This window comes from Odontesthes bonariensis, chromosome 24 (assembly GCF_027942865.1).
Source record: "Odontesthes bonariensis isolate fOdoBon6 chromosome 24, fOdoBon6.hap1, whole genome shotgun sequence".
Classification (NCBI taxonomy): Eukaryota; Metazoa; Chordata; class Actinopteri; order Atheriniformes; family Atherinopsidae; genus Odontesthes; species Odontesthes bonariensis.
Window position 1 is genome coordinate 1,075,026 of NC_134529.1, and position 70,756 is coordinate 1,145,781.

At 44.2% G+C, this 70,756-nt stretch overlaps 3 protein-coding genes across 3 annotated transcripts in view; 1 reads left to right on the forward strand and 2 right to left on the reverse strand.

Annotated features, from left to right (window-relative positions):
- Positions 1-15,049: 15,049 nt before the first annotated feature.
- Positions 15,050-59,263, forward strand: LOC142375209 (tumor necrosis factor alpha-induced protein 2-like). Its single transcript, XM_075459176.1, has 13 exons — positions 15,050-15,143; positions 16,959-17,063; positions 19,494-19,951; positions 20,167-20,378; positions 25,069-25,183; positions 25,255-25,377; positions 27,030-27,124; positions 28,555-28,647; positions 28,754-28,880; positions 32,494-32,619; positions 32,739-32,900; positions 46,563-46,684; positions 58,755-59,263. Exons 1-13 carry the CDS (start codon positions 15,137-15,139, stop codon positions 58,942-58,944), a joined length of 1,935 nt encoding a protein of 644 aa, XP_075315291.1. The 5' UTR covers positions 15,050-15,136; the 3' UTR covers positions 58,945-59,263.
- On the reverse strand, positions 47,836-49,943 carry LOC142375228 (uncharacterized). Its single transcript, XM_075459195.1, has 3 exons — positions 49,335-49,943; positions 48,838-49,120; positions 47,836-48,638 (listed from the first exon to the last, which is right to left on the reverse strand). Exons 1-3 carry the CDS (start codon positions 49,577-49,579, stop codon positions 47,994-47,996), a joined length of 1,173 nt encoding a protein of 390 aa, XP_075315310.1. The 5' UTR covers positions 49,580-49,943; the 3' UTR covers positions 47,836-47,993.
- Positions 59,264-67,047: 7,784 nt separating the features above from the next.
- Positions 67,048-70,756, reverse strand: part of ccr6a (chemokine (C-C motif) receptor 6a) — a 10,739-nt gene continuing 7,030 nt past the window's right edge. Inside the window, exon 2 of the mRNA XM_075459045.1 lies at positions 67,048-68,213. Coding sequence (XP_075315160.1) covers positions 67,068-68,204 — 1,137 coding nt within the window. The 5' untranslated portion in view covers positions 68,205-68,213 and the 3' untranslated portion in view covers positions 67,048-67,067. The remainder of the gene's footprint in view (positions 68,214-70,756) is intronic.

A 70,756-nucleotide genomic window follows, 5' to 3' on the forward strand; every position in this document is an offset into this window, starting at 1 on the left:
GTAGTATGTAGTATGTAGTATGCAGTATGTAGCATGTAGTATGCAGTATGTAGCATGTAATATGTAATATGTAGTATGCAGTATGTAATATATGGCATGTAGTATGTAGTATGCAGTATGTAATATGTAATATGTCGCATGCAGTATGTAGTATGTAGTATGCAGTATGTAGTATGCAGTATGTAGTATGCAGTATGTAATATGCAGTATGCAGTATGTAGTATGCAGTATGTAATATGCAGTATGTAGTATGCAGTATGTAGTATGCAGTATGCAGTATGTAGTATGCGGTATGCAGTATGTAGTATGTAGTATGCAGTATGTGGTATGCAGTATGTAGTATGCAGTATGTAGTATGTGGTATGCAGTATGTAGTATGTAGTATGTAGTATGTGGTATGTAGTATGTAGTATGCAGTATGTAGTATGTGGTATGCAGTATGCAGTATGCGGTATGCAGTATGTAGCATGCAGTATGTAGTATGCAGTATGTAGTATGTGGTATGCAGTATGTAGTATGCAGTATGCAGTATGTAGTATGTAGTATGCAGTATGTGGTATGCAGTATGTAGTATGCAGTATGTAGTATGTAGTATGCAGTATGCAGTATGTAGTATGTAGTATGCAGTATGTGGTATGCAGTATGTAGTATGCAGTATGTAGTATGTAGTATGCAGTATGTGGTATGCAGTATGTAGTATGCAGTATGTAGTATGTAGTATGTAGTATGCAGTATGTAGTATGCAGTATGTAGTATGCAGTATGTAGTATGTGGTATGCAGTATGTAGTATGCGGTATGTAGTATGTAGTATGTAGTATGCAGTATGTAGTATGCAGTATGTGGTATGTAGTATGCAGTATGTGGTATGCAGTATGTAGTATGCGGTATGTAGTATGTAGTATGTAGTATGCAGTATGCGGTATGCAGTATGTAGTATGTAGTATGCAGTATGTGGTATGCAGTATGTAGTATGCAGTATGTAGTATGTAGTATGCAGTATGTAGTATGCAGTATGCGGTATGTGGTATGCAGTATGTGGTATGCAGTATGTAGTATGCAGTATGTAGTATGTAGTATGCAGTATGTAGTATGCAGTATGCGGTATGTGGTATGCAGTATGTGGTATGCAGTATGTAGTATGCAGTATGTAGTATGCAGTATGTGGTATGCAGTATGTGGTATGCAGTATGTAGTATGCAGTATGTAGTATGCAGTATGCGGTATGTAGTATGTAGTATGCAGTATGTGGTATGCAGTATGCGGTATGCAGTATGTAGTATGTAGTATGCAGTATGTAGTATGCAGTATGCGGTATGCAGTATGCAGTATGTAGTATGTAGTATGTAGTATGCAGTATGTGGTATGCAGTATGCGGTATGCAGTATGTAGTATGTAGTATGCAGTATGTAGTATGCAGTATGCGGTATGCAGTATGCAGTATGTGGTATGCAGTATGCGGTATGCAGTATGTAGTATGTAGTATGCAGTATGTAGTATGCAGTATGCGGTATGCAGTATGCAGTATGTAGTATGTAGTATGCAGTGTGTAGTATGCAGTATGTAGTATGTGGTATGCAGTATGTGGTATGCAGTATGCAGTATGTAGTATGTAGTATGCAGTGTGTAGTATGCAGTATGTAGTATGTAGTATGCAGTATGTGGTATGCAGTATGTGGTATGCAGTATGCAGTATGTAGTATGTAGTATGCAGTGTGTAGTATGCAGTATGTAGTATGTAGTATGCAGTATGTGGTATGCAGTATGTAGTATGCAGTATGTAGTATGTAGTATGCAGTGTGTAGTATGCAGTATGTAGTATGTAGTATGCAGTATGTAGTATGCAGTATGTAGTATGCAGTATGCGGTATGCAGTATGCAGTATGTGGTATGCAGTATGTGGTATGCAGTGTGTAGTATGCAGTATGTAGTATGTAGTATGCAGTATGTAGTATGCAGTATGTAGTATGCAGTATGCGGTATGCAGTATGCAGTATGTGGTATGCAGTATGTGGTATGCAGTATGCAGTATGTAGTATGTAGTATGCAGTGTGTAGTATGCAGTATGTAGTATGTAGTATGCAGTATGTAGTATGCAGTATGTAGTATGCAGTATGCGGTATGCAGTATGCAGTATGTAGTATGTAGTATGCAGTGTGTAGTATGCAGTATGTAGTATGCGGTATGCAGTATGCAGTATGTAGTATGTGGTATGCAGTATGTAGTATGCAGTATGTAGTATGTAGTATGCAGTATGTAGTATGCAGTATGCAGTATGAGGTATGTAGTATGCAGTATGTGGTATGCAGTATGTGGTATGCAGTATGTAGTATGCAGTATGTAGTATGCAGTATGCGGTATGCAGTATGTAGTATGCAGTATGTAGTATGCAGTATGTAGTATGCAGTATGTAGTATGTAGTATGCAGTGTGTAGTATGCAGTATGTAGTATGTGGTATGCAGTATGTAGTATGTGGTATGTAGTATGTAGTATGTAGTATGCAGTATGTAGTATGTGGTATGTAGTATGTAGTATGTAGTATGCAGTATGTGGTATGTAGTATGTAGTATGTAGTATCTACCCTCTATACTTTCATTACCCCTACCCGAACCAGGGTTTGCATCCCCACCCCGCTGTGACTGGTGTGCAGTTGGTGAGAGGCTGAGGTAGCTTGTGGCTGTAAAAAGATGGTTGTTGTGGTGTGAGGAGCAGATCTATATAGGGAGTATAGGGAATTACTCACTGAGTCTGGTCCTTTATTTTATTATTTATTTTTTCGTTAGCACAAGTTTCTTGTGTTTACCTTGAATAGGGATGGCTCAGGTGATCCTGAAACATCCCATAGTTAAGCTGCTATAGGCCCAGACTGCTGGGGGGCCTCATCTGTCACACCTTTCCTCACTTTACTCTCTTTATGTATATGTGATATTATTGTGGTCATTAACTCGTGTTTCCCTGTTCCAACAGATATCCTTTGAATGGTGTTACAGTGCCCCCCCCCCCCCCCCCCCCCCTTTCTGTCTTCTCAAACCCCAGCTGGTCGAGGCGGATGGCCACCCTTCCTGAGTCTGGTTCTGCCAGAGGTTTCTTCCTGTTCAAAGGGAGTCGTTTCTCTCCACAGTCGTCTCAGGCACGCTCAGGCCGGGAGATTGGACCGAAAAAACAAAAAGTTTTCAGTGCAATCTGTTGGTTTTCTTAGCTAGGAAATTGTTTTTGAATTGGCTCTATATGAACGAATTGGATTATTTTATGAATTATGATTATTATTAATTAATTGAATTCCAATTGGCTTGAATTGGACTAACTATCTAAGTGCCTTGAGATGACATTTGTTGTATTTGGCGCTATATAAATAAAAATGAATTGAATTGAATTGAATAGTATGTAGTATGCGGTATGTAGTATGTAGTATGTAGTATGCAGTATGCGGTATGTAGTATGTAGTATGCGGTATGTAGTATGCGGTATGCAGTATGTAGTATGTGGTATGCAGTATGTAGTATGCAGTATGTAGTATGTGGTATGCAGTATGTAGTATGCAGTATGTAGTATGCAGTATGTAGTATGCAGTATGCAGTATGTAGTATGTAGTATGCAGTATGTAGTATGCGGTATGCAGTATGTAGTATGTGGTATGCAGTATGTAGTATGCAGTATGTAGTATGTGGTATGCAGTATGTAGTATGCAGTATGTAGTATGCAGCATGTAGTATGCGGTATGCAGTATGTAGTATGTAGTATGCAGTATGTAGTATGTAGTATGTAGTATGCAGTATGTAGTATGCAGTATGCAGTATGTAGTATGTAGTATGTAGTATGCAGTATGTAGTATGCGGTATGCAGTATGTAGTATGTGGTATGCAGTATGTAGTATGCAGTATGTAGTATGTGGTATGCAGTATGTAGTATGCAGTATGTAGTATGCAGCATGTAGTATGCAGTATGCAGTATGCAGTATGTAGTATCCAGTATGTAGTATGCAGTATGCGGTATGCAGTATGCAGTATGCAGTATGTAGTATGTAGTATGCACTATGGGGTATGCAGTATGCAGTATGTAGTATGCAGTATGTAGTATGCAGTATGTAGTATGCGGTATGTAGTATGCAGTATGTAGTATGCGGTATGTAGTATGTAGTATGTAGTATGCAGTATTTAGTATGCAGTATGCGGTATGCAGTATGTAGTATGCAGTATGCAGTATGTAGTATGTAGTATGTAGTATGCGGTATGTAGTATGCGGTATGCAGTATGCAGTATGCAGTATGTAGTATGCAGTATGGGGTATGCAGTATGCAGTATGCAGTATGTAGTATGCAGTATAAGTATGCAGTATGTAGTATGCAGTATGCAGTATGTAGTATGCAGTATGTAGTATGTAGTATGTAGTATGTAGTATGCAGTATGTAGTATGTGGTATGCAGTATGTAGTATCAAATCAAATCAAATCAAATTTATTTATAGCACATTTCATGTACAAACAGTTCAAAGTGCTTTACATAAAATAAAAGCATTGCAGCAGGGAGTGCAAGAAGCATTAAAAATACATAAAAGAATATAAAAAGAAACAAATAAAATCATTTAAATGAATTTAAAAACAGGCAACAGTCTAGATAAGTTAAAAGATATTTCATGCATAGACACATGAGAACAGAAATGTCTTTAACCTGGATTTAAAAATGTCTACATTTGCTGAAAGTTTAATCTCCACTGGCAGTTTGTTCCACTTGTTAGCAGCATAACAGCTAAATGCTGCTTCTCCATGTTTAGTCTGGACTCTGGACTGAACCAGCTGACCTGAGTCCTTGGATCTAAGAGCTCTGCTGGGTTTATATTCTCTGAACATATCAGATTGTAAACCATCAGCAGGCTTTTAAAATCTATTCTGTGACTGACTGGAAGCCAGTGTAAAGATATTAAAACTGGTGTGATGTGTTCAGATCTCTTAGTCCGGGTTAAAACTCTAGCAGCAGCGTTCTGGATGAGCTGCAGATGTTTAATGCTCTTTTTGGGAAGTCCAGTTAAAAGAGCATTACAGTAATCGAGTCTACTGGAGATGAATGCATGGATGAGTTTCTCCTGGTCTTTTTGGGAGAGGAAACCTTTAATTCTGTTGATGTTTCTGAGGTGGTAAAAAGCTGCCTTGGTGACAGCTTTGATGTGGCTGCTGAAAGTCAGATCTGAGTCTATCAACACTCCGAGGTTACGAACCTGGTCAGTGATTGTAAGGTTCCGAGTCTCAAGATATTTACCAACGCTGACCCTCTTCTCTTTGCTCCCAAACAGAATGATCTCAGTTTGGTCTTCATTTAATTGTAGAAAATTCTCTCTCATCCAGGTGTTTACTTCCTCCAGACACTGACACAGAACGTCTGCTGGGCTGCAGTCGTCCGGTGACAGAGACACATAAAGTTGTGTATCGTCTGCATAACGGTGATAATTGATGTTAAAGTTCTGCAATATCTGACCCAAAGGGAGCATATACAAGTTAAACAGAAGAGGTCCAAGAATTGACCCCTGGGGGACTCCACAAGTCATGGCCACTCGCTCAGATTCATAGCTGCCAATTGTAACAAAATAACTCCGGCCTTCTAAGTAGGACCTGAACCAGTTAAGGACCGCTCCAGAAAGTCCAACCCAGTTTTTCAGCCTGTGCAACAGGATTCTGTGATCTACAGTATCAAACGCAGCGCTGAGGTCCAACAGGACCAGGACTGAAACATTACCAGAATCAGTATTCAACCTGATGTCGTTTAACACTTTGACCAGAGCTGTTTCAGTGCTGTGATGACGTCTGAAGCCTGATTGAAAGTTATCAAGACTTCCACTTTCATTCAGAAAGTCGTTGAGCTGGTTAAATACAACTTTCTCAATAATCTTAGATATAAAAGAGAGATTAGAGACAGGTCTGTAGTTGTTCATCATAGAGGCGTCTAGAGTTCTCTTCTTTAGGAGTGGCTTAATGGCAGCTGTCTTTAGTGACTTGGGAAAAATGCCTGATGCCAGTGAGCTGTTAACTATTTGTAGGAGATCACTTTCTACTGAGGTAAAAACAGTTTTTAAAAAGTCGGATGGTATTATGTCCAGAGAACAAGTTGTTGATTTCAGATGCCGAACTGTTTCCACTAGGATTTTTAAATTAACAATATTAAATTGTGACATAACGTCAGAGTTATTTCTAGGTTTTAGACACAGATTAGTTTTCTTGTTTTTCTGTGTTGCGTGAATGTTTTGTCTAATTGTTTTGATTTTTTGGCTAAAAAAGTTGGCAAATTCGTTGCATTTCTCAGTGGAAAGGAGGTCTGGGTTTGACTGTTTAGGAGGATTTGTGAGTTTTTCAACCATAGCAAACAGAGTTTGAGAATTGTTGACATTCTTATTAATCATTTCAGATAAATGCAGCTGTCTGGCCTTGCACAGCTCATTGTTATAACTACGCAGGCTTTGTTTGTACAGCTCATAGTAAATCTGAAGCTTTGTTTTCCTCCATTTACGTTCAGCTTTCCTGCATTCTCTTTTCAGGTTTTTGACCGTAGTGGTGTTTCTCCATGGGGTTTTCTGTTTGATCAAGGTGCTCTTGATTCTTATCGGTGCAACAGCTTCCATTACATTAAAAATTTTCAAGTTAAAATGATCCAGCTGTCCTTCAACCGACTCTGCGCTCATTGTTGGTAACATAGCTATGGCCTCCCTAAACTGAGCACTTGTGTTCTCATTGATGTACCTCTTCTTAACTGAGAAGCTGGTTGTTTGAACATTCTGAGTAATATGTAAATCAAATAAAATACAAAAATGGTCAGACAAGGCCAAATCAGTAACAACAACAGAAGAAATATCAACACCTTTAGAAATGAGCAGGTCCAGAATGTGACCTCGAAGGTGGGTTGGTTCTGTTACATGCTGCCACAAACCAAACATGTCCAGCACAGAAGAAAATTCTTTGGCATTACCATCCGTCATATTATCTATGTGAATGTTAAAATCCCCGGTCAAGATGAAATGGTTAAAATCAGTTGAAATAACAGACAATAATTCAGAAAAATCATCAATAAAACTTGCACAGTATCCTGGAGATCTGTAAATGATTAAGAACAGGATTTTAGGAACACCCTTTAAAATAAAACTCAGATATTCAAAAGAAGTGAAATCACCAAATGAGATCTCTTTACACTGGAATGTATCTTTAAATAAAGCAGCCACCCCCCCACCTTTCCTCCCATTTCGGCATTTATCCATAAAACTAAAGTTTGGGGGGGCTGTTTCATTAAGAACAGTAGCACTTGTGCTCTCTGTTAACCATGTTTCTGTCAGAAAAAGAAAATCTAAATTATGTGAAATTATGAAGTCATTAACTAACAGTGACTTATTGGACAGAGATCTAATATTAAGTAAGGCTAGCTTTGTGGAGTTTACACTGGTCTCTGTTGTATTCTGAGTTGTACGTGGTACCGTTAACAAATTAGATAGATTCACCCTGGAAGTTGACTGTTTTCGATTCCTTCTTTTACTAACTAAAACAGGAAGCCTATTGGGTCCCAGCTTGTTCTCAGAACAGCTGTCAGAAGTCGGACTTCTATAGCAGGGACCCTGAACGCATCATGGCATGGTATCTTTGTTTTGAACAGTACTATCTTTGTTTTGAACTCTGGATGTTGTGCTGCTCCTTGAACATCCTGCACCCCCCCCTGTGTCCTGCTCTGCCAGGACAGATGATGTAAGAGGAGGAGGAGGGGGTGCCCTGCGTTTCTCGGTTGATGGTGGTCGCTGGAGTCCTGGCTGGGATAGAGACATCCTTTTGAGACCTTGGGTGATGTGGAGTAAAGGGTCTGGTGAGGGGGGAGGGCTGGGGGTTGTTTGCCTCGCTGCTGTGTCCTTCAGTCTAATCTGTACAGTCATGTTTGGGTTTGCCGTCCCAACAGCATGATGTAAATGTGCACCAAGTAATCTGCATCCAGTTCGATTGGGATGCACGCCATCAGCTCTGAAACGCTCCTTACAGTTCCAAAAGATATTAAAGTTATCAATGAACTTAATCCCATGGGCGATGCATGCATTTGACAACCATGTGTTCAGGCCAAGAAGTCTGCTGAAAAGTTCAATTCCTTTACCCACAGTAGGAATGGGGCCTGAAATGGAGACCCGGTGTGCTCCATAGTGACACAGTCTCTCCAACAGCAGAGAAAAGCCTTCCTTCAGGATCTCAGAGCCAGTCTTCCTTCTCAGAATATCTAAAGACCCTGTGTGGACAATGATCCTCGTGCCATCTGGATGAGTAGACAGAATGGTCGGCAAAATATCTATCAGTTCCCTGACTGATGTATCAGAAAAAGTTATATTTTCCGTCTTTGCCATTCTGACATGCTGTGTTATAGAGTCCCCGATTAGAATGGTGTCTATTCCTTTTTGTGTGGAGGTGTCGATCGCTTCTGTAGTCCTCACCTTGGTTGTGGGATTTGGGCTTCTCCTGATGATCTGGTTAGCCCTTGGTTGAGGTTTGGGGCCATTTCTCTTCTTTCTCTTCATGTTTGGGTTACATTCATCATCACACACTCTATTTGGAGTCAACGGATCGTATCTATTGTGCAATAGAACTTCAGGTGGCGGAGTGAGTGCTGGAGATTTAGGTTTCGTGCTGGATTTACCTCTGCGACGGACAACATGAGACCAGATCCTGGCTGGGGTTGATGATTTGGGTTTGGCACCAACACTGTTCCAGTGGGAGATGTCAGTCAGACCGTCCGGTTTGGGAGCTTCACCAGATATTCCAGTGTCGTTTGGACAGATCCAGGGAAGTGTCAGCCAGGGCTGCAGTGTGAGATTCCACATCAGCTGTGATCCCGTGTAGAAAGATCTGAGTTAGTCCTTTGTCACATGAAGGCTCCACAGCCTGCGCAGGAGCTATCATAGAGTCAATAAATTCCTCGTCGTTACGAATGTCTTGCAGCGTTTCAATCCTCTTCTCGAGCTGTGCTACCTTCGCAAAGAGTAGCTCACACTGTGTGCAGCTCACTGATACTGCAGGGTTAGGAGACATTGTTCTGTCCGATTCTCTTTGTAAACAGGAGGGCTAATACCGTTTACAAATACACAATTAAAAGAAAAAGAATAAAAGAATAAAATTATATCCAAGACTTGTGGAAAGAAGTAGAATGATTTAAAAGCGAATAAAGCAATAAGCAGCAGGAGGAAGCAGGAGGAAGCAGAGACACGTCTGCACTCTTCAGAAGCAGGAAGTACCTGCAGGAAGTAGTAGTATGTAGTATGCAGTATGGGGTATGCAGTATGCAGTATGCAGTATGTAGTATGCAGTATGTAGTATGCAGTATGTAGTATGCAGTATGCAGTATGTAGTATGTAGTATGCAGTATGTAGTATGTAGTATGCAGTATGGGGTATGCAGTATGCAGTATGCAGTATGTAGTATGCAGTATGAGTATGCGGTATGTAGTATGTAGTATGCAGTATGTAGTATGTAGTATGCGGTATGTAGTATGCGGTATGTAGTATGTAGTATGCAGTATTTAGTATGTAGTATGCGGTATGCAGTATGCAGTATGTAGTATGCAGTATGTAGTATGCAGTATGAGTATGCAGTATGTAGTATGCAGTATGCAGTATGCAGTATGTAGTATGTAGTATGCGGTATGTAGTATGCGGTATGTAGTATGCAGTATGCAGTATTTAGTATGCAGTATGCGGTATGCAGTATGTAGTATGCAGTGTGCAGTATGTAGTATGTAGTATGTAGTATGGAAGTATGTAGCATGCGGTATGTAGTATGCGGTATGTAGTATGTAGTATGCAGTATGCGGTATGCAGTATGTAGTATGCAGTATGCAGTATGTAGTATGTAGTATGTAGTATGCGGTATGTAGTATGCGGTATGCAGTATGCAGTATGCAGTATGTAGTATGCAGTATGTAGTATGCAGTATGTAGTATGTAGTATGCAGTATTTAGTATGCAGTATGCGGTATGCAGTATGTAGTATGCAGTGTGCAGTATGTAGTATGTAGTATGCAGTATGTAGTATGTAGTATGCGGTATGCAGTATGCAGTATGCAGTATGTAGTATGCAGTATGTAGTATGCAGTATGTAGTATGTAGTATGCAGTATTTAGTATGCAGTATGCGGTATGCAGTATGTAGTATGCAGTGTGCAGTATGTAGTATGCAGTATGTAGTATGCAGTGTGCAGTATGTAGCATGCGGTATGTAGTATGCGGTATGTAGTATGTAGTATGTAGTTTTTAGTATGCAGTATTTAGTATGCAGTATGCGGTATGCAGTATGTATTATGCAGTATGCAGTATGCAGTATGCAGTATGTAGTATGTAGTATGCAGTATGTAGTATGCAGTATGTAGTATGTAGTATGCAGTATTTAGTATGCAGTATGCGGTATGCAGTATGTATTATGCAGTATGCAGTATGCAGTATGTAGTATGTAGTATGCAGTATTTAGTATGCAGTATGCGGTATGCAGTATGTATTATGTAGTATGCAGTATGCAGTATGTAGTATGTAGTATGCAGTATTTAGTATGCAGTATGCGGTATGCAGTATGTATTATGCAGTATGCAGTATGCAGTATGTAGTATGCAGTATGTAGTACGCAGTATGCAGCATATAGTATGCAGTATGTAGTATGCAGTATGTAGCATGCGGTATGTAGTATGCGGTATGTAGTATGTAGTATGTAGTTTTTAGTATGCAGTATTTAGTATGCAGTATGCGGTATGCAGTATGTATTATGCAGTATGCAGTATGCAGTATGCAGTATGCAGTATGTAGTATGTAGTATGCAGTATGTAGTATGCAGTATGTAGTATGTAGTATGCAGTATGTAGTATGTAGTATGCAGTATTTAGTATGCAGTAAGCGGTATGCAGTATGTATTATGCAGTATGCAGTATGCAGTATGTAGTATGTAGTATGCAGTATTTAGTATGCAGTATGCGGTATGCAGTATGTATTATGTAGTATGCAGTATGCAGTATGTAGTATGTAGTATGCAGTATGTAGTATGCAGTATGTAGTATGTAGTATGCAGTATGTAGTATGCAGTATGTAGTATGTAGTATGCAGTATTTAGTATGCAGTATGCGGTATGCAGTATGTATTATGCAGTATGCAGTATGCAGTATGTAGTATGTAGTATGCAGTATTTAGTATGCAGTATGCGGTATGCAGTATGTATTATGTAGTATGCAGTATGCAGTATGTAGTATGCAGTATGTAGTACGCAGTATGCAGCATATAGTATGCAGTATGTAGTATGCAGTATGCAGTATGTAGTATGTAGTATGTAGTATGTAGTATGCAGTATTTAGTATGCAGTATGCGGTATGCAGTATGTAGTATGCAGTATGCAGTATGTAGTATGCAGTATGCAGCATATAGTATGCAGTATGCAGTATGCAGTATGCAGTATGTAGTATGTAGTATGTAGTATGTAGTATGCAGTATTTAGTATGCAGTATGCGGTATGCAGTATGCAGTATGCAGTATGTAGTATGTAGTATGTAGTATGCAGTATTTAGTATGCAGTATGCGGTATGCAGTATGTAGTATGTAGTATGTAGTATGCAGTATGCAGTATGCAGTATGTAGTATGTAGTATGCAGTATTTAGTATGCAGTATGCGGTATGCAGTATGCAGTATGCAGTATGCGGTATGCAGTATGTAGTATGCAGTATGCAGTATGCAGTATGCGGTATGCAGTATGTAGTATGCAGTATGCAGTATGTAGTATGCAGTATGCAGCATATAGTATGCAGTATGCAGTATGCAGTATGCAGTATGCAGTATGTAGTATGTAGTATGTAGTATGCAGTATTTAGTATGCAGTATGCGGTATGCAGTATGCAGTATGCAGTATGTAGTATGTAGTATGCAGTATTTAGTATGCAGTATGCGGTATGCAGTATGTAGTATGTAGTATGCAGTATGCAGTATGTAGTATGCAGTATGTAGTACGCAGTATGCAGCATATAGTATGCAGTATGTAGTATGCAGTATGCAGTATGTAGTATGTAGTATGTAGTATGTAGTATGCAGTATTTAGTATGCAGTATGCGGTATGCAGTATGTAGTATGCAGTATGCAGTATGTAGTATGCAGTATGCAGCATATAGTATGCAGTATGCAGTATGCAGTATGCAGTATGTAGTATGTAGTATGTAGTATGTAGTATGCAGTATTTAGTATGCAGTATGCGGTATGCAGTATGCAGTATGCAGTATGTAGTATGTAGTATGTAGTATGCAGTATTTAGTATGCAGTATGCGGTATGCAGCATATAGTATGCAGTATGCAGTATGCAGTATGCAGTATGCAGTATGTAGTATGTAGTATGCAGTATTTAGTATGCAGTATGCGGTATGCAGTATGTAGTATGCAGTATGCAGTATGTATTATGCATTATGCAGTATGCAGTATGTAGTATGTAGTATGCAGTATTTAGTATGCAGTATTTAGTATGCAGTATGCGGTATTTAGTATGCAGTATGCGGTATGCAGTATGTAGTATGCGGTATGCAGTATGTAGTATGCAGTATGCAGTATGTAGTATGCAGTATTTAGTATGCAGTATGTAGTATGCAGTATGTAGTATGCAGTATGCAGTATGTAGTATGCAGTATTTAGTATGCAGTATTTAGTATGCAGTATGCGGTATGCAGTATGTAGTATGCAGTATTTAGTATGCATTATGCAGTATGCAGTATGTAGTATGTAGTATGCAGTATGTAGTATGCAGTATGCAGTATGCATTATGCAGTATGCAGTATGTAGTATGTAGTATGCAGTATGTAGTATGCAGTATGTAGTATGCATTATGCAGTATGCAGTATGTAGTATGTAGTATGTAGTACGCGGTTTCGAACACAGCCTTCCTTCCTCCAGCAGAGGGCGCTGTCAGCTCTCTGATAGGAGGATCCAGGATCAGACAGGTGACTCGGGGGTCAGCAGGTAAGCTAAACCTTTGGAAACTTCTGGATTATTTAACACCGGTTTTTGATCCGGTTCTTTTTTCCAGAGGAACAGAACCTGAACACACCACAGCTGACCCGTCACCATGACAACCGGCATGTTGTCAGCGGCTTTAACAGACTGAAGCATGAATCTGTTTTTAAAGAGTTCTGAGAGGAGAAGCAGCAGCTGGAAACACAACAACAACAACAACAACAACAACAACAACAACAACAACAACAACATCAACAAACAAACAAACAAACACAAACAACAACATCAACAAACAAACAACCAGTGAGAGCAGCTGACCCACCTGGTGATGGTGATGATGAGGACTCCTCTGATGGCCGACATACGACTACTCAAACCCGTGCACGTGCATGTGCATGTGCATGTGCATGTGCATGTGCACGTGCATGTGCATGTGCATGTGCATGTGCACGTGCTCCTGTGCACTCTGCCTGCTCTCCTCTCACCTGTTCACCTGAGCTGTGGGCCGACCCGGTTTGTAACTTCAGGTGCTGGTTCTGATTGGATCGGGTCACACTTTAATGTCAGGTGACCATGATCAGCTGATTGATCAGCTGATTGATCAGCTGATTGATCAGCTGATTGATGGTACCAGGTTCTACTGTGGAGTCCAGTCAGGCCACATGACTGTTTCCATGGTTACAGGACCTGCAGGCAGATGAGATTAGAGGCACTTTAGAGCAGCTGATCGATCCAGATACAGAGGGAGGGGGTAAGAGGCTGAGGGAGGGGGGGCAGAGGCTGGGGGGGGGGGTAAGAGACTGGGGGGGGGGGGGGGGGCTGAAGGAGTCTGGGGGAGAGGAGGCTGCTGCTCTGCAGTGGAAGTCGGGCTGAAAGTGAAAGTGTTTTTAGAACAGACATAGAAGCAGATGCTCTGAGGAGGGTCCAGTCTGCAGCATCCGGTCTGATCCTGGTTCTGATCCTGATCCTGGTTCTGATCCTGGTCCTGGTTCTGATCCTGGTTCTGATCCTGGTCCTGGTTCTGGTTCTAGTTTTGGAAATGTTGCGGTTTCTGTCCTGCAGGAGTCAGCAAAGCAAAGAGGGCGAGGAGGGTAAGATTTATATATACACATTTCAGTCAGACTAGGTGGTCTCAGGTGGTCTCAGGTGGTCTCAGACAGTCTCAGGTGGTCTCTGACAGTCTCAGGTGGTCTCAGACAGTCTCTGATAGTTTCAGGTGGTCTCAGGTGGTCTCAGACAGTCTCTGACAGTCTCTGACAGTCTCTGACAGTCTCAGGTGGTCTCAGACAGTCTCTGACAGTCTCAGGTGGTCTCTGACAGTCTCTGACAGTCTCAGGTGGTCTCAGACAGTCTCTGACAGTCTCAGGTGGTCTCAGGTGGTCTCTGACAGTCTCAGGTGGTCTCTGACAGTCTCAGGTGGTCTCTGACAGTCTCAGGTGGTCTCAGACAGTCTCTGATAGTTTCAGGTGGTCTCAGGTGGTCTCAGACAGTCTCTGACAGTCTCTGACAGTCTCTGACAGTCTCTGACAGTCTCAGGTGGTCTCAGACAGTCTCTGACAGTCTCAGGTGGTCTCTGACAGTCTCTGACAGTCTCAGGTGGTCTCTGACAGTCTCTGATAGTCTCAGGTGGTCTCAGACAGTCTCTGACAGTCTCAGGTGGTCTCAGGTGGTCTCTGACAGTCTCAGGTGGTCTCTGACAGTCTCAGGTGGTCTCAGGTGGTCTCTGACAGTCTCAGGTGGTCTCAGGTGGTCTCTGACAGTCTCTGATAGTCTCAGGTGGTCTCAGACAGTCTCTGACAGTCTCAGGTGGTCTCAGGTGGTCTCTGACAGTCTCAGGTGGTCTCTGACAGTCTCAGGTGGTCTCTGACAGTCTCTGACAGTCTCAGGTGGTCTCAGACAGTCTCTGACAGTCTCAGGTGGTCTCAGGTGGTCTCAGGTGGTCTCTGACAGTCTAAGGTGTTCTATGACAGTCTCCCCCCGGTTGTGGATAGAGGCTGACAGATGGAGCAGGAAGTGAGGATGAGGGCTCCTCCCGCCGGCTCACAGGCGGGGAGGGTTGAACTGTTTCTCTCCGACTTTAGAGGCCACGCCCACCAGCCTGACGGAGGCTGAGCAGTGGAAGCAGGCAGAGGTGGAGGAGCGTCCCGCGGCTGCAGGGTGCAGGAGGACGGGGATGAGAGGTATGACGGCGGGGGGGGGGCTCATTGGTCTGACTGTCAGCTGTCTGCGCGGCTGTGTGAGTTTCAGCTGTTGTTGATGTGCGCGTTTCTCTGGAAAACTCTGAAGGTGAATCCGTTCAGTCCGCTAGTTCTATCTATCTATCTATCTATCTATCTATCTATCTATCTATCTATCTATCTATCTATCTATCTATCTATCTATCCGTCCATCCATCCATCCATCCATCCATCCATCTATCTATCTAAATTTATTTCCTTTGTTAAGCCAGGACAGATGATCTCTTCTTCCAGGGAGTTCTGGCCATGAAAGATTTATTGACTATTTACATGTTAGTAAAATGAGGCAGGCCAAACTAGATCAAACAAAAGGCTCCATATAAGGTAACACCATATAAGGTAACACCATATAAGGTAACTCCATATAAGGTAACTCCATATAAGGTAACATCATATAAGGTAACATCATATAAGGTAACACCATATAAGGTAACTCCATATAAGGTAACACCATATAAGGTAACACCATTTAAGGTAACTCCATATAAGGTAACACCATATAAGGTAACTCCATATAAGGTAACTCCTTATAAGGTAACACCATATAAGGTAACTCCATATAAGGTAACACCATATAAGGTAACACCATATAAGGTAACTCCTTATAAGGTAACACCATATAAGGTAACTCCATATAAGGTAACTCCATATAAGGTAACATCATATAAGGTAACTCCATATAAGGTAACACCATTTAAGGTAACACCATATAAGGTAACACCATATAAGGTAACACCATATAAGGTAACACCATATAAGGTAACATCATATAAGGTAACACCATATAAGGTAACATCATATAAGGTAACTCCATATAAGGTAACACCATTTAAGGTAACTCCATATAAGGTAACACCATATAAGGTAACATCATATAAGGTAACACCATATAAGGTAACACCATATAAGGTAACACCATATAAGGTAACTCCATATAAGGTAACACCATATAAGGTAACTCCTTATAAGGTAACACCATATAAGGTAACTCCTTATAAGGTAACACCATATAAGGTAACACCATATAAGGTAACTCCTTATAAGGTAACACCATATAAGGTAACACCATATAAGGTAACTCCTTATAAGGTAACACCATATAAGGTAACACCATATAAGGTAACACCATATAAGGTAACTCCTTATAAGGTAACACCATATAAGGTAACACCATATAAGGTAACATCATATAAGGAAACTCCTTATATGGTAACACCATATAAGGTAACACCATATAAGGTAACTCCTTATAAGGTAACACCATATAAGGTAACACCATATAAGGTAACACCATATAAGGTAACACCATATAAGGTAACTCCATATAAGGTAACACCATATAAGGTAACACCATATAAGGTAACTCCATATAAGGTAACACGGATGCGGACTTCAAAAACACCAAACTAGATTTATTTTTCAAAACAAGGTCAACACAAAGATAACAAAGTAAACAGTGATAAAACAAAGGCTAAGGCTATGAAAAACACTGAACTGGACTTGACATGATAATACTTAACTTGGCGTGAATGGTATTGACGGGTAGGATTTGGCAAAGTATTATCCCGGTATCACCCGGTGATAAATAATTATGATTACAATGAATAGATTTCCAATTGGCTTGAATTGGACTATACTATTTAATTGCCTTGAGATGACATTTGTTGTATTTGGCGCTATATAAATAAAGATGAATTGAATTGAGTCCAGATGTTCCCCTGCAGAACCACAGCTTCATTCATCTTCCTGAATGTCCAGCAGGAGGCGCCGAGGAGAACCCCGAAGGATCCAGGAGGAGGCTGCCCAGATTGAAGATCCCAGCAAAGATCTGGATCCACCGCAGACTGAAGAACCAGCATGAAGGTCAGAACCAGTAGAACCGGGTCAGTAACTCAGATTACAGACTGGCCACCTGGTGGGCTCTCTGTTCCCAAATATAAAAATATTAAATTAATACATAAAAAAATATATAACCAGTAAACAAACAACACAGGACCATCGTGAGCCGGTGGTCCGACCCGGCTGAGTAACACGACACCTGATAAAAGTCCAACTAAAGGCACAATGCAGCCGTTCAAAGCTTTAAAGCAAACTCATAAGGTCTGTAGTGCTCACCGAGCCCGGTCCAGTTGGGCTCTCAGGGGAGACCAGCACCAAGCCAGAACAAGAACCTGCAAATACGCAGGAATAGACTGAAAACAGACACCCAGAAGGATTAGGAACAGACCCGGGAGACCAGGAACATGGTGGGCCAAAGTTCTGGTGGTATCAGCAGGAGGCCGGAGGCAGAAGGATGGGGAACTGGTGACTGCAGCCAGGCTGGAGAAGCAGGAAACAGGAAGTATAACAGGAAACAGGAAGTATAACAGGAAGTATAACAGGAAGTAAAACAGGAAGTATAACAGGAAGTTTTTTTTTTAAACTTTATTTAAACAAGGTAAACACAAACAAGAAAATACAAACAAGTAAGGCAATTACAACAATATAACTTGTAGATAACATAGTAGAGGCGTAGTATTTCGAAAAGGTTTAAGGTATTGTTGATAAGAAAAAATAAATAAAGAAATAAAATTTACAGCAAGGGGATTCGTATATTAGGATTGACATACATTGGTGGGCAATTCAATCAAAAATTCCATCAGGACTTCGTATGATTCAATACATTTCAGAGATTTTAAATATAATTGAAATTCAGATAAAAATATGTTAAAGACTGGGGATGATCTTAGTACTCTTTGTTTATGAATAAAAAATTTGGCCAAACAAAAAATAAGGTTACAACAGAGTTCTATAGTTTTGTTTTCCAATAACACTCCAAAGGTTACCATATCTCTAGAAATAGATTCAGGAAGTGTAATTTTTGATTTGATCCATTTTTCTAAGCAATTCCAAAATGTTCTGGTTTGGTTGCATTCATAAAGATATGGTCTATCGTTTCTACATCACTCTCACAAAATGAGCATTTATTGTCATCAATATTAAAGCGATTTCTTAGTAGTTCTTTTGAGGGATAAATTGCATTTAAAATTTTAAAGTGTGTTTCTTTAGCTTTGGGTTGTATGGGGAGCTTTAAATAAAGAGTTCTTAACCTTTCAATAGACTTTTTCCCAAATTTGCAAAGAATGTTATTTTTATTTATTTTCCCAGGGAATAAAGTTTCGTTTAGACAGCTTCTAATTGTGTGATTATTGAATTTTGGGTCAGTGAATGATTATTCCATTAATAAACAGATGGGGTAATTGTGGGGATATGGGATGATATGTTATTATATTTTTAAACTGATTAGTAAATTGTTTTGGTAAGGCATTATATAATCTGGTAAATTCAGCTTTTGGGGGAAAGAATTGATATTTTGCACAAAATTGTTCATAGTTTAACATGCAACCATTAGCATCCATTAAGTGTATAATAGACCAAATATTCTTCTCCATCCAATCTTTGTAAAATAAGGATTTATTGCGATGTAGTATGAATCTGTTATTCCATATGATAGATGAGTGCGGTAAGTAGTTATGTACGTAGAGCAATTATAACAGGAAGTATAACAGGAAGTATAACAGGAAGTAAAACAGGACGTATAACAGGAAGTAATAGCAGGAAACATGAAGTATAACAGGAAACAGGAAGTAAAACAGGAAGTATAACAGGAAGTAATAGCAGGAAACAGGAAGTATAACAGAAAGTAAATCAGGAAGTATAAGAGGAAACAGGAAGTATAACAGGAAGTATATCAGGAAGTAGAACAGGAAACAGGAAGTATAACAGGAAGTAATAGCAGGAAACAGGAAGTATAACAGGAAGTATATCAGGAAGTATAACAGGAAACAGGAAGTATAACAGGAAGTAAAACAGGAAGTATATCAGGAAGTATAACAGGAAACAGGAAGTATAACAGGAAGTATATCAGGAAGTATAACAGGAAGTAATAGCAGGAAGTAGAACAGGAAACAGGAAGTATAACAGGAAGTAATAGCAGGAAACAGGAAGTATATCAGGAAGTATATCAGGAAGTATAACAGGAAACAGGAAGTATAACAGGAAGTAAAACAGGAAACAGGAAGTATAACAGGAAGTAAAACAGGAAGTATATCAGGAAGTATAACAGGAAGTTATAGCAGGAAACAGGAAGTATAACAGGAAGTAATAACAGGAAGACTGATGTCATGCTGCTGCTTTTCTGGTTTTATTTAAACACCTTCCATCTGAAGGCGCCTGAGACACTGAGACACACTGTCCCACTGTTTAATGGAACTGACCCAGAGGCGTCTCAGCTGAAACTCTGTCTGGTTCCAGGGGACGAGTCGGAGCAACAGCTGGAGGAGCAGCTGGAGCAGCTGGAGCAGCTGGAGCAGCTGGAGCAGGTCAGCAGGAGGCTGATCCTCAGGGAGGAGGAGCTCTTCAGTCAGGACTCCCCCCGAGAGGAGGACGAGGACCAGCTGCAGCAGGACCTGGAGGCTCTGAGTGTCCAGATGTGGATGGCCGTCCACGACACCTTCCCCTCCTCCACCTGCTCCCCCGCTGCAGGACACCTGCAGGTGCTGAGGAGTGCCGTGGCCTCCATCCAGCTGCAGGAGCAGCAGGACCGGCGCTGGGCGGCCCGTCCACAGGACCGGGTCCCGGTGTGGCGTCCCCAGAGGTCTCTGAGCACTCACAATGTGCTGCTGCAGACCATGGTGGTGGGCCGGCTGAGGAGGGCTGCAGAGGACGAGTCCAGCGGAGCGGATCAGCTGTCCTCAGGGGTGAAGAGACAGGTGAGACAGGTCAGCTGTCCTCAGGGGTGAAGAGACAGGTGAGACACATCAGCTGTCCTCAGGTGAGACAGGTCAGCTGTCCTCAGCTGTGAAGAGACAGGTGAGACAGGTCAGCTGTCCTCAGGGGTGAAGAGACAGGTGAGGACAGCTGATCAGCTGGGATGCTTTCTGAGAGACGGACCCACTGTCCCCCTGGTTCTGTCCCCCTGTCCCAGGTGTGCTCTGCGGGGAAGTGTCTCCAGGACGACCTGCTGACGGTGGTGAGGACGGTGAGGGACAGCTACCCCGCACAGATGGACATCCTGAACGTCTACGCCGGACTCTACCATCAGAGCTTCTCTGCCCGTCTGACGGAGCTGGCGTCCTCTGGGCTGGACGAGGACGACTGCAGCTACCTGCTGTTCTGGGTCAACCACTACTACCCCAGGTGAGCGGCGTCCCAGCGAAGCCCACTCGTCAGGGTTTGGTTTTTCTACAACCGGTCTACATGTGTTTTGAGGACTTGGAGAAGGCGTTCGACCGTGTCCCTCGGGGACTCTTGTGGGGGGTGCTCCGGGAGTATGGAGTGCCGGACTCCTTGATATGGGCTGTTCGGTCTCTGTATGACCGGTGTCAGAGTTTGGTCCGCATTGCCGGCAGTAAGTCGGACATGTTTCCTGTGAGGGTTGGACTCCGTCAGGGCTGCCCTTTGTCACCGATTCTGTTCATAATTTTTATGGACAGAATTTCTAGGCGCAGCCAGGGCGTTGAGGGGGTCCGGTTTGGCGACCTCAGAATCGGGTCTCTGCTTTTTGCGGACGATTTGGTTCTGTTGGCGTCCTCAGGCCGTGACCTTCAGCTCTCACTGGAGCGGTTCGCAGCCGAGTGTGAAGCGGCTGGGATGAGAATCACCACCTCCAAATCCGAGACCATGGTCCTCAGCCGGAAAAGGGTGGAATGCTCTCTCCGGGTCGGGAATGAGATCCTTCCCCAAGTGGAGGAGTTCAAGTATCTGTGGGTCTTGTTCACGAGTGAGGGACGAATGGAGCAGGAGATTGACAGGCGGATCGGTGCGGCGTCTGCAGTGATGCGGGCTCTGCACCGGCCCGTCGGGGTGAAGAAGGAGCTGAGCCAGAAGGCCAAGCTCTCGATTTACCGGACAGTCTATGTTCCTACCCTCACCTATGGTCACGAGCTGTGGGTAGTGACCGAAAGAACGAGATCCTACCCTCACCTATGGTCACGAGCTGTGGGTAGGGACCGAAAGAACGAGATCCTACCCTCACCTATGGTCACGAGCTGTGGGTAGTGACCTAAAGAACGAGATCTTACCCTCACCTGTGGGCACGAGCTGTGGGTAGTGACCGAAAGAACGAGATCCTACCCTCACCTATGGTCACGAGCTGTGGGTAGTGACCGAAAGAACGAGATCCTACCCTCACCTATGGTCACGAGCTGTGGGTAGTGACCGAAAGAACGAGATCCTACCCTCACCTATGGTCACGAGCTGTGGGTAGGGACCGAAAGAACGAGATCGCGAATACAAGCGGCCGAAATGAGTTTCCTCCGCAGGGTGTCTGGGCTCTCCCTTAGAGATAGGGGGAGAAGCTCGGTCATCCGGGAGGGGCTCGGAGTAGAACCGCTGCTCCTCCGCATCCAGAGGAGTCAGATGAGGTGGCTCGGGCATCTGGTTAGGATGCCTCCTGGGGCATCTGGTTAGGATGCCTCCTGGGGCATCTGGTTAGGATGCCTCCTGGGGCATCTGGTTAGGATGCCTCCTGGGGCATCTTGTTAGGATGCCTCCTGGGGCATCTGGTTAGGACGCCTCCTGGGGCATCTGGTTAGGATGCCTCCTGGGGCATCTTGTTAGGATGCATCCTGGGGCATCTTGTTAGGATGCCTCCTGGGGCATCTGGTTAGGATGCCTCCTGGGGCATCTGGTTAGGATGCCTCCTGGGGCATCTTGTTAGGACGCCTCCTGGGGCATCTGGTTAGGACGCCTCCTGGGGCATCTTGTTAGGATGCATCCTGGGGCATCTGGTTAGGATGCCTCCTGGGGCATCTGGTTAGGATGCCTCCTGGGGCATCTTGTTAGGATGCATCCTGGGGCATCTGGTTAGGATGCCTCCTGGGGCATCTTGTTAGGATGCATCCTGGGGCATCTTGTTAGGACGCCTCCTGGGCAGGGCTCTAGAGTGCGACCTCAATGGTGCGCCTAAAAAAAATCTCAGGTCGCACCGGTGCAACCACCCGTTCGAGGAAAAAAAAAAAAAAAAAAAGTCTACGCGACTCTGAAAGTCTCCCTTTGGTTCAACAACAGACACACGTTAGACCCATATCGTGGTCTAAACCAATCAGAGATAGTGAAGGGCGGGGCCCCCTCTGATTGGCCCGTGTACGTGTGTGTAACACGAGCGTTCTGTAGAACCTCGGCTCGTCAGATAAACAGTGGATGTAGCCGCGGGTGATAAGATGAAAAGAACGATTGACAACTTTTTGGTTAAGTTAAGGCGTGATTCGTCCGAAAATAACCACAACCAATGCTCTGACACGGAGCCATCAACCTCCCACGTTATGTCATGCCCTGGTCCAGAGCTAGCATCCGGAGCTAGCACCCGGAGCTAGCATCAGATAATGAGCTAGCATCAGATAATGAGCTAGCATCAGATAATGAGCTAGCATCTGGAGCTAGCATCCAGAGCTAGCATCCGGAGCTAGCATCAGATAATGAGCTAGCATCTGGAGCTAGCATCCGGAGCTAGCATCCGGAGCTAGCATCCAGAGCTATCATCAGATAATGAGCCACATACAATTGACTCCAAGCCAGAACCAACTGAAATTAAAAGGGATATAAAAGTGTATACATTTCTAAGAGAGCGGCTTGACCAGTTTCCCTGGCTAAAATACAGTAAAGCCGATAATATAATGCACTGCATTTACTGTAAAGTGTGGCAATAGTGCATTTGTGACTCGTTCTAATACATTTCGAATTGAAACGCTGAAAAAGCCCAACGCATCTATGAAACACATCACCTGCTCAGTGTCCCCTCTCCCTGCTGCCTTTCAGCAGCAGCAAACAGAGATGATAATCAAGTTTAACGTTGCCGACCATATTGCAAAAGTTCCCTTCACTAAGTTCAAGTCCGAAATAATTCTTCAGAAGAAAAATGGCTTGAACATAAACCCGACGTACTGCAATGATGTCACGTGCGCACAATCTATAGGAGTCATCGCAGATACATTGAAAAAAAGACGTCTGTGCTAATTGCTAACAGTGAGTACATGATCAGGAACGCGTCAGAGTGTACGGCCGTATCTGAGGAGAGGAAGACCGGTGAATACACTGAGATAGATATATATATATATATATATTAACCCAACTACAGGAGTTGGCCATCCGAGGGGCCTGTGACTGCAATGCAGGATAGTCCATAAGACATTGAGATGTTCAGTGTGAAGCCCTTAAAACACTTGCAATTTTAATTTAGATTTTCTTTTTATTTAACTTATCTTGAGATGTTTTAAGTTTAAATTTCAGGCCAGTGAAGCACTTTAAGCACCAACACTTTTTCAGTAAGTTAAGTTCAGTAAGTTTGTAGAATTGTGCTTCAAATAAAGAACTTTATTTTGACCAGATTGCCAGTTAATAGACATATATGGACAGAGATTTTAAAATAAATAAATAAAGTGAACCTGTAAAACTGCGGTGTTAAATGCAATGCCTCCTGGACGCCTCCCTGGTTTATTTAGTGGTTTTTAGGTTTTATTTTGTAGTTTTGGTTTTATTTTGTAGTTTTTCTGTTTTATTTTGTAGGTTTTGTTTTATTTTGTAGTTTTTCTGTTTTATTTTGTAGGTTTTGTTTTATTTTGTAGTTTTTCTGTTTTATTTTGTAGTTTTTTTGGTTTTATTTTGTGACTTTGTGTCAGATGTTGTTTTTTTCTGTGTTTTCCTGTTTGTGTTCTCAGTATTTTGGAGTTCTGGTTCTGAATCAGGATGTATTCAGTCTGTATCAGTTCTGTTGGTGGCCTTTTTCTTTCTGGTCTCTCTTTTAGGATTCGCCTCAGTTGTTGTTCTTGCTTTAGTTTTATATCTGATGACGTCTCGGTTCTGGTTCTCCAGTTCTGCCTCCAGCTGCTCTGCTTTTGGGCCTTTAAGCTGGAATGTAAAGCTCTCAGCTGCATGTGTCTAACATCTGTTCAGCGTCAGCTTCCAGATGTGCCAGACTCTGTTCCTGTTAGCCGTAAATCAGCTTTAGTTACAGAGATTCTTCTGCGTGGTTTTTACTCTCTGATGGTTTCTGAATTTTCTGATCACGAGGAGAACAGATCAAACCGTTTTATCGCTCCTTATCTGTCCACAGAAACATGTGGAATCGATATATCTGATAAGATCCAGTAACTTCCTGCATTCCAGCAGCCCACAGGCTGGAGAAACATTCCAATAAAACCAATAAAACCAATAAGAGAACTATAGAGAGGCATTAACAAAGGTCCAAAACAACTTCAGATGAATAAAAACAAGGTGTAAACACAGTTCACCTGTCTGTGTAGTGTTGGGGCAGAGGGACAGCTGACAGGTGTGTGTTACAGTCACAGAACATGGACCGAAGCCAGGAGGCAGAAACCTGATCCCAGGAACCAAAGTGTGGAGACACCAAGAAGAGAAGAAAACTGTAGATTTATTTGAGTTAATTAATTTATTTTAATAGGGACAATGCACATTAATGAACATCAGTATAAAAACAAATGTAAATATGCCGGATTATAGCTGCAAAGCTAGTTTTCATCCGTAGTCCCGAGGCAGGCAAACACACAAGAAAGAAATATAATACACAATAGAAGCATCACAGGGAATGTTTAGAGTCTAATGGTCACATGACTGGTTTGCTTTCAGCCATAGTTTGAGCTATATATGGGAGTATACTGTACAGTATATACTCCTATATATAGTATATACTGTATATACTTTACATACCAGGTGTTTACTGTATATATTAGCAGAAATGAGAAAAGACAAAGTGAATTTAGTTGTAGGGTTAATGGAAAGCTGAATAAAGTGTAAGCAGGCCCTTTATTTATGTATTTGTATCTGTATGAGGCTGCAGAGATCTTTCCTGATGTTTGTGTCTGTCTCTCAGTGAGATACTGAAGCACGAAGAGCTGGACGGACAGATAAACTCGGCCTCTCTGGGTCCTCTGCTGCTGCAGGAGGACTGGATCCGCCTGGAGGAGCAGTACCTGAGCAGCAGAGAGGTGAGATGCTGCCTGCTGGGAGCTCTGCCATGAAGGTCAGAGGTCAGCTGACCTGTTTCCGTCTCCTGCAGGAGAAGATGAAGCTGTGGCTGAACGCGGCTCTGAGGAAGGAGGAGGAGGACTGGCTGAGCGGCAGCACGCCCGAACTCATCGACACCTATTACTTCAGTCCGCTGGCCATCGATGTCATACAGGTGAGATACAGGCGAGACTCGTACAGGTGAGACTCATACAGGCGAGACTCGTACGGGTGAGACTCGTACAGGCGAGACTCGTACAGGTGAGATACAGGCGAGACTCGTACAGGTGAGATACAGGCGAGACTCGTACAGGTGAGATACAGGTGAGACTCGTACAGGTGAGACACGTACGGGCGAGACTCGTACGGGCGAGACTCGTACAGGTGAGATACAGGCGAGACTCGTACGGGCGAGACTCGTACGGGCGAGACTCGTACAGGTGAGATACAGGCGAGACTCGTACGGGTGAGACTCGTACAGGTGAGATACAGGCGAGACTCGTACGGGTGAGACTCGTACAGGTGAGATACAGGCGAGACTCGTACAGGTGAGATACAGGTGAGACTCGTACAGGTGAGACACGTACGGGCGAGACTCGTACGGGCGAGACTCGTACAGGTGAGATACAGGCGAGACTCGTACGGGTGAGACTCGTACAGGTGAGATACAGGCGAGACTCGTACAGGTGAGATACAGGTGAGACTCGTACAGGTGAGACACGTACGGGCGAGACTCGTACGGGCGAGACTCGTACAGGCGAGACTCGTACAGGTGAGATACAGGCGAGACTCGTACGGGTGAGACTCGTACAGGTGAGATACAGGCGAGACTCGTACAGGTGAGATACAGGTGAGACACGTACGGGCGAGACTCGTACAGGCGAGACTCGTACAGGTGAGATACAGGCGAGACTCGTACGGGTGAGATACAGGCGAGACTCGTACAGGTGAGACTCGTACGGGCGAGACTCGTACGGGTGAGACTCGTACAGGCGAGACTCGTACAGGTGAGATACAGGCGAGACTCGTACGGGTGAGATACAGGCGAGACTCGTACAGGTGAGATACAGGCGAGACTCGTACGGGTGAGATACAGGTGAGACTCGTACGGGTGAGATACAGGCGAGACTCGTACGGGTGAGATACAGGCGAGACTCGTACGGGTGAGATACAGGCGAGACTCGTACAGGTGAGATACAGGCGAGACTCGTACAGGTGAGATACAGGCGAGACTCGTACAGGTGAGATACAGGCGAGACTCGTACAGGTGAGACTCGTACAGGTGAGATACAGGCGAGACTCGTACAGGTGAGATACAGGCGAGACTCGTACAGGTGAGATACAGGCGAGACTCGTACAGGTGAGACTCGTACGGGTGAGATACAGGCGAGACTCGTACAGGTGAGACTCGTACGGGTGAGATACAGGCGAGACTCGTACAGGTGAGACTCGTACAGGCGAGACTCGTACAGGTGAGACTCGTACGGGTGAGATACAGGCGAGACTCGTACAGGTGAGACTCGTACGGGTGAGATACAGGCGAGACTCGTACAGGTGAGACTCGTACGGGTGAGATACAGGCGAGACTCGTACAGGTGAGCTACAGGCGAGACTCGTACAGGTGAGATACAGGCGAGACTCGTACAGGTGAGATACAGGCGAGACTCGTACGGGTGAGACTCGTACAGGTGAGATACAGGCGAGACTCGTACAGGTGAGACTCGTACAGGTGAGATACAGGTGAGACTCGTACAGGTGAGACTCGTACAGGCGAGACTCGTACAGGTGAGACTCGATCTGTATTAATGTGAATTCTTTGTGTTTCAGGTGATAAACACCTCCCTGACTGAGTTCAGCTGTGCCATCAAAGACCAGAGCAAAGCGCAGCGGCTCACAGTTCACCTGGAAAACTTCCTCTGCAGGTAGACCACACCCACCACACACCCACAGACCAATCAGGATGCAGTTTGCATCGTCTGTCATGTAAAATCCGCATGGTGTTCCTCAGGGCTCTGCTATGAGCCCACTGCTGTTCCTCAGGAATATTAAGCCCTATTCGGACGGGACTAGTTTAATGGGGGGACCTGGGGTAAAGTAATAATAACCGGGAAATCTAGTCCCGTCCGAACGCGCCATGTCAGTAAAGATAGCGGAGTATGTCGGTAAACTTTGCCGAGAATTCTACCTCCTGTGAAACGGTCCGGAGTATCTACCATAGGTAATACTAATCCCGTGCGAATGCGACCTTCGGTAATAAGTACGGAATATATCGTCACATCCTTTTAAAGAGAGAAACAATTAGGTGTAAAATAGAAAATGACACTTAAGTTTCGTTGTGCAATCCTTTTTTTAAACTATACTTTACATTCAGGTAAAATAAGTATCCTGAGCAAAACTTTTGGTGAGCAGTACTTTACATTAAGGTCAAAAATGAATTAATCTTCTGTTCTGTTATACTGTACAATACGTTTTAGTAATACTTATCATTCAGGTAAACAAACAAAAAAGTCTTCTGCGTTTGTATACAATAATTTTGGAGCAGAATGCTTTATATTCAAGAAAACTCCTCCCATGTTAGATGAATAGTACAGGGATTTCTTGTCCCGTCCGAATTGGTCATTTCTTCTCCCTGGCGTCGTCTGGTTAACCAACATTACCATACGTCCCCCCATTGAACTAATCCCGTCCGAATAGGGCTTTAATGAGCTCATGCATTAGTCCTGATGTTCAGTCCCACATTGGTCCCAGCCGTCCTTTTGTCCCACATTGTCCCCAGCTGTCCTTTTGTCCCACATTGTTCCCAGTTGTCCTTTTGTCCCACATTGTCCCCAGCCGTCCTTTTGTCCCACATTGTCCCCAGTTGTTCTTTTGTCCCACATTGTTCCCAGCCGTCCTTTTGTCCCACATTGTCCCCAGTTGTCCTTCTGTCCCACATTGTCCCCAGTTGTCCTTTTGTCCCACATTGTTCCCAGTTGTCCTGTCCCACATTGTCCCCAGCCGTCCTTTTGTCCCACATTGTCCCCAGCTGTCCTTTTGTCCCACATTGTCCCCAGTTGTTCTTTTGTCCCACATTGTTCCCAGCCGTCCTTTTGTCCCACATTGTCCCCAGCTGTTCTTTTGTCCCACATTGTCCCCAGTTGTTCTTTTGTCCCACATTGTTCCCAGCCGTCCTTTTGTCCCACATTGTCCCCAGCCGTCCTTTTGTCCCACATTGTCCCCAGCTGTCCTTTTGTCCCACATTGTCCCCAGTTGTTCTTTCGTCCCACATTGTTCCCAGCCGTCCTTTTGTCCCACATTGTCCCCAGTTGTCCTTCTGTCCCACATTGTTGTCCTTTCTGAACTTGTCCTCCAGCTATCAGAAGTGTCTGGAGGACTTTGTGAGGGGGAACCACAGTAATGTCCTCTCGGTGGTGAAAGCTCAGCTGGTGTGTGAGCAGCAGCTCAGGTGAGTTCGCACCTGCGTCACCATGGAACCTGTGATCCCCCAAAGCATTCTGGGATGTGTAGGATCTAAGCCCTGCTGCTGATTGGCTGGCTCTACTTGTCCGCAGGGATTACATCACAGGTCAAACAGGAAGTGTGTCCGAGGAGCAGAGGCGCCGCTGTGTGGACGCTCTGTCTGCCCTGAGGGATTGTGGGTACAGGTGCTTCACCGGTCCTCTGAACACCCGCATGAAGGTACAAACATGTCTGACCTCTGACCTCAATTCAAGAGTTTATTGTCATTGTCAAAAAAAAGCCAACGAAATTTAGTTTGGAGTACAAACACAGTAATAGTAGATCCAAAGTGCACCAAAGACAAAAAGTGACACCAGTGCTTGATTCCCTCCTTCCCCCATCCCGCTTACAACAAAGTGCAACAGAGTTTTAGGTGCTTGCTACCCGCCCCCCTCACACACACCCATACATCTAAATAAATACACAACAACCTTCCAGCCCCAGTATAAATAAAGAGTTAAACGTTAACGTTTAGGCAGCAGTGATTGGTTCCAAAGTCTTATGGCCTGAGGGTATAGGCTGTTGGCCAGTCTTTTAGTCCGGGTCTGTAGGGACCTGTGCCTTCTACCTGAGGGCAGCAGCTGGAAAAGGTGATGAGCAGGATGTTCTGCACTCTCCGTAGACAGCGCGTGGTGTAGATGGTACTGAGCTCTGGGAGAGGCGTTCCCCGCTGTTTTCACCACGCGCTGGAGTGCATGCTGGTCTGCTTTGGAGGAGCTAGAGAACCACACCAGGAACCCATAAGTCAGAACACTGCTGGTGGCACAGTTGTAGAAGTTCACCAGCAGTGGTCTGGTGATGTCGTAGCTCCTCAGCTTCCTGGGGTAGAGAAGGAGTTGTTGGGCCTTTCCGGTTGCTGAGGCAATGTGAGTGGTCCAGGACAGGTCCTCCGCTATGGTCACCTGTCAGGTTGGTGTGTGAGGAGGGAGGACACGGATGCGGACTTTCCAAAAACAAGGTAGATTTATTAAACAAAAACAAAGTGTCAACATAAAACACGGCTGAGCCGGAGAAAAACGTAGCTATAACCAAAACAAACAAACGGACATGGCACGGAATAAATAAATAAATACTTCGTGATATCAAGGAACATGGAGTGAGCAGGAATCGTGCATGGATGGCAAACGTGAATATCAACAAAGATCCGGCCAACTGACAGGGGAGGCAGGAAACTAAATAGGGAGTGAGAGTGATTGGAGAGTGAGTGCAGCTGAGGGAAAAACACAGGTGAAGTGAGTGAACCTAATGAACAAAGTGCAGGGAAACTAAGGCATGACTAAACTAAACATGGACTGAGAAACAAAAGCATAACCTAAAACATGAAAACTGAAAACGAGTCCCTGGCCGTGACAGAGCCCCCCCCCCCACACAAGGGGTGGATCCCAGACAACCCTTAACAGTCTGAGGGTGGGAGGGAGGGAGGGGCTCGAAGCCGGTCAGGCAGGGGACCAGAAACGGGCATGTGGTACCGGCTTCGGGCAGCAGGAGGCCGTGGTCTGGCGGACGCCCAGACCGCAGACGGCGTGGCAGGAACAGGCGGTGGCCTGGCGGACCACATTGGTCCCAGTCGTCCTCTTGTCCCACATTGGTCCCAGTCGTCCTTTTGTCCCACATTGGTCCCAGTCGTCCTTTTGTCCCACATTGGTCCCAGTCGTCCTCTTGTCTCACATTGGTCCCAGTCGTCCTTTTGTCCCACATTGGTCCCAGTCGTCCTTTTGTCCCACATTGTTCCCAGTCGTCCTTTTGTCCCACATTGGTCCCAGTCGTCCTCTTGTCTCACATTGGTCCCAGTCGTCCTTTTGTCCCACATTGGTCCCAGTCGTCCTTTTGTCCCACATTGTTCCCAGTCGTCCTTTTGTCCCACATTGGTCCCAGTCGTCCTTTTGTCCCACATTGGTCCCAGTCGTCCTCTTGTCTCACATTGGTCCCAGTCGTCCCTTTGTCTCACATTGGTCCCAGTCGTCCTCTTGTCTCACATTGGTCCCAGTCGTCCTTTTGTCCCACATTGTTCCCAGTTGTCCTTTTGTCCCACATTGGTCCCAGTCGTCCTCTTGTCTCACATTGGTCCCAGTCGTCCCTTTGTCTCACATTGGTCCCAGTCGTCCTCTTGTCTCACATTGGTCCCAGTCGTCCCTTTGTCTCACATTGGTCCCAGTCGTCCTCTTGTCTCACATTGGTCCCAGTCGTCCTTTTGTCCCACATTGTTCCCAGTTGTCCTCTTGTCCCACATTGGTCCCAGTCGTCCTCTTGTCCCACATTGGTCCCAGTTGTCCTCTTGTCCCACATTGGTCCCAGTCGTCCTCTTGTCCCACATTGTTCCCAGCCGTCCCTTTGTCCCACATTGGTCCCAGTCGTCCTTTTGTCCCACATTGTTCCCAGTCGTCCTTTTGTCCCACATTGGTCCCAGTCGTCCTCTTGTCCCACATTGTTCCCAGTTGTTCTGTTGTCCCCTGAATACATCCCAATCTGTGTGGTGGAAACAGTCCTGGAGCAAAGGAACAACGTCCTCTGGCCAAATTCTCACCGTTCGGACGGTAGTCTCAGCACTCTTGATCTTGGGTGTATACTGAGGATGCAGTAGAAGGGAGAGGTGGTCTGACAGACCCAGGTGGGGGTAAGCCTGGGTTCTGTAAGCATCTGCTACATTAGTATACACCTGGTCCAAGGTTCTACTCCCTCTGGTAGCACACTGACATTTCGATGGAATTTTTTCAGGACAGATGATTGAAGTCCCCAGCTGCAATACAAACACTGTCTGCGTGTGCTATGAGGCAGTTGTTGATGCTACTGTGTACTTGTGCTAGCGCTAGCTTAGCGCTAGCTTAGCGTTAGCGTCCGGTGGAATGTAAACAGCACAGATGTACACAGCAGTAAACTCACGAGGGAGATAGAACGGTCGGCATTTTAGCAGCAAAAGTTCTGCGTCTGGACTACACAGTTTATCCACTACCGTAATGTTGGTGATGTAGACGCTCAGGGCCCCGCCGGTTTGCTTACCGGAGTCCGCTGTCCTGTAGGCTCGGTAGACGGTACGGCCCGCTAGCTCGATAGCGGCATCTGGAGGTCTGTGGTGCCAAAACTCCTTTCATCATCAGAGCTCAGAGCGTCAGGGTGGGGTGGTGATGCAGGATGCAGACTTATAAAAGAAAACTGGGTTTACTTCCACAAGAATCAAAAAACAAAGCACAAACAAAAGGCGGATTCAAAAATGTAACTGTGAAACACAAACAAAAAGACTTGGCGTGGCATCGAATAAATAGAATAAATACTTAGCTTAAAGGTGACGAATAACATGGGAAACTCCGGTAACATGGTGGGTAAGGCAAAGATCCGGCAAACTGAGAGGGGAGACTGCAGACTAAAGGGCTGGGAGTGATTGTGAATGAGTGCAGCTAATGAACAAGCATGACTAAACTAAACATGGACTTAAAAAACTAAGACATGAATACTAAAAACATGGGGAGAAATCCCACGGGCGTGACTCTGACCTCTGACCTCTGACCTCAGAGCTCAGAGCATAGCATCGTTATGTTAGCGGCTCTGTGAGTGAGATGCATTTGCACACAGATAAGCTTCACCGCAGACTTTTGTGGTGATTATTGTATATGTATTGATTTATTGATCCTGTAGTCATGTGACTATAGCTACCGTGCCATAGCTTAGCTTAGCTTTGGCTGAATTGACGCGTCTGTTAGCGACCCTTTAAAAGCAGAACCTGCTGGTTCTGATGCCTGTTGGACCAGCCTGGGATGAGCCCACCGCTCACTGCGGCCCCTCTTCTCTCTGACTGAAGGCCTGTTTGGGTGGGCTGTGCACGTCCCAGTGGGCCGACGGCTCCCTTCCTGCTGTGGACTCGCTGCTGGACCTTCTGAACCGAGAGCTGGACCACCTGAGGGACCTGAAACCGGCCTGCAGACAGGTGAGCCCCGCCCCCTCCGTGCACCTTTCTGCCCCTCTGACCCCTCTGACCCACCTGCCCCTCTGACCCCTCTGACCCCTCTGACCCACCTGCCCCTCTGACCCCCCCCCTGTGTGCAGGCCCTGCTCTGCTTCCTCCATCAGGAGGTGGTGTTCCTCTATGTGAAGAAGATGATGAAGAGCAGGATGAGGAGCAGAGAGCAGCAGGTGGCCGGAGCTCAGCGGATGGTGGAGGACGCTGGAAAGATGGACGGCTTCTTCACAGAAGAGGTGGGGACACGTGTTTAGGGCCACAGTACGAGTCCTTTTCTGTCCCCTGAGGTACAATCTATACTAATGCACCCCCCAGGGTTAACCTTGTAGCACCCAAGCATATGAACACTCATTGAAAAAATAATTTAAACTCTTCTTGCATCTTTTTGGTGGGAATAAACCAATATTTTTGGAATTTTTGAAATTGGGCTATTTTTGATCATTTTAGGCCATGTTGCATATTTGCAGCTCTGGGCTTTCCTGATTAATTTAGTTCACAAAACCAAGTCATTCTCTGCAGATCGTTTGGCAAAAAAGGTATAAGTGAAAGGTGGACAAAGCAGAGCACACCGAACGAGAGCAGAACCAACTAGAACAGAGCACCGCAGAGCAGAGTGTAACTCACTGAGCCAACAAAACGATGCTGTGACAACTGTCGGCACATAAAATGTAATGTAAAAAAATATTACACATAAATGTAAATAATGTATGTAAATTTTAAAAAATCATATAATGTAATGTAAATAAAAATATAAATAAAAATATAATGTAAATAAATAAAAAGCTTGTTGCATATCTGCAACTATGGGTGCTACAAGGTTAAAGCGATACTCCGGAGTAGATTCACCCTGGGGTCATTTGAACCGTGACATCCAGCCAAGTAGCCCACCCGCAGTTTTTCCGATCTTGGCTGAACATCAGCTGAGTTACTGAGTTATCCCGAATAGCTTCGTACAAGCGCTAACGGACCCTGGCAGTATCTCCAAAATTACCACACTAAAATCACATGCCATGACACCAAACTTCTACAGTAGTACAAATATGGTCTGTACTCACAAAGCGATGCATTTGGAAGTTTGTACATAGTCCAGGAGTTTATTATTATCAACACAAGCCTGATAGCTTCTCTGCTGCTAAAGCTGCGTCGACGTCACTTCCTTGATCTGGGAGCTTCAAAGTAAGATGAGGGTTGATCTACTACTGTAGACAACAAAGCAAGGCTGCTCAGTTTCTCCATTGATAAAATAACTTCACAACTCTACAACATTAAAATTCATAAAAAAAAACCATGTAGAATATAGCATATACTTTGTTGTCTACAGTAGTAGATCAACCCTCATCTTACTTTGAAGCTCCCAGATCAAGGAAGTGACGTCGAGTCAGCTTTAGCAGCAGAGAAGCTATCAGGCTTGTACTGATAATAATAAACTCCTGGACTATGTACAAACTTCCAAATGCATCGCTTTGTGAGTACAGACCATATTTGTACTACTGTAGAAGTTTGGTGTCATGGCATGTGATTTTAGTGTGGTAATTTTGGAGATACTGCCAGGGTCCGTTAGCGCTTGTACGAAGCTTTTCGGGATAACTCAGTAACTCAGCTGATGTTCAGCCAATATCGAAAAAACTTTGGGTGGGCTACTTGGCTGGATATCACGGTTCAAATGACCCCAGGGTGAATCTACTCCGGAGTATCGCTTTAATTATTGGACCTAAAGGTACATATATGTACTCGAGTGGTAAAAAGTACTTATATGTACCTTTTTTTTCTACATGCTGGGGTACAATAGACGGACTGTGTTAGGCTACTTCAGAATAAGGGAACAGAACTATACCTTCTGAGGGTACTGCCCCAGTGACAAGCCATCGTACCCCTAAAGGTACATTCTGTACTTTATTTTCAGTTTGTTAGTCTGAGCCTGAGTTCTGCTGAAGGACTGCAGCATGAGAAGCATCTGATCTGATGATCTGAGGCTGGATCCACTGAGTTTAACCCGCTGAGGAACAGCTGCTTTTTATTACGTCCTGAGACATAAAACCCCAGAGAAATGGGCTTTGTGTTTGTAGTTTACTTTTAATCATCAGTCCAAACTCTGGACAAAATGCCCCTCCAAAAATAAGGAAAAAAACAACAAATAAAAGACGTTTTTGCTTTAAATAAGCAACAAAAATCTGCCAATGGAACTAGTGAAAATCGGCTTGTCCAGATTTCTTGAAATAAAATGTGATATTTAGGACTTTTGAGATAAAAGTGATCTTGAAATTAGCTTAAAAACCTCTTCAAATGAAAAAAAAAAAGCTTGTTTCATATGAAATGTGACTCAAAACAATTTGTTTTCAAGACTTTTTCATTTAACAAGATATTCCAGATGTATTGTATTAAAACAAGTCCCTATATCTGGCTGAAATGGTACTTGTTAGGCAGTTGTGTCTGATACACTGGAAAAAATCTAAGTCTTACCGAGTATATTTGTCTCATTTCTAGTCCAAATATCTCATTACACTTAATATGAGACACAACTGCCTAACAAGCACCATTTCAGCCAGATATAGGGACTTGTTTTAATACAAAACATCTGGAATATCTTGTTAAATGAAAATGTCTTGAAAACAAATTGTTTTTGTCACACCCATGGACTTGTGTTTTTTAATATCATGTTTTAAGTTACGTTTTTGTGTTGAGTTCATGTCTTGGTTTTTAGTTTTGCCGTGGTTTTTCCCCTCACCTGTCCATTGTCTCCAGCTGCACTCACTCTCCAATCACTCCCAGCCCTCTATTTAGTCTCTATTTAGTCTCTATTTAGTCTCTGTTTAGTCTCTATTTAGTCTCTGTTTAGTCTCTATTTAGTCTCTATTTAGTCTCTGTTTAGTCTCTATTTAGTCTCTATTTAGTCTCTATTTAGTCTCTGTTTAGTCTCTGTTTAGTCTCTATTTAGTCTCTATTTAGTCTCTATTTAGTCTCTGTTTAGTCTCTATTTAGTCTCTGTTTAGTCTCTGTTTAGTCTCTATTTAGTCTCTATTTAGTCTCTGTTTAGTCTCTGTTTAGTCTCTGTTTAGTCTCTATTTAGTCTCTATTTAGTCTCTATTTAGTCTCTGTTTAGTCTCTGTTTAGTCTCTATTTAGTCTCTATTTAGTCTCTATTTAGTCTCTGTTTAGTCTCTATTTAGTCTCTGTTTAGTCTCTATTTAGTCTCTATTTAGTCTCTATTTAGTCTCTGTTTAGTCTCTGTTTAGTCTCTATTTAGTCTCTATTTAGTCTCTGTTTAGTCTCTGTTTAGTCTCTGTTTAGTCTCTATTTAGTCTCTATTTAGTCTCTATTTAGTCTCTGTTTAGTCTCTGTTTAGTCACTGTTTAGTCTCTATTTAGTCTCTGTTTAGTCTCTATTTAGTCTCTATTTAGTCTCTATTTAGTCTCTGTTTAGTCTCTGTTTAGTCTCTATTTAGTCTCTATTTAGTCTCTATTTAGTCTCTGTTTAGTCTCTATTTAGTCTCTGTTTAGTCTCTGTTTAGTCTCTATTTAGTCTCTATTTAGTCTCTATTTAGTCTCTGTTTAGTCTCTGTTTAGTCTCTGTTTAGTCTCTATTTAGTCTCTATTTAGTCTCTATTTAGTCTCTATTTAGTCTCTGTTTAGTCTCTATTTAGTCTCTATTTAGTCTCTGTTTAGTCTCTATTTAGTCTCTGTTTAGTCTCTGTTTAGTCTCTATTTAGTCTCTATTTAGTCTCTGTTTAGTCTCTATTTAGTCTCTATTTAGTCTCTGTTTAGTCTCTATTTAGTCTCTATTTAGTCTCTGTTTAGTCTCTATTTAGTCTCTATTTAGTCTCTGTTTAGTCTCTATTTAGTCTCTATTTAGTCTCTGTTTAGTCTCTATTTAGTCTCTATTTAGTCTCTGTTTAGTTTCTGTTTAGTCTCTGTTTAGTCTCTATTTAGTCTCTGTTTAGTCTCTATTTAGTCTCTATTTAGTCTCTGTTTAGTCTCTATTTAGTCTCTATTTAGTCTCTGTTTAGTCTCTATTTAGTCTCTGTTTAGTCTCTATTTAGTCTCTATTTAGTCTCTATTTAGTCTCTATTTAGTCTCTATTTAGTCTCTATTTAGTCTCTGTTTAGTCTCTATTTAGTCTCTATTTAGTCTCTGTTTAGTCTCTATTTAGTCTCTGTTTAGTCTCTATTTAGTCTCTATTTAGTCTCTGTTTAGTCTCTATTTAGTCTCTATTTAGTCTCTGTTTAGTCTCTATTTAGTCTCTATTTAGTCTCTATTTAGTCTCTGTTTAGTCTCTATTTAGTCTCTATTTAGTCTCTGTTTAGTTTCTGTTTAGTCTCTGTTTAGTCTCTATTTAGTCTCTGTTTAGTCTCTATTTAGTCTCTATTTAGTCTCTGTTTAGTCTCTGTTTAGTCTCTATTTAGTCTCTATTTAGTCTCTATTTAGTCTCTATTTAGTCTCTGTTTAGTTTCTGTTTAGTCTCTGTTTAGTCTCTATTTAGTCTCTGTTTAGTCTCTATTTAGTCTCTATTTAGTCTCTGTTTAGTCTCTATTTAGTCTCTATTTAGTCTCTGTTTAGTCTCTATTTAGTCTCTGTTTAGTCTCTATTTAGTCTCTATTTAGTCTCTGTTTAGTCTCTGTTTAGTCTCTGTTTAGTCTCTATTTAGTCTCTGTTTAGTTTCTGTTTAGTCTCTGTTTAGTCTCTATTTAGTCTCTGTTTAGTCTCTATTTAGTCTCTATTTAGTCTCTATTTAGTCTCTATTTAGTCTCTATTTAGTCTCTGTTTAGTCTCTATTTAGTCTCTATTTAGTCTCTGTTTAGTCTCTGTTTAGTCTCTATTTAGTCTCTATTTAGTCTCTATTTAGTCTCTATTTAGTCTCTGTTTAGTCTCTGTTTAGTCTCTATTTAGTCTCTATTTAGTCTCTATTTAGTCTCTGTTTAGTTTCTGTTTAGTCTCTGTTTAGTCTCTATTTAGTCTCTGTTTAGTCTCTATTTAGTCTCTATTTAGTCTCTGTTTAGTCTCTGTTTAGTCTCTATTTAGTCTCTGTTTAGTCTCTATTTAGTCTCTATTTAGTCTCTGTTTAGTTTCTGTTTAGTCTCTGTTTAGTCTCTATTTAGTCTCTGTTTAGTCTCTATTTAGTCTCTATTTAGTCTCTGTTTAGTCTCTGTTTAGTCTCTATTTAGTCTCTATTTAGTCTCTATTTAGTCTCTATTTAGTCTCTGTTTAGTTTCTGTTTAGTCTCTGTTTAGTCTCTATTTAGTCTCTGTTTAGTCTCTATTTAGTCTCTATTTAGTCTCTGTTTAGTCTCTATTTAGTCTCTATTTAGTCTCTGTTTAGTCTCTATTTAGTCTCTGTTTAGTCTCTATTTAGTCTCTATTTAGTCTCTGTTTAGTCTCTATTTAGTCTCTATTTAGTCTCTATTTAGTCTCTATTTAGTCTCTGTTTAGTCTCTATTTAGTCTCTATTTAGTCTCTATTTAGTCTCTATTTAGTCTCTATTTAGTCTCTATTTAGTCTCTATTTAGTCTCTGTTTAGTCTCTATTTAGTCTCTGTTTAGTCTCTGTTTAGTCTCTGTTTAGTCTCTGTTTAGTCTCTGTTTAGTCTCTGTTTAGTCTCTATTTAGTCTCTATTTAGTCTCTATTTAGTCTCTGTTTAGTCTCTATTTAGTCTCTATTTAGTCTCTGTTTAGTCTCTGTTTAGTCTCTATTTAGTCTCTATTTAGTCTCTATTTAGTCTCTGTTTAGTCTCTATTTAGTCTCTATTTAGTCTCTATTTAGTCTCTGTTTAGTCTCTATTTAGTCTCTATTTAGTCTCTGTTTAGTCTCTATTTAGTCTCTGTTTAGTCTCTATTTAGTCTCTATTTAGTCTCTATTTAGTCTCTATTTAGTCTCTGTTTAGTCTCTGTTTAGTCTCTATTTAGTCTCTATTTAGTCTCTATTTAGTCTCTGTTTAGTCTCTATTTAGTCTCTATTTAGTCTCTGTTTAGTCTCTATTTAGTCTCTATTTAGTCTCTATTTAGTCTCTGTTTAGTCTCTGTTTAGTCTCTATTTAGTCTCTATTTAGTCTCTATTTAGTCTCTGTTTAGTCTCTGTTTAGTCTCTATTTAGTCTCTATTTAGTCTCTATTTAGTCTCTATTTAGTCTCTATTTAGTCTCTGTTTAGTCTCTGTTTAGTCTCTATTTAGTCTCTATTTAGTCTCTGTTTAGTCTCTATTTAGTCTCTGTTTAGTCTCTATTTAGTCTCTGTTTAGTCTCTATTTAGTCTCTATTTAGTCTCTGTTTAGTCTCTGTTTAGTCTCTATTTAGTCTCTATTTAGTCTCTATTTAGTCTCTGTTTAGTCTCTATTTAGTCTCTATTTAGTCTCTATTTAGTCTCTGTTTAGTCTCTATTTAGTCTCTATTTAGTCTCTGTTTAGTCTCTATTTAGTCTCTGTTTAGTCTCTATTTAGTCTCTATTTAGTCTCTATTTAGTCTCTATTTAGTCTCTGTTTAGTCTCTGTTTAGTCTCTATTTAGTCTCTATTTAGTCTCTATTTAGTCTCTATTTAGTCTCTGTTTAGTCTCTGTTTAGTCTCTATTTAGTCTCTGTTTAGTCTCTATTTAGTCTCTGTTTAGTCTCTATTTAGTCTCTATTTAGTCTCTATTTAGTCTCTGTTTAGTCTCTGTTTAGTCTCTATTTAGTCTCTATTTAGTCTCTATTTAGTCTCTGTTTAGTCTCTATTTAGTCTCTATTTAGTCTCTATTTAGTCTCTGTTTAGTCTCTATTTAGTCTCTATTTAGTCTCTATTTAGTCTCTATTTAGTCTCTGTTTAGTCTCTGTTTAGTCTCTATTTAGTCTCTGTTTAGTCTCTGTTTAGTCTCTATTTAGTCTCTATTTAGTCTCTGTTTAGTCTCTTGTCTCACTGTCTGTTTGTGGGTTCCTTGTCTATCTACCTGACCTGTTTGTTCCATGTTCCTCGACCCTTCCCAAGTTAAGTATTTATTCCATGCCATGCTTAGTTCTTTGTTTATTTTCCCACAGTTAAGTCTTTTGAATCCAGCGTTGCTGCGCTTTTTCTTTGCACTTTGTTTTTTTTGTTAATAAATCACCCTTTACGTTTTGAAAAATCCGCATCCGTGTCCTCCCTCCACACCACAACCTGACAGTTTTGAGTCACATATCATATGAAACAAGCTTTTTTTTTTTTTTATTTGAAGAGGTTTTTAAGCTAATTTCAAGATCACTTTTAACTCAAAAGTCCTAAATATCACATTTTATTTCAGGAAATCTGGACAAGCCGATTTTCACTAGTTCCATTGGCAGATTTTTTTTTTTGCTTATTTAAAGCAAAAACGTCTTTTATTTGTTGTTTTTATTTATTTTTGGAGGGGCATTTTTTCCAGTGCAGGGGCCTCCTGGCTCTGTAGTTTAGTTTTAATGATGTGTTCCTTCTCAGGGCCCAGGGGCCTCCTGGCTCTGTAGTTTAGTTTTAATGATGTGTTCCTTCTCAGGGCCCGGGGGCCTCCTGGCTCTGTAGTTTAGTTTTAATGATGTGTTCCTTCTCAGGGCCCAGGGGCCTCCTGGCTCTGTAGTTTAGTTTTAATGATGTGTTCCTTCTCAGGGCCCGGGGGCCTCCTGGCTCTGTAGTTTAGTTTTAATGATGTGTTCCTTCTCTCAGGGCCCGGGGGCCTCCTGGCTCTGTAGTTTAGTTTTAATGATGTGTTCCTTCTCAGGGCCCGGGGGCCTCCTGGCTCTGTGGTTTAGTTTTAATGATGTGTTCCTTCTCTCAGGGCCCGGGGGCCTCCTGGCTCTGTAGTTTAGTTTTAATGATGTGTTCCTTCTCAGGGCCCGGGGGCCTCCTGGCTGTGTAGTTTAGTTTTAATGATGTGTTCCTTCTCAGGGCCCGGGGGCCTCCTGGCTCTGTGGTTTAGTTTTAATGATGTGTTCCTTCTCTCAGGGCCCGGGGGCCTCCTGGCTCTGTAGTTTAGTTTTAATGATGTGTTCCTTCTCAGGGCCCGGGGGCCTCCTGGCTCTGTGGTTTAGTTTTAATGATGTGTTCCTTCTCAGGGCCCGGGGGCCTCCTGGCTCTGTGGTTTAGTTTTAATGATGTGTTCCTTCTCAGGGCCCGGGGGCCTCCTGGCTCTGTGGTTTAGTTTTAATGATGTGTTCCTTCTCTCAGGGCCCGGGGGCCTCCTGGCTCTGTGGTTTAGTTTTAATGATGTGTTCCTTCTCAGGGCCCGGGGGCCTCCTGGCTCTGTAGTTTAGTTTTAATGATGTGTTCCTTCTCTCAGGGCCCGGGGGCCTCCTGGCTCTGTAGTTTAGTTTTAATGATGTGTTCCTTCTCAGGGCCCGGGGGCCTCCTGGCTCTGTAGTTTAGTTTTAATGATGTGTTCCTTCTCAGGGCCCGGGGGCCTCCTGGCTCTGTAGTTTAGTTTTAATGATGTGTTCCTTCTCTCAGGGCCCAGGGGCCTCCTGGCTCTGTAGTTTAGTTTTAATGATGTGTTCCTTCTCAGGGCCCGGGGGCCTCCTGGCTCTGTAGTTTAGTTTTAATGATGTGTTCCTTCTCAGGGCCCGGGGGCCTCCTGGCTCTGTAGTTTAGTTTTAATGATGTGTTCCTTCTCTCAGGGCCCAGGGGCCTCCTGGCTCTGTAGTTTAGTTTTAATGATGTGTTCCTTCTCAGGGCCCGGGGGCCTCCTGGCTCTGTAGTTTAGTTTTAATGATGTGTTCCTTCTCAGGGCCCGGGGGCCTCCTGGCTCTGTAGTTTAGTTTTAATGATGTGTTCCTTCTCTCAGGGCCCGGGGGCCTCCTGGCTCTGTAGTTTAGTTTTAATGATGTGTTCCTTCTCAGGGCCCGGGGGCCTCCTGGCTCTGTAGTTTAGTTTTAATGATGTGTTCCTTCTCTCAGGGCCCAGGGGCCTCCTGGCTCTGTAGTTTAGTTTTAATGATGTGTTCCTTCTCAGGGCCCGGGGGCCTCCTGGCTCTGTAGTTTAGTTTTAATGATGTGTTCCTTCTCAGGGCCCGGGGGCCTCCTGGCTCTGTGGTTTAGTTTTAATGATGTGTTCCTTCTCAGGGCCCAGGGGCCTCCTGGCTCTGTAGTTTAGTTTTAATGATGTGTTCCTTCTCTCAGGGCCCGGGGGCCTCCTGGCTCTGTAGTTTAGTTTTAATGATGTGTTCCTTCTCAGGGCCCGGGGGCCTCCTGGCTCTGTAGTTTAGTTTTAATGATGTGTTCCTTCTCAGGGCCCGGGGGCCTCCTGGCTCTGTGGTTTAGTTTTAATGATGTGTTCCTTCTCAGGGCCCGGGGGCCTCCTGGCTCTGTAGTTTAGTTTTAATGATGTGTTCCTTCTCAGGGCCCGGGGGCCTCCTGGCTCTGTGGTTTAGTTTTAATGATGTGTTCCTTCTCTCAGGGCCCGGGGGCCTCCTGGCTCTGTGGTTTAGTTTTAATGATGTGTTCCTTCTCAGGGCCCGGGGGCCTCCTGGCTCTGTAGTTTAGTTTTAATGATGTGTTCCTTCTCAGGGCCCAGGGGCCTCCTGGCTCTGTGGTTTAGTTTTAATGATGTGTTCCTTCTCAGGGCCCGGGGGCCTCCTGGCTCTGTAGTTTAGTTTTAATGATGTGTTCCTTCTCAGGGCCCGGGGGCCTCCTGGCTCTGTAGTTTAGTTTTAATGATGTGTTCCTTCTCTCAGGGCCCAGGGGCCTCCTGGCTCTGTAGTTTAGTTTTAATGATGTGTTCCTTCTCAGGGCCCGGGGGCCTCCTGGCTCTGTGGTTTAGTTTTAATGATGTGTTCCTTCTCAGGGCCCGGGGGCCTCCTGGCTCTGTAGTTTAGTTTTAATGATGTGTTCCTTCTCAGGGCCCAGGGGCCTCCTGGCTCTGTAGTTTAGTTTTAATGATGTGTTCCTTCTCTCAGGGCCCGGGGGCCTCCTGGCTCTGTAGTTTAGTTTTAATGATGTGTTCCTTCTCAGGGCCCGGGGGCCTCCTGGCTCTGTAGTTTAGTTTTAATGATGTGTTCCTTCTCTCAGGGCCCAGGGGCCTCCTGGCTCTGTAGTTTAGTTTTAATGATGTGTTCCTTCTCAGGGCCCAGGGGCCTCCTGGCTCTGTAGTTTAGTTTTAATGATGTGTTCCTTCTCTCAGGGCCCGGGGGCCTCCTGGCTCTGTAGTTTAGTTTTAATGATGTGTTCCTTCTCAGGGCCCGGGGGCCTCCTGGCTCTGTAGTTTAGTTTTAATGATGTGTTCCTTCTCTCAGGGCCCAGGGGCCTCCTGGCTCTGTAGTTTAGTTTTAATGATGTGTTCCTTCTCAGGGCCCGGGGGCCTCCTGGCTCTGTAGTTTAGTTTTAATGATGTGTTCCTTCTCTCAGGGCCCGGGGGCCTCCTGGCTCTGTGGTTTAGTTTTAATGATGTGTTCCTTCTCAGGGCCCGGGGGCCTCCTGGCTCTGTAGTTTAGTTTTAATGATGTGTTCCTTCTCAGGGCCCGGGGGCCTCCTGGCTCTGTAGTTTAGTTTTAATGATGTGTTCCTTCTCTCAGGGCCCGGGGGCCTCCTGGCTCTGTAGTTTAGTTTTAATGATGTGTTCCTTCTCTCAGGGCCCGGGGGCCTCCTGGCTCTGTGGTTTAGTTTTAATGATGTGTTCCTTCTCAGGGCCCGGGGGCCTCCTGGCTCTGTAGTTTAGTTTTAATGATGTGTTCCTTCTCTCAGGGCCCGGGGGCCTCCTGGCTCTGTGGTTTAGTTTTAATGATGTGTTCCTTCTCAGGGCCCGGGGGCCTCCTGGCTCTGTAGTTTAGTTTTAATGATGTGTTCCTTCTCAGGGCCCGGGGGCCTCCTGGCTCTGTAGTTTAGTTTTAATGATGTGTTCCTTCTCAGGGCCCGGGGGCCTCCTGGCTCTGTAGTTTAGTTTTAATGATGTGTTCCTTCTCTCAGGGCCCGGGGGCCTCCTGGCTCTGTAGTTTAGTTTTAATGATGTGTTCCTTCTCAGGGCCCGGGGGCCTCCTGGCTCTGTAGTTTAGTTTTAATGATGTGTTCCTTCTCAGGGCCCGGGGGCCTCCTGGCTCTGTAGTTTAGTTTTAATGATGTGTTCCTTCTCAGGGCCCGGGGGCCTCCTGGCTCTGTGGTTTAGTTTTAATGATGTGTTCCTTCTCAGGGCCCGGGGGCCTCCTGGCTCTGTGGTTTAGTTTTAATGATGTGTTCCTTCTCAGGGCCCGGGGGCCTCCTGGCTCTGTGGTTTAGTTTTAATGATGTGTTCCTTCTCAGGGCCCGGGGGCCTCCTGGCTCTGTAGTTTAGTTTTAATGATGTGTTCCTTCTCTCAGGGCCCGGGGGCCTCCTGGCTCTGTGGTTTAGTTTTAATGATGTGTTCCTTCTCTCAGGGCCCGGGGGCCTCCTGGCTCTGTGGTTTAGTTTTAATGATTTCCTTCTCAGGGCCCGGGGGCCTCCTGGCTCTGTAGTTTAGTTTTAATGATGTGTTCCTTCTCAGGGCCCGGGGGCCTCCTGGCTCTGTAGTTTAGTTTTAATGATGTGTTCCTTCTCAGGGCCCGGGGGCCTCCTGGCTCTGTAGTTTAGTTTTAATGATGTGTTCCTTCTCAGGGCCCGGGGGCCTCCTGGCTCTGTAGTTTAGTTTTAATGATGTGTTCCTTCTCTGAGGGCCCAGGGGCCTCCTGGCTCTGTAGTTTAGTTTTAATGATGTGTTCCTTCTCAGGGCCCAGGGGCCTCCTGGCTCTGTAGTTTAGTTTTAATGATGTGTTCCTTCTCAGGGCCCAGGGGCCTCCTGGCTCTGTGGTTTAGTTTTAATGATATGTTCCTTCTCAGGGCCCGAGGGCCTCCTGGCTCTGTAGTTTAGTTTTAATGATGTGTTCCTTCTCAGGGCCCAGGGGCCTCCTGGCTCTGTGGTTTAGTTTTAATGATGTGTTCCTTCTCTCAGGGCCCGGGGGCCTCCTGGCTCTGTAGTTTAGTTTTAATGATGTGTTCCTTCTCTCAGGGCCCAGGGGCCTCCTGGCTCTGTAGTTTAGTTTTAATGATGTGTTCCTTCTCAGGGCCCGGGGGCCTCCTGGCTCTGTGGTTTAGTTTTAATGATGTGTTCCTTCTCAGGGCCCGGGGGCCTCCTGGCTCTGTAGTTTAGTTTTAATGATGTGTTCCTTCTCAGGGCCCGGGGGCCTCCTGGCTCTGTGGTTTAGTTTTAATGATGTGTTCCTTCTCAGGGCCCGGGGGCCTCCTGGCTCTGTAGTTTAGTTTTAATGATGTGTTCCTTCTCAGGGCCCGGGGGCCTCCTGGCTCTGTGGTTTAGTTTTAATGATGTGTTCCTTCTCTCAGGGCCCGGGGGCCTCCTGGCTCTGTAGTTTAGTTTTAATGATGTGTTCCTTCTCAGGGCCCGGGGGCCTCCTGGCTCTGTAGTTTAGTTTTAATGATGTGTTCCTTCTCTCAGGGCCCGGGGGCCTCCTGGCTCTGTGGTTTAGTTTTAATGATGTGTTCCTTCTCAGGGCCCGGGGGCCTCCTGGCTCTGTGGTTTAGTTTTAATGATGTGTTCCTTCTCAGGGCCCGGGGGCCTCCTGGCTCTGTGGTTTAGTTTTAATGATGTGTTCCTTCTCAGGGCCCGGGGGCCTCCTGGCTCTGTAGTTTAGTTTTAATGATGTGTTCCTTCTCAGGGCCCGGGGGCCTCCTGGCTCTGTAGTTTAGTTTTAATGATGTGTTCCTTCTCTCAGGGCCCGGGGGCCTCCTGGCTCTGTAGTTTAGTTTTAATGATGTGTTCCTTCTCAGGGCCCGGGGGCCTCCTGGCTCTGTAGTTTAGTTTTAATGATGTGTTCCTTCTCAGGGCCCGGGGGCCTCCTGGCTCTGTGGTTTAGTTTTAATGATGTGTTCCTTCTCAGGGCCCGGGGGCCTCCTGGCTCTGTAGTTTAGTTTTAATGATGTGTTCCTTCTCAGGGCCCGGGGGCCTCCTGGCTCTGTGGTTTAGTTTTAATGATGTGTTCCTTCTCTCAGGGCCCGGGGGCCTCCTGGCTCTGTGGTTTAGTTTTAATGATGTGTTCCTTCTCAGGGCCCGGGGGCCTCCTGGCTCTGTAGTTTAGTTTTAATGATGTGTTCCTTCTCAGGGCCCAGGGGCCTCCTGGCTCTGTGGTTTAGTTTTAATGATGTGTTCCTTCTCAGGGCCCGGGGGCCTCCTGGCTCTGTAGTTTAGTTTTAATGATGTGTTCCTTCTCAGGGCCCGGGGGCCTCCTGGCTCTGTAGTTTAGTTTTAATGATGTGTTCCTTCTCAGGGCCCGGGGGCCTCCTGGCTCTGTGGTTTAGTTTTAATGATGTGTTCCTTCTCAGGGCCCGGGGGCCTCCTGGCTCTGTAGTTTAGTTTTAATGATGTGTTCCTTCTCAGGGCCCAGGGGCCTCCTGGCTCTGTAGTTTAGTTTTAATGATGTGTTCCTTCTCTCAGGGCCCGGGGGCCTCCTGGCTCTGTAGTTTAGTTTTAATGATGTGTTCCTTCTCAGGGCCCGGGGGCCTCCTGGCTCTGTAGTTTAGTTTTAATGATGTGTTCCTTCTCTCAGGGCCCAGGGGCCTCCTGGCTCTGTAGTTTAGTTTTAATGATGTGTTCCTTCTCAGGGCCCAGGGGCCTCCTGGCTCTGTAGTTTAGTTTTAATGATGTGTTCCTTCTCTCAGGGCCCGGGGGCCTCCTGGCTCTGTAGTTTAGTTTTAATGATGTGTTCCTTCTCAGGGCCCGGGGGCCTCCTGGCTCTGTAGTTTAGTTTTAATGATGTGTTCCTTCTCTCAGGGCCCAGGGGCCTCCTGGCTCTGTAGTTTAGTTTTAATGATGTGTTCCTTCTCAGGGCCCGGGGGCCTCCTGGCTCTGTAGTTTAGTTTTAATGATGTGTTCCTTCTCTCAGGGCCCGGGGGCCTCCTGGCTCTGTGGTTTAGTTTTAATGATGTGTTCCTTCTCAGGGCCCGGGGGCCTCCTGGCTCTGTAGTTTAGTTTTAATGATGTGTTCCTTCTCAGGGCCCGGGGGCCTCCTGGCTCTGTGGGCTTCTCTGCAGCCTCGCTGAGCTTCTTCGTCTGCAGGATCCGGCCAGCGTGCAGCTGGAGCTGGTCAGCCTGGCGCAGAGCTTCCCTGACCTCAGGTACATCCTGTTCCATCTCACAGCAGAGCCAGAAACGGGTCCAGGTTCTTAATGAGTCCCTGCTCATTCATCACAGACGCCCCCCCCATAGAGGCGCCTGATTGGACGGCAGCCGGCTGATGATGTAATCTCATCAGTAGTCACATCAGTGGCTGAGCAGTTCAGCTCTCCTCTGCGTTTTATCCCATCGCATCACAGGAACTGTGTGAGCTTCTGGTTCCAGCAGCAGAAACTCCTCACAGATGTGCAGCAGTCCAAAGGTTCTTCACACCTGTAGAGTCACCTGGTGGTGCCGGGAAAAAAAGATTAAAATAATCTCACTGCAGTTCCTGCGGTCTCATTGTTCTGATCCAAAGTGCTGGCGCCTGTCAGTGAGTCCAGTTAACCTCCTTTACTGACCCCTCAGGTCGAGCTGGAGCCGGCAGCCATTCTACCAGACTGACATCCTTAAAGGGACAGTTCACCTCTTAAAGGGACAGTTCTCCTCTTAAAGGGACAGTTCTCCTCTTTAAAGGGACAGTTCGCCTCTTAAAGGGACAGTTCTCCTCTTAAAGGGACAGTTCGCCTCTTAAAGGGACAGTTCGCCTCTTAAAGGGACAGTTCACCTCTTAAAGGGACAGTTCTCCTCTTAAAGGGACAGTTCTCCTCTTTAAAGGGACAGTTCTCCTCTTTAAAGGGACAGTTCGCCTCTTAAAGGGACAGTTCTCCTCTTAAAGGGACAGTTCGCCTCTTAAAGGGACAGTTCGCCTCCTTAAAGGGACAGTTCACCTCTTAAAGGGACAGTTCGCCTCTTTAAAGGGACAGTTCTCCTCTTAAAGGGACAGTTCTCCTCTTAAAGGGACAGTTCTCCTCTTAAAGGGACAGTTCGCCTCTTAAAGGGACAGTTCGCCTTTACAGTTTTTGCCCGTTGCTTGAACACATTTTGCAAAACTTCGCTCATTGTGCCAAAACTCTACACTCAAGCAAATAAGACACAACACTGGGAAATAAACCATTCACATCTGTGTCAACTTGAAACTCTGCTATCAAAACTTAACAATCCTTTGTCAAAATGTCACTCTGATGACAAAATGATACCCACTTGCATCATATGAATACACTTTCAGAGCAGCAGCAACACACTAGTCTACTTTATATAAAACACTGCAGTCTTTCGTTTTCACTGTTTTTATTCAGTTCCACAGAAGGCACTTTTTCACAACAACAACAAAATGAAATAGTCAATACTAAATACTCTATACCAAAAATAAAAAAAAACAAACAATACACTATCGTAAACAAAGAAAAACTGAATTGTGCATAATTGCGCTCATGGATCCTGCCGTCTGTTGGGGTCGGGCCACAGGATCTCATCGACATCACAAGCGATGTCTTCTCTTGCCAAGCATCGCGGGAAATATCGCCTTGTGTGCCTAATCCAGCCATTGATGGACCTTACGGCAATGTCTCCGCAGGCCTGTTCCATTGCCTGCAGAAGAGGCATGCGGTCATGTGGTTGGCGGTCATATACCCGCCATCTCCAAGCTGAAAAAAATTCTTCAATGGGATTTAGAAATGGCGAGTAAGGGGGCAAGTACACAACTTCAAACTGATCATGATGGGCGAACCAGTTCCGGACCAGAGCAGCCCGATGGAAACTAACGTTATCCCACACAACAACAAACCTGGGCTGCTCTGGTCTGTTCTGTACAACCGCATCATGAAGTGTATCTAGAAATGTTATGATGTGTTGCGTGTTATAGGGACCCAGTTTGGCATGATGGTGCAGTAGCCCTTGAAGGCTAATGGCGGCACACATTGTGATATTTCCCCCGCGCTGCCCCGGGACGTGCACAATTGCCCTTTGGCCAATTATATTACGTCCCCGTCGTCTATTTTTGGTCAGGTTGAATCCAGCCTCGTCAATGTAAATAATTTCATGAGGCTGTGCAGCTCCATCCATGTCCAACATTCTCTGTAACAAAAAATACATATTGTGGATGGCATTACTCAAAGCACACAACTACAGTACTACACATACAGAACCGCCCCACTCCACCACACAGGTGCCTGTGTAGCTTTCTGAATGTATCTATGTGGTACTGAGCCAATGGTACATATTCACTGGACAGCACCCATTCTGTATTGTAAATGTAAAGGACTGTTACACTTACCTGTACATATAAATGTCGAAGTCCTTTGACCCTGACACTGTTCCTCTGAAATGGGACCCTGTACAGTTGTTTCATGGTCATGTTGTGCTTTACTAAAATGCGTCGGATAGTGGTTATGCTAACTCGATTGACATTGTTGAACACTTCCTCATCTGCAATTATTTGTTGCTGTAGCTGGTGGAGACGGATTGCATTGTTTGCTCGGACGAGGTTCACAATGGCAAGTTCCTGCTGTTGAGTGAACAGGCGTTGGCGTCCACCCCCAGGAGGTCTTCTAGCCGTTCTGTAGAAAAATGCAACCATAAATTTTAAGTACTGTATATACTGTACTTTACTGTTTATACCATACACAGTACTGAAACATCTCAACACGTTATCACGTTATGTTTCTCAAAACTAACACAACACAAAACATCAGCCACCATGCAATACAGTACATGTGATATGGTAATGTGATATGGTACAGTACTGAGTAGAGTAGAGAGTTGAAGACATACCTGTTTTCTAGTCGGAATGTCCTAATTATGGATGCAACCGTGAAACGGCTCAGATTAGGATGGACTCTCTGCCCAGCTTCCCTTGCAGTCAGGCCATGATTGATGACATGGTCCACCAAAGTTGCTCTGATGTCATCAGAAATTATTGTCCTTGCATGGCCTCTTCGACCTCGACCTTGACCTCCGCCTCGTCCTCCGCCTCGTCCTCCGCCTCGTCCTCTGCCTCTAGCTCTCCCTGCCTCCATGCTTGCAAAGTTCTCAAAATGGCTTAACTGAGGCCTTTTTGTAGCTGGCTGATTGGTGTTCAGTTTTGTAATTAAGTATTTTCAGGTGTGTGTCCAAGTGTTTTCAATTACCCAGTGTGTTTTGTATTTTGAATAGATGTGTTTTCCCAATGGTACCCTGAGATTTCATTTTTGAACGAAGTGTCTTATGTATGAAATAGTGTGTAGTGTTCAGGAGCAAGTGTGTTGCAGAATTGCAACTAAAGTGCACAGAGGCGCTTTTGTTTAAGGCATGGTTACACTTTGTTTAAGGTATAGTAACAACAACTTCAAGTTATGTTACTTTGGTTTAAGCATGTGTCTATAGTGTTCAAGCAATGGGTAAAAACTGTAAAGGGACAGTTCGCCTCATTAAAGGGACAGTTCGCCTCATTAAAGGGACAGTTCGCCTCTTAAAGGGACAGTTCTCCTCTTAAAGGGACAGTTCGCCTCCTTAAAGGGACAGTTCGCCTCTTAAAGGGACAGTTCGCCTCATTAAAGGGACAGTTCGCCTCTTAAAGGGACAGTTCTCCTCTTAAAGGGACAGTTCGCCTCCTTAAAGGGACAGTTCGCCTCTTAAAGGGACAGTTCTCCTCTTAAAGGGACAGTTCGCCTCCTTAAAGGGACAGTTCGCCTCTTAAAGGGACAGTTCGCCTCTTAAAGGGACAGTTCGCCTCTTCTGACATGAAGCTGTGTAACATCCCATATCAGCAGCATCATTTCTGAACATCTTCTTACCCCCTGCTGCGTCCTGTGAGCAGAGTTCCAGCCTCGTTTTGGTGTTGATGAAGGTAGTCCGGCTAGTTGGCTGGGGTTTAAAAAATAAAGCGTTTTGCTTCTCAGAACAATATGCGTTCAACAGAGTAATACATTTGCATCACAAAATGGTTTTGTGAGGTTTGACTTTTTCCTGGAGAACCATTCTGTGATGCAAATGTATTACTCTGTTGAACGCATATTGTTCTGAGAAGCAAAACGCTTTATTTTTTAAACCCCAGCCAACTAGCCGGACTACCTTCACCAACACCAAAACGAGGCTGGAACTCTGCTCACAGGACGCAGCAGGGGGTAAGAAGATGTTCAGAAATGATGCTGCTGATATGGGATGTTACACAGCTTCATGTCAGAAGAGGCGAACTGTCCCTTTAAGGCGAACTGTCCCTTTAAGAGGCGAACTGTCCCTTTAATGAGGCCCCATCAATGCCACCCAGGTTAGAGCCTTAAAACACAGGTTCTAAAAATGTGTGAGAATAAAAATAAGCTCAGTCCAGAGTCTCCCCGAGGACCCCAAAGCCTCTTCAGGAGCTGCAGACCTCCGAACATTTACCCTTTGATAACATCAAACAGATCCCAGGGGAATCATGTTTTAAGTTTTATGTTTTAGGTCACGTTTTGGTTTTTAGTTTTGCCACGTTTTAGTTTCCCCTCACCTATCAGTCCCCAGCTGCACCCTGTCTCCCGGCCCTCCATTTAGTTTCCCGTCTCCCCCGTCAGTTTGCCAGATCTTTGCCTTGCCCACCCATGTTACCTGTGCTACCCATGTTCTTCGTCACCTGCCTGAAGCGAAGTATTTATTTATTCCATGCCTTGTCTAGTCTTTTTGTTTGTTTTTCACGGTTATGTTTTTGAATCCGGCTCAGCCGCGCTTTGTTGTTTTTGTTTTTGTGAAATAAACCCAGTTTTCTTTCATAAGTCCGCATCCGTGTCCTACATCACCACCCCACCCTGACCAATCTAAGCTGGCGCCCGTCCTCAGGGAGGTGAAACACGCCGTGTTCGTGGTGTCGGGTTTCATCGGTCTGAGCTGAGGGGGAGCGCCATGTTTTCCTTTTATTCAGTTGGTTTGGTGTCCCCGTCTGTTCCTTTGTGTCTCTGCGAGGCGTCATGTATCTCTCAGGTTATTCTGCCTCCTCTGATACTAACGCTTTGACCTGGATTCACTGCGTGAGAAACGCCTGGTTGCCATGGAGACAACAGGGTGGGGTTCAGGTGTCACAGGTGTGTGACGTGAGAGGAAAAGTACTGAGGACTCATTAAGTGTGGAAACTTTCAATGCTGCTGTTAGTTACTGTACAGATGTGTGTTAGTTACTGCACAGGTGTGTTAGTTACTGTACAGATGTGTTAGTTACTGCACAGATGTGTGTTAGTTACTGCACAGGTGTGTTAGTTACTGCACAGATGTGTTAGTTACTGTACAGATGTGTTAGTTACTGCACAGATGTGTTAGTTACTGCACAGGTGTGTTAGTTACTGCACAGATGTGTTAGTTACTGTACAGATGTGTTAGTTACTGCACAGATGTGTTAGTTACTGCACAGATGTGTTAGTTACTGCACAGATGTGTGTTAGTTACTGCACAGGTGTGTTAGTTACTGTACAGATGTGTTAGTTACTGCACAGATGTGTTAGTTACTGCACAGGTGTGTTAGTTACTGTACAGATGTGTTAGTTACTGCACAGATGTGTTAGTTACTGCACAGGTGTGTTAGTTACTGCACAGGTGTGTGTTAGTTACTGCACAGATGTGTGTTAGTTACTGTACAGATGTGTTAGTTACTGTACAGATGTGTGTTAGTTACTGTACAGATGTGTGTTAGTTAATGTACAGATGTGTGTTAGTTAATGTACAGATGTGATAGTTACTGCACAGATGTGTGTTAGTTACTGTACAGATGTGTTAGTTACTGTACAGATGTGTGTTAGTTACTGTACAGATGTGTTAGTTACTGTACAGATGTGTGTTAGTTACTGTACAGATGTGTGTTAGTTAATGTACAGATGTGTTAGTTACTGTACAGATCTGTTAGTTACTGTAGAGATGTGTTAGTTACTGCACAGGTGTGTTAGTTACTGCACAGGTGTGTTAGTTACTGTACAGATGTGTGTTAGTTACTGTACAGATGTGTTAGTTACTGCACAGGTGTGTTAGTTAATGCACAGATGTGTTAGTTACTGCACAGGTGTGTTAGTTAATGTACAGATGTGTTAGTTACTGCACAGGTGTGTTAGTTACTGTACAGATGTGTGTTAGTTACTGTACAGATGTGTTAGTTACTGCACAGGTGTGTTAGTTAATGTACAGATGTGTTAGTTACTGCACAGGTGTGTTAGTTAATGTACAGATGTGTTAGTTACTGCACAGGTGTGTTAGTTACTGTACAGATGTGTGTTAGTTACTGTACAGATGTGTTAGTTACTGCACAGGTGTGTTAGTTAATGTACAGGTGTGTGTTAGTTACTGCACAGGTGTGTTAGTTAATGCACAGGTGTGTTAGTTAATGTACAGGTGTGTGTTAGTTACTGCACAGGTGTGTTAGTTAATGCACAGATGTGTTAGTTACTGCACAGGTGTGTTAGTTAATGTACAGATGTGTTAGTTACTGCACAGATGTGTTAGTTACTGCACAGGTGTGTTAGTTAATGTACAGGTGTGTGTTAGTTACTGCACAGGTGTGTTAGTTAATGCACAGGTGTGTTAGTTACTGTACAGGTGTGTTAGTTACTGCACAGATGTGTTAGTTACTGCACAGGTGTGTGTTAGTTACTGCACAGGTGTGTTAGTTACTGTACAGGTGTGTTAGTTACTGTACAGATGTGTTAGTTACTGCACAGATGTGTGTTAGTTACTGTACAGATGTTTTAGTTACTGCACAGGTGTGTTAGTTAATGTACAGGTGTGTGTTAGTTACTGCACAGGTGTGTTAGTTAATGTACAGATGTGTTAGTTACTGCACAGATGTGTGTTAGTTACTGCACAGGTGTGTTAGTTAATGTACAGATGTGTTAGTTACTGCACAGGTGTGTTAGTTACTGCACAGGTGTGTTAGTTAATGTACATATGTGTTAGTTACTGCACAGGTGTGTTAGTTAATGTACAGATGTGTTAGTTACTGCACAGATGTGTTAGTTACTGCACAGATGTGTTAGTTACTGCACAGGTGTGTTAGTTACTGCACAGATGTGTTAGTTACTGCACAGGTGTGTTAGTTAATGTACAGATGTGTTAGTTACTGCACAGGTGTGTTAGTTACTGTACAGATGTGTTAGTTACTGCACATGTGTGTTAGTTACTGCACAGGTGTGTTAGTTACTGTACAGATGTGTTAGTTACTGCACAGGTGTGTTAGTTACTGCACAGGTGTGTTAGTTAATGTACAGATGTGTTAGTTACTGCACAGATGTGTTAGTTACTGCACAGGTGTGTTAGTTAATGTACAGGTGTGTGTTAGTTACTGTACAGATGTGTTAGTTACTGCACAGGTGTGTTAGTTAATGTACAGATGTGTGTTAGTTACTGCACAGGTGTGTTAGTTAATGTACAGATGTGTTAGTTACTGCACAGATGTGTGTTAGTTACTGTACAGATGTGTGTTAGTTACTGCACAGATGTGTTAGTTACTGCACAGATGTGTTAGTTACTGTACAGATGTGTGTTAGTTACTGTACAGATGTGTTAGTTACCGCACAGATGTGTTAGTTACTGCACAGATGTGTTAGTTACTGTACAGATGTTTTAGTTACTGCACAGGTGTGTTAGTTAATGTACAGATGTGTGTTAGTTACTGCACAGATGTGTTAGTTACTGCACAGATGTGTGTTAGTTACTGTACAGATGTGTGTAATTCCTGTACAGATGTGTTTTAGTTACTGTACAGATGTGTTAGTTACTGTACAGATGTGTGTAATTCCTGTACAGATGTGTTTTAGTTACTGCACAGATGTGTTAGTTACTGCACAGATGTGTGTTAGTTACTGCACAGATGTGTTAGTTACTGTACAGATGGGTTAGTTACTGTACAGATGTGTGTTAGTTACTGTACAGATGTGTTAGTTACCGTACAGATGTGTGTAATTCCTGTACAGATGTGTTTTAGTTACTGCACAGATGTGTTAGTTACTGTACAGATGTGTCTATTTACTGCACAGATGTGTGTAATTCCTGTACAGATGTGTTAGTTACTGTACAGATGTGTTAGTTACTGTACAGATGTGTTAGTTACTGCACAGGTGTGTTAGTTACTGTACAGATGTGTTAGTTACTGCACAGATGTGTGTTAGTTACTGCACAGGTGTGTTAGTTAATGTACAGATGTGTGTTAGTTACTGCACAGATGTGTTAGTTACTGCACAGGTGTGTTAGTTAATGTACAGATGTGTTAGTTACTGCACAGATGTGTTAGTTACTGCACAGGTGTGTTAGTTAATGTACAGATGTGTGTTAGTTACTGCACAGGTGTGTTAGTTAATGTACAGATGTGTTAGTTACTGCACAGATGTGTTAGTTACTGCACAGATGTGTTAGTTACTGTACAGATGTGTTAGTTAATGTACAGATGTGTGTTAGTTACTGCACAGATGTGTTAGTTAATGTACAGATGTGTGTTAGTTACTGCACAGATGTGTTAGTTACTGCACAGATGTGTGTTAGTTACTGTACAGATGTTTTAGTTACTGCACAGGTGTGTTAGTTACTGCACAGGTGTGTTAGTTAATGTACAGATGTGTGTTAGTTACTGCACAGATGTGTTAGTTACTGCACAGATGTGTGTTAGTTACTGTACAGATGTTTTAGTTACTGCACAGGTGTGTTAGTTACTGCACAGGTGTGTTAGTTAATGTACAGATGTGTGTTAGTTACTGCACAGGTGTGTTAGTTAATGTACAGATGTGTTAGTTACTGCACAGATGTGTGTTAGTTACTGTACAGATGTGTGTTAGTTAATGCACAGATGTTTTAGTTAATGTACAGATGTGTGTTAGTTACTGCACAGGTGTGTTAGTTAATGTACAGATGTGTTAGTTACTGCACAGATGTGTGTTAGTTACTGTACAGATGTGTGTTAGTTAATGTACATATGTGTTAGTTACTGCACAGATGTGTTAGTTACTGCACAGATGTGTGTTAGTTACTGTACAGATGTTTTAGTTACTGCACAGGTGTGTTAGTTACTGCACAGGTGTGTTAGTTACTGTACAGATGTGTGTTAGTTACTGCACAGGTGTGTTAGTTAATGTACAGGTGTGTTAGTTACTGCACAGATGTGTTAGTTACTGCACAGGTGTGTTAGTTAATGTACAGATGTGTGTTAGTTACTGCACAGGTGTGTTAGTTAATGTACAGATGTGTTAGTTACTGCACAGATGTGTTAGTTACTGCACAGGTGTGTTAGTTACTGCACAGGTGTGTTAGTTACTGCACAGATGTGTTAGTTAATGTACAGATGTGTTAGTTACTGCACAGGTGTGTTAGTTACTGCACAGGTGTGTTAGTTAATGTACAGATGTGTTAGTTACTGTACAGATGTGTTAGTTACTGCACAGGTGTGTTAGTTACTGCACAGGTGTGTTAGTTAATGTACAGATGTGTGTTAGTTACTGCACAGGTGTGTTAGTTAATGTACAGATGTGTTAGTTACTGCACAGATGTGTTAGTTACTGCACAGATGTGTTAGTTACTGTACAGATGTGTTAGTTACTGCACAGGTGTGTTAGTTAATGTACAGATGTGTTAGTTACTGTACAGATGTGTTAGTTACTGCACAGGTGTGTTAGTTAATGTACAGATGTGTGTTAGTTACTGCACAGATGTGTGTAATTCCTGTACAGATGTGTTTTAGTTACTGCACAGATGTGTTAGTTACTGTACAGATGTGTCTATTTACTGCACAGATGTGTGTAATTCCTGTACAGATGTGTTAGTTACTGCAGAGGTGTGTTAGTTACTGTACAGATGTGTGTTAGTTACTGCACAGATGTGTGTTAGTTACTGCACAGATGTGTGTTAGTTACTGTACAGATGTGTTAGTTACTGTACAGATGTGTTAGTTACTGTACAGATGTGTTAGTTACTGCACAGATGTGTGTTAGTTACTGCACAGATGTGTGTTAGTTACTGTACAGATGTGTTAGTTACTGTACAGATGTGTTAGTTACTGTACAGATGTGTTAGTTACTGCACAGATTTGTGTTAGTTACTGTACAGATGTGTTAGTTACTGCACAGATGTGTTAGTTACTGTACAGATGTGTTTTGTTACTGCACAGATGTGTGTTAGTTACTGCACAGGTGTGTGTAATTCCTGTACAGATGTGTTTTGTTACTGTACAGATGTGTTAGTTACTGTACAGATGTGTTAGTTACTGCACAGATGTGTGTTAGTTACTGTACAGATGTGTCAGTTACTGCACAGATGTGTTTTGTTACTGCACAGATGTGTGTTAGTTACTGCACAGGTGTGTGTAATTCCTGTACAGATGTGTTTTGTTACTGCACAGATGTGTGTTAGTTACTGCACAGATGTGTGTTAGTTACTGCAGAGGTGTGTTAGTTACTGTACAGATGTGTCTATTTACTGCACAGATGTGTGTAATTCCTGTACAGATGTGTTAGTTACTGCAGAGGTGTGTTAGTTACTGTACAGATGTGTTAGTTACTGCACAGATGTGTGTTAGTTACTGCACAGATGTGTGTTAGTTACTGTACAGATGTGTTAGTTACTGTACAGATGTGTTAGTTACTGTACAGATGTGTTAGTTACTGCACAGATGTGTTAGTTACTGCACAGATGTGTGTTAGTTACTGTACAGATGTGTTAGTTACTGTACAGGTGTGTTAGTTACTGTACAGATGTGTTAGTTACTGTACAGATGTGTGTTAGTTACTGCACAGATGTGTTAGTTACTGTACAGATGTGTTAGTTACTGTACAGATGTGTTAGTTACTGCACAGATGTGTGTTAGTTACTGTACAGATGTGTTAGTTACTGTACAGGTGTGTTAGTTACTGTACAGATGTGTTAGTTACTGTACAGATGTGTTAGTTACTGTACAGATGTGTGTTAGTTACTGTACAGATGTGTCAGTTACTGCACAGGTGTGTGTTAGTTACTGTACAGATGTGTGTTAGTTACTGTACAGATGTGTTAGTTACTGTACAGATGTGTTAGTTACTGTACAGATGTGTTAGTTACTGTACAGATGTGTGTTAGTTACTGTACAGATGTGTCAGTTACTGCACAGGTGTGTGTAATTCCTGTACAGATGTGTTTTGTTACTGCACAGATGTGTGTAATTCCTGTACAGATGTGTTAGTTACTGCACAGATGTGTGTTAGTTACTGTACAGATGTGTTAGTTACTGTACAGATGTGTTAGTTACTGTACAGATGTGTGTTAGTTACTGTACAGATGTGTTTGTTACTGTACAGATGTGTTAGTTACTGCACAGATGTGTGTTAGTTACTGCACAGATGTGTGTTAGTTACTGTACAGATGTGTTAGTTACTGTACAGGTGTGTTAGTTACTGTACAGATGTGTGTTAGTTACTGTACAGGTGTGTTAGTTACTGTACAGATGTGTTTTGTTACTGCACAGATGTGTGTTAGTTACTGCACAGGTGTGTGTAATTCCTGTACAGATGTGTTTTGTTACTGCACAGATGTGTGTAATTCCTGTACAGATGTGTTAGTTACTGCACAGATGTGTGTTAGTTACTGTACAGATGTGTTAGTTACTGTACAGATGTGTTAGTTACTGTACAGATGTGTGTTAGTTACTGTACAGATGTGTTTGTTACTGTACAGATGTGTTAGTTACTGCACAGATGTGTGTTAGTTACTGCACAGATGTGTGTTAGTTACTGTACAGATGTGTTAGTTACTGTACAGGTGTGTTAGTTACTGTACAGATGTGTGTTAGTTACTGTACAGGTGTGTTAGTTACTGTACAGATGTGTTAGTTACTGCACAGATGTGTTAGTTACTGTACAGATGTGTGTTAGTTACTGTACAGATGTGTTAGTTACTGTACAGATGTGTTAGTTACTGCACAGATGTGTTTTGTTACTGTACAGATGTGTTAGTTACTGCACAGATGTGTTAGTTACTGCACAGATGTGTGTATTTAAATGATACTTGTCTGCTCTTTAGTATTTTATGCATTACTGATGTGAGCTGAAATGTAGTTTCAGTGTGTTTTACCACACAGCTGTTCACCAGATGTTTAATGACACTTTTGGTCATAATAACCAGTCCTGACAGAGATATCTTCTTTGACCAATAACGTTATTATTGACCTGTTCGTTTTATATTTAGTTTGATTGTTTGGCAGATTGATTGATTGATTTTGGTTGATCTCTGTTGTGTCTTGTCTCCTCAGTGGCGCTCATGTGTCGGCTCTGCTGTCTCTGAAAACCGGCCTATCAGCTGCTGATGTTCATTCCATCAGGCGGAGCGTGGAGGAAAACCGCTTCCTGGATGTGTCCACCAATCACAGCCCTCCGTTCTTTTCAAGGATTAAAGTTAAATGGCTCAATAATAAAATCAATCAATTAGGGCTCAAGAGATAAATGTTATTAGCATGTTAGCAGACATATCATGTTAGAATGAGTTAATGTGAACTGTTCTTCACTATGATAAGTAATAAATAAACAGTCTTAGCTGACTGATAAAGGCATCCATGATGAAGACTCCCATCTGGGATCTGAGACCATAAACATGGTTCAGATCCGGTCTGGACAGCCTGCTGAACCTTTTCTCTGTAAAACTGATTTCACAGTGTGGTCACCTCATCGTTTCAGCTTCCTGCAGCATCATCAGCTGTGTGTCTGCCAGCTCATCTGGTTCAGTTTGTGTTTATAGAAGCAGTCAGCTGATCAGTGTTGTGGATCTCAGTTCAATAAAAGTCTGCTTTAATGCTGTTTCACCTGCTCAAATTCTTCTGCTTTCACACAAATTTTATTCAAAACTCTTTCAAATGTTAAGTTATCGTCAGCTTTGGGTGTTTTTATTGACGGCAGAAGAGCAGATGTTACATTCCAGTTCCTCTCAGAAGCATTTCAGAAACTTGATTTATATGAAAACCGAAGATATTTTTAGATAAAGAAGGATTTCGGATTTATGTTGTAATAAATCTGAGAGCTGTGTGTTTGTGATCCAGGCTAAAGGCCTCGGTATGCTTCTCCGTCTCTATCGGCCAATCCGACTCCGTGGTCCCTCAGAGGCTTTAAACCTTTCAGAGTTCTGCGTCGGCTGTCGGATACCCGAGGCAGTTCTCCTCCCGATCAGCAGGCGGCGCTGCGGTAACCCTTTGTGTTGTGTTTACTCCCTTTGTCCTACGGGTCAGAAATGCCCCGCCCTACCAAAGCCCCAAAATAAAGCAACTTAATTAAATTTTAAATCCAAAATCTATTTAGTATGATGAAACCACCTGTTATTGATCTATTCAACTCAACTCAATACATTTTTTATCATGTATTTTTTGTTACACAATACAAAAAGACAATCAGCAGTTTTCAGGATTACACTTTTTTTTTTAACCACATACCAACTGTCAGTTGGACCAACAGTTTTCTTGTTTTCTCAGTTTTTGTTTTTATAATTCACGGGTCAAAAGTGACCCATAAGACAATCTTTGTACCCTAGTGGTGTACAGCCCACATGGAAACATAAACAAAAATAAAGTCTGACTTTTTCTAATGATGGGGTCCCTTTAGGAAAAGTCAGAACATTTCAGGTTGGAAAAAGAGAGTTTAAGGTATTTCTTCTGCAGCTAAACATGGTGGTGGCTCACTTTGGACCCGCAGGACAACAGGAGGGTTAAAGGACCCAACGACCTCTATGGTGAAAGTGGTTGATTGGTTGTTCCCCTTCCGACTCCGTTCCTCCTCACAGTGAACGATGGCGAGTTGGAGCTCGTTGACCAAATGTTGCCCGGCACACAGGAAACTCTTTCAGAAATGGCGGCGTTGTTGTTCTGAGAGGAAGGAGCTAAACCGGGAAAGTGATTCTGGAAGTGATGTTGTTAGCCGACCAATCACAACCCTTGGGATCTCTGTGAGTCTCCGCCTCCTCGACGGACAGATAGGAGAGCGTCTCCGGGAGGGTCTCTGGGTCGGGACTCCCAGGACCACAGGGACGGTTACTGAAGGAGTGACGCCTCTTCAGTAAATCCACCATCTTGGTGATTGCATTTACAGCAACAAACATAAAAACTCTTTGAAATGAAAACACAGAAACATGTTTCAACTGTGAATTTATCAGAATGAATCTGTAATAATACATTCAAATGATCTGAAACAGGACAGAAACACGAGGAAATAAAGACAAAAGGAAAAAGTTCCAGGTTAATATCCTGGAAAAGCAGGGGGAGGAGCCTGCAGACGGACAGGAAGCATCCTGAGGTCATGTGACCATGCTGGACCAATCCAGAGGAGCAGCCTCTGAACTTTGGGTCCTTCTGATTGACCAAAGGTGAGTCACTGAGGTGCTGATGACCCGGGTGAAGCTTCCAACACGGTTTATCCTGCCGCTACTGAATGCTCTCTGAGATCCAGAGACCGGGATCGGCCCCGGGATGGGCCCCGCGATGGGCCCCGGGATGGGCCCCGGGATGGGCCCCGGGATGGGCCCCGGGATGGGCCCCGGGATGGGCCCCGGGATCGGCTCTCGGGATGGGCCCCGGGATGGGCCCCGGGATGGGCCCCGGGATGGGCCCCGGGATCGGCTCTCGGGATCGGCCCCGGGATCGGCTCTCGGGATGGGCCCCGGGATGGGCCCCGGGATGGGCCCCGGGATCGGCCAACCCATTCCTATGTCTACTGGGCTGTGTCCCTGAATCATTACGATCACATGAAAACACTGAACACTTTCTGCTTATGTTGGGCCGAAAGGCTGTTATAACGAAATGGGTGGGAGACGAATCTCCTTCAATACATCCGTGGAAATCATCGATCTCGGACTAAATCTCTCTGGAAGGACTGAGAGTTAGTATCAACGGACGGAAGGATCTTTTTACGGCAAAGTTTGGCAAAGTGTTGGAGTACCTGAGAACTCAGAACGCTGCACTTATGAGGACTTTTGAGTTCATTGCTGTGGCTGTATTCTGGATTTGCTACATTTCTCAAATAATCTGTATATGCACTGTGCTGGACTGTTACAATCTTGAAAATGTTCAATAAAAAGAATGTTGAAAAAAAAAATAAATGTGCTGAGCCAGGGGGTGCCGAGCTATCTCACGGTGGTGCCTTGGCACCACTAAAAATACCCTAGCTGAGCCCCTGCTCAGAGTCTCAGAGTATTTTCTCTCCCTTCGTATCACTGCCTGCTGCCGCCTGCCGACAGCCGCGCCTGTTACGCTGTTTGCTGCTCGGTCTGCACAGCAGGTAAAGGAAAGGAAAGGAAAGGAAAGGAGAAGAAAGGAAAGGAAAGGAAAGGAAAGGAAAGGAAAGGAAAGGAAAGGAAAGGAGAGGAAAGGAAAGGAAAGGAAAGGAGAGGAAAGGAAAGGAGAGGAAAGGAAAGGAGAGGAGAGGAAAGGAAAGGAAAGGAAAGGAAAGGAAAGGAGAGGAAAGGAAAGGAAAGGAAACGAAAGGAGAGGAAAGGAAAGGAAAGGAAAGGAAAGGAGAGGAAAGGAAAGGAGAGGAAAGGAAAGGAGAGGAGAGGAAAGGAAAGGAAAGGAGAGGAAAGGAAAGGAAAGGAAACGAAAGGAGAGGAAAGGAAAGGAAAGGAAAGGAAAGGAAAGGAAAGGAAGGGAAAGGAAAGGAAAGGAAAGGAAAGGAAAGGAAACGAAAGGAGAGGAAAGGAGAGGAAAGGAAAGGAGAGGAGAGGAAAGGAAAGGAAAGGAGAGGAAAGGAAAGGAAAGGAAACAAAAGGAAAGGTCTGACTTTTTCCTGGAGAACCATTTTGTGATGCAAATGTATTACTCTGTTGAACGCATATTGTTCTGAGAAGCAAGGCGCTTTATTTTTTAAACCCCAGCCAACTAGCCGGACTACCTTCATCAGCACCAAAACGAGGCTGGAACTCTGCTCACAGGACGCAGCAGGGGGTAAGAAGATGTTCAGAAATGATGTTGCTGATATGGGATGTTACACAGCTTCATGTTAAAGAGGCGAACTGTCCCTTTAAAGAGGCGAACTGTCCCTTTACTGAGGCGAACTGTCCCTTTAAAGAGGCGAACTGTCCCTTTAAAGAGGCGAACTGTCCCTTTACTGAGGCGAACTGTCCCTTTAAAGAGGAGAACTGTCCCTTTAAAGAGGCGAACTGTCCCTTTAATGAGGCGAACTGTCCCTTTAATGAGGCGAACTGTCCCTTTAAAGAGGTGAACTGTCCCTTTAAAGAGGCGAACTGTCCCTTTAAAGAGGCGAACTGTCCCTTTAAAGAGGAGAACTGTCCCTTTAAAGAGGCGAACTGTCCCTTTAAAGAGGTGAACTGTCCCTTTAAGGAGGCGAACTGTCCCTTTAATGAGGCGAACTGTCCCTTTAAAGAGGCGAACTGTCCCTTTAATGAGGCGAACTGTCCCTTTAAAGAGGAGAACTGTCCCTTTAAAGAGGCGAACTGTCCCTTTAAAGAGGTGAACTGTCCCTTTAAGGAGGCGAACTGTCCCTTTAATGAGGCGAACTGTCCCTTTAAAGAGGCGAACTGTCCCTTTAATGAGGCGAACTGTCCCTTTAATGAGGCGAACTGTCCCTTTAATGAGGCGAACTGTCCCTTTAATGAGGCGAACTGTCCCTTTAAAGATGTGATGAATATCACAGCAGCTTTATATGACGCTCTGATGTTTAGTTTGGTCCCATAAACTCTTGAACTGAGCGTTTGAATCGGCTGGATCGTACTTTAGGGAAGCAGAACGCTGTTTCTCCACCTGTTGGCGTGTCAGAAACTTCCTCCTGACGGTGAAAACAAACCGCAGCGGGTTCATGACCACATCCAGCTGAGAAGCTGAGAGGCATGTCGTTGAGATAAGTGAACTGAATCAGTCAGCTGACCTGTGAGGATGGGCCTCGGTGGCGCCCCCTGAAGGAAAAGGATGAAAATAACCATCAAAGCCTAAAGGCCTCGGTATGCTTCTCCGTCTCTATCCACCAGTCCGACTCCGTGGTCCCTCAGAGGCTTTAAACCTTAAAGTCCTCCGTCGGGCTGTCGGATACCCGAGGCAGTTCCCCTCCCGATCAGCAGGCGGCGCTACGTTAGACCAGGGGTTCCCAAACTTTTCCATGCCGAGGCCCCCAAACAGTATCAGCTTCTGGCCCCCTCTGCAAACCAGACAATGCTACAACATATGTAAAGAAACATCAACTTTTAGAAGGTATTTTCTTTCTTTTCTTCCCGGACAGCAGCTCGCTGTGTGAACGCAGCCTGACTAAATGCTCTTCTTTACGTCTGAAGAAGACTGACGGATGTTTTTGTATCAGGTGACGCTGAAGTTTCGAATGTTTTGAACACTCGTTTGAGGGGGTCTCCAGACAGAGGACGCCATTTTTCTGTACGGCTGTAAAGCCAAACTTAATGTATGTGCCTCATACTTTCTGATTTTAGTCGGCCAGTTCTTTCAGTCTTTTCCAAGTCAGAAATCTGTCCATTTTGGCTAAGCTAGCTACATGCTAGCTTAAGGAGCAGAGCAGCTTCAGAACAGGCGCAAACCGCCAGGTCTACCATGTTTTGACTGGCAGCCAATCAGAAAGACGAGCATGGCAACTAACATTTCCATTTGATATATTATTATAAATTGTATTTTACAATACTGATTAAAAAAAAGTGACCATTTTTTATGATGTTTAAAAAAAATGTAATTCTATTTTTTTATTTTTGCATTTTTTTCTTATCTTCACTCCAATGTGGTTTTCACTTTGAAAACCGCTGCGTTAGACAACCCAATCTCAGTTTCTAAGCAGTTGTTGTGCTGTCCTGTGGTTTAAGGTCACCTGTGTGTCATATGAGATTGCTGCTGCTTGTGTTTTTTTGTTTTTTTTGTTGTTTGTGTGTTTGTTCTCTGCTTGTCTGCTTACAGGTGCTCCTGGTGCTTCTAAGGTTGGATTCCCCACAAAAGCCGTGAATCGTCTTCAGTTTTGTTTTTACAGGTGTAGCAGCTGGTTGATTTTTCATTGTTTTTTATGTTTGTCTCTTCATGTTTCTGTTCTTTTTTTCTCTTCTTCGCGTTCCCTCTCTCTCTGTCCCCCGGTCCGGTTCGGCACTATTATCATATCATGTTAAATATTGTACAAAAATAAATAAATAAAAATGAGGAGTTGATGGGCGTCAAGGGGAGCTTTACATTCATAAAGCTTCCCTTGGCATAGCAAATGTGTTTTGCATAAACGGTATTCAGATTACAATTCTGCTGCCATAATGCTGGACAGGACAAGGGGTAAAAAAAAAAAAAAAAAAAAAGACGACCCAATCTCTCACGTCTATAGTGAAAGTGGTTGATTGGTTGTTCACCTTCCGGCTCCGTTCCTCCTCACAGTGAACGATGGCGACCGAGAGAGAAAGACTGTTGTTGGAGTTGGAGCTCGTTGACCAAATGTTGACCGGCACACAGTAAACTCTTTCAAAGATGGCGGTGTTGTTGTTCTGAGAGGAAGGAGCTAAACCAGAAAAGTGATTCAGGAAATGATGTCGTTAGCCGACCAATCACAACCGTCGGGGTTGTGGGAGAGCAAAGCCTTGACATATTGTCCTAATTACACATTGTGCCTTGTGTGCCCGAATCATGCATATTGTTTGAGGTTAACATGAGCTCTGTCTACATATTGGCGAAAACGAGGCGCCGGCCTCGGACACCAGGGGCCTCATGTACAAAGGGTGCGTACGCGACAGAGAGCGCGTGTGTAGAGACAGAGAGCGCGTGTGTAGAGATAGAGAGCGCGTGTTCAGAGACAGAGAGCGCGTGTTCAGAGACAGAGAGCGCGTGTTCAGAGACAGAGAGCGCGTGTTCAGAGACAGAGAGCGCGTGTTCAGAGATAGAGAGCGCGTGTTCAGAGAAAGAGAGCGCGTGTTCAGAGACAGAGAGCGTGTGTTCAGACAGAGAGCGTGTGTTCAGAGACAGAGAGCGCGTGTGTAGAGATAGAGAGCGCGTGTTCAGAGACAGAGAGCGCGTGTTCAGAGACAGAGAGCGCGTGTGTAGAGATAGAGAGCGCGTGTTCAGAGACAGAGAGCGCGTGTTCAGAGACAGAGAGCGCATGTGTAGAGATAGAGAGCGCGTGTTCAGAGACAGAGAGCGTGTGTTCAGACAGAGAGCGCGTGTTCAGAGACAGAGAGCGCGTGTGTAGAGACAGAGAGCGTGTGTTCAGAGACAGAGAGCATGTGTTCAGACAGAGAGCGCGTGTTCAGAGACAGAGAGCGTGTGTTCAGACAGAGAGCGCGTGTTCAGAGACAGAGAGCGCGTGTTCAGAGACAGAGAGCGCGTGTGTAGAGATAGAGAGCGCGTGTTCAGAGACAGAGAGCGCGTGTTCAGAGACAGAGAGCGCGTGTTCAGAGATAGAGAGCGCGTGTTCAGAGACAGAGAGAAGCGTGTTCAGAGACAGAGAGCGCGTGTTCAGAGACAGAGAGCGTGTGTTCAGAGACAGAGAGCATGTGTTCAGAGACAGAGAGCGCGTGTTCAGAGATAGAGAGCGCGTGTTCAGAGATAGAGAGCGCGTGTTCAGAGAAAGAGAGCGCGTGTGTAGAGACAGAGAGCGCGTGTTCAGAGACAGAGCGCGCGTGTGTAGAGACAGAGAGCGCGTGTTCAGAGACAGAGAGGATTTGCTGGCACATGATGGCAACTCATTAGCCGTTTTGAGGGAAATCCTCCTGGAACTGTGCGCAGAGCTGCGGCCGGCGTTGGAGCGCAACACAGCGAGGAGGCATGCGCTGCCTGTGCTCACAGGTGATGTGCACACTGGGGTTCCTATAGCAACCGGGGCATTCCAGAGGGAGCTGGCCAACCGATTGGGACTGTGCCAGTCTACCCTGAGCCGAGCCATGCCAGCCGCGTGGGACAGAATTATCCGCATCTCAGCCACGTATATCAAAGTCCCAACAGGCCAACATTAAAGCTCATTTTGAAGCGAGAGCCGGTTTTGTAATCGGAGCTATCCACTGCGCACACATTGCTACAAAAGCGCCATCACATGATGAATTTGTATGTCAACAGGAAACATTTTCATTCGATCGATGTACAGATCATATGTGATGCATAAACTCTGGGTCGGGTCTCAGAGAAAGCACCCAGGACCACAGGGACAGTTACTGAAGGAGTGATGCCTCATCCAGTAAATCAAACTCTTTGAAATGAAAACACAAAAAACATGTTTCAACATCTGTGAATTTATCAGAATGAATCTGTAATAATACATTCAAATGAGTCTCAAATGATCTGAAACAGGACAGAAACACGAGGAAATAAAGACAAAAGGAAAAAGTTCCAGGTTAATATCCTGGAAAAGCAGGGGGAGGAGCCTGCAGACGGACAGGAAGCATCCTGAGGTCATGTGACCATGCTGGACCAATCCAGAGGAGCAGCCTCTGAACTTTGGGTCCTTCTGATTGACCAAAGGTGAGTCACTGAGGTGCTGATGACCCGGGTGAAGCTTCCAACACGGTTTATCCTGCCGCTACTGAATGCTCTCTGAGGTCCGAGACCGGGATCGGCTCTCGGGATGGGCCCCGGGATGGGCCCCGGGATCGGCCCCGGGATCGGCCCGGATAAGGAGTCCTACATGGTGAACGACGAGCCGTCGCTGGACCCGTCCATCGAGCGGCGGACCGAGGTCACGTAGGTCTCGGTGACCCTGGAGAAGCGGCGGGGGGTCATGTACTTCTTGCTGACGCACCACAGGTCCCGGAAGATCCTCCTGAAGTGGTTCCTGAACTTGACCCCGATGAAGGCGTACAGCAGCGGGTTCAGGCAGCTGTGCAGGTAGGCCAGGGTCTGCAGCACCGTCAGGGACGCCTGCCAGAGGTCCAGCAGCTCGCAGGACTGGTGCTGGAACATGCTGACGGTGTCGCACAGCAGCGCCATGTTGTAGGGCAGGTGGCACAGCACGAACACCGCCACCACCGCCAGCACCACCCGCACCGCTTTGTGGCGCTGGAAGTTCTTGGCTTTCATCAGGGTGACGATGACGGCGGCGTAGCAGAAGATCATGATGAGCAGTGGCAGGAAGAAGCCGACCGCCAGCTGGACGCTGGGGATCGCCACCTTGGCCGCCATGGCGGTGATTCTGCTGTCAGCCCGGAACTCGCAGACGTACACGGTTTGATGAGTTTGGTCCTCTTTGTATTCCTCAAGCATGAATTCGTCTTTGGAGTGCAACGGCTCGTACCAATGATAGAAGTAGAAGGTGGGGACGGACACCAGGACGGCAAAGATCCAGACGATAACGCAGATGACGCGGCTGTAGGACAGCGAGCGCAGCCGGAAGCTGCGGCGCGCCTGGACGATGGCGATGTAGCGGTCCGTGCTGATGCAGGCCAGCAGCAGCATGCCGCTGTACAGGTTGACGCTGTAGGAGCCGCGCAGCAGCTTGCACGCCACCGGCCCCATCGACCACGACGACTGCTCGTTGTAGACGAGGAGCGGCAGCGCCAGCACGAACAGCAGGTCGGCCACAGCCACGTTCAGCAGGTAGATGTCCGTCATGGACTTGGACTTCTTGTAGAGCGCGTAGGTGACGATCACCAGGCTGTTCCCCACCAGGCCGAGGACGCAGATGATGGAGTGAACGTAGAGCCCGAGGACTCGGTTCACACCGACGGTGACGTCGAACGGACACGGCCCGATCAGATCCGTAGGATACTCAGAGCTGTTGTAGTCATCGTACAAGTCATCGTACTCCGAGGAGAAATTCATCTTCTGTCACTGTAACAAAGACCAGAGAGAGAAAGTCAGATTTCTGACCCGTTATCGCTCTGAAGGGGTTCCCCAAGGCTCACTGCCGGGCCCCTTCCCCTTTAAACTATTCTACGTCTATTCTGTTGCTTCCTGTAACACAGATGATCTCCACTGGTTTCACTCCCTTTAGACTGGTTTGAATCTCACCTCTCAGCCCTCCCCGTTACCACTGGTGTGCCCCAGGGATCAGTCCTGGGGCCCCTTCTTTTCTTTATCTAACTCCTGGCAATATTTCCAATAGAATAATTAAAAAAGGCTCACTGCCAGGCCCCTTCACCTTTAAACTATTCTACACAGATGATACCCACCTTTACCCGTCAGTTACGGAGCATCAACCTTCAACATTTTACAGCCGTTTGTGGTGGCTGGGGACACGCGGAGGCTTCTTTAGTGTCTTCAGTTCAACATGAAACTACAGAAATCCCTAAAATACAACCTGTGTGATTATCTTCTGGATGGACCTGAAAGAATCTCATGTTTCTGAGCTCCAACCTGAACCATCTCCACTGGTTTCACTCCCTTTAGACTGGTTTGAATCTCACCTCTCACCTCTCAGCCGTTACCACTGGTGTGCCCCAGGGATCAGTCCTGGGGCCCCTTCTTTTCTTTATCTAACTCCTGGCAATATTTCCCATAGAATAATTAAAAAAGGCTCACTGCCGGGCCCCTTCCCCTTTAAACTATTCTACATCTAAATCCTACATCCTTAAAAATGGTTTTACTGCTATGCTGATGACACCCGGCTTTATCTCCCCAGTAAACCCAACTCCTCCCACCCTCCGTCTAGTGAACTAAAATCCTGGTTTTCCTCAAATTCCCTGAATCTAAACCATCCAATCCTGATCATAATCCAGTTTTTTATCTATTGTACATGGTTATTGTCTGTTTCTTATTTGTCTTATGAATAAAATGTCTGATTATTGTTATAAAAGCTGATGCTGGTGTCACATGACCCCCAGCACATATAAACTAAAAACAACTTTGTATCAACATTTATGTGTTTTAGGGGGCGGACGCCTCCTTTAATCTGAGTTATGCTGCACTAAATAACTACGAGTCAGCTGATTAATGTGGTTAAACATCGTCTCCAGCGGCGTCGAACAGGGGGGAAAAGTCAGACTGATTCACAGGGTCCAGCCTACAGGGGGGGCCCTAAGGGAAATTTTCTTCTTTCGTTTTTTAAAAATCATTTTTTAAATAATGTCAATATATATGTTGGTAATGTATGCAAATCCAATGTTCTCTGGAAATACATCTGTTGAAATGTATATCCCAGCCTGCAAATAGGCTATAATCTTTATCAGACACCCCCATTATCAGTGCGCATTGGTTTAGTCCGCCCTCTGGCGGACTTTTGATTGTACATGCGCAATAAATTTCACTCCCTTCATTATTAGGCATTAAGCAGCAGCCGGCACATGAAAGATGTCATCCAAAAAAAAAATCAGGCTTTCAGAAAAGAAAAGAAAGGCAAGAGAGACAAAATGAAGGAAAGCAACTGCTGACTGATTTCTTTCCCAAGAAAGGTGAGCCCAAATGTCAAAATTACAGCCTACAGTAACTGATTATCCCATTCCGTTGCATACCGCTGTGATAGCAGCCGAAGTTAAATAATTAAAAAAATAATCTCTCATTTTGTTGGCTACCACATAATTGTGATATAGAAGCCATATTTGTCTTAAATGTATTTATTTTCATAATAACTATTCACCTATACAAGTGTCCCAAAAGCCTAACATAGGGTCGATGTTGGTTCAAATATGCAGGTAGTGGTTGTTCCTGGGGCCCCAAATTTGGTGCTACGCCCCTGATCGTCTCAGACACATTTTGTGGTGAAACCGGTTTAAAAACAGGAAAAACAACATTTCTGTCTTTGTTCTCACTGAAAGAGAAAATTAAAGTATTAAAGTTTAATCGTATACCACAAAACTTCAAATTAAATTAAAATTAAAAGTCTAATAATCACAGTTTTTTTTTTAAATCAGCAGAAGGCACGCGCACCTTCTTTCCTGGACAGACAGTCAGATGATATTTGCTGGGTCAGCACTTAAACCTCAGCACGGTACCTGCACGCGCACGCGCACCTCGCAGTCACGCGCACCGGTTCAAGTCGGTGCCGAGAAAAACCCGCCAGTGACGTCAGCTCCGTTAATCCGTGATCAGCTCCGGGACTCCGGATCGATGAGGCGCCGCAGAGAAGTGAGCGCGCTGCGCGCGGCCGCTCACAGCCAAATTATTGTCTAAAACACACCTCACACGTCACAGCAGAGCACGTGACGTTATGAGGTGTGTTTATATATATAAAAATAATTTACTGCATATCTAAGTTTCTGTGATGATAAAAGAAACTGAAATCAGAGAATAATAATCACTCAGAAAGTGGAATAAACACATTTTCTGCTTTAATTAAAGTTTGTTTTAATGTTTTTATTAAAAAACTTATTATTTTCCTTTAAATCATATTTATTATTATTTATTTCTTCATTTGGTTCTGATTTCACCAAACATTT

Excerpts from the sequence above, each read along its gene's own strand:
- LOC142375209 (XM_075459176.1), top strand. Across the intron at positions 17,064-19,493 it reads ACTGAAGAACCAGCATGAAG|GGGACGAGTCGGAGCAACAG; the intron begins GTCAGAACCAGT and ends GTCTGGTTCCAG. Across the intron at positions 25,184-25,254 it reads AGTACCTGAGCAGCAGAGAG|GAGAAGATGAAGCTGTGGCT; the intron begins GTGAGATGCTGC and ends CGTCTCCTGCAG.
- LOC142375228 (XM_075459195.1), bottom strand. The coding sequence starts at position 49,579 with ATGGAGGCAGGGAGAGCTAGAGGCAGAGGACGAGGCGGAGGACGAGGC. Across the intron at positions 49,121-49,334 it reads ACATTCCGACTAGAAAACAG|AACGGCTAGAAGACCTCCTG; the intron begins GTATGTCTTCAA and ends ATTTTTCTACAG. Across the intron at positions 48,639-48,837 it reads TTCGACATTTATATGTACAG|AGAATGTTGGACATGGATGG; the intron begins GTAAGTGTAACA and ends TTTTTGTTACAG.